Source organism: Triticum urartu, chromosome 3A (assembly GCF_056163025.1).
Source record: "Triticum urartu cultivar PI428250 chromosome 3A, HENAU_Tu73, whole genome shotgun sequence".
Classification (NCBI taxonomy): Eukaryota; Viridiplantae; Streptophyta; class Magnoliopsida; order Poales; family Poaceae; genus Triticum; species Triticum urartu.
In genome coordinates, this window is record NC_141875.1 from 10,382,124 (window position 1) to 10,454,212 (window position 72,089).

A 72,089-nucleotide genomic window follows, 5' to 3' on the forward strand; every position below is an offset into this window, starting at 1 on the left:
AGGCCACTCCTCCTCCTCCAAGTCCGGCAAAGTGTCAGGCCACTCCTCCTCCAAGTCCGACACAGCGTCAGACGTCCACTCCTCCTCCAAGTCCGGCACAACCTCAGGCCACTCCTCCTCCAAGTCCGGCACAGCTTCAGGCCAGTCCTCCTCGTCCAACTCAGCCCCGTCAGCCGTCTCCGCCGCCTCAGCAATCGTAGAAGAGACACCCCGCAGCTATGGTGCGTAGCGGTACGAGTCGAGGTCATAGTATAGGAAGTACAGGCGGAGGCAAGCGATATAAATATGGTCCAAACCTCACTACTCCTCTTCCTGTGAGGGCTTACGACAGGACCGAGGAGCAAACCAATGCCATAATGCTAAGGGAGAAAGTGCCTGTGGAAGTAGTTGACCACTTCATTTGTATGGCTCAACCACCAGCTCCTAAGCCTGTTGACACAGACTATGAGCGCCACATCAGGAAGTTACATCAACAACGTCTACAGAAGGAGGCGAGCTCGAGCTCGAGCAAACAACAAGCACCCGTTGAAAAATGCGGGAAAACCGTTGCCCAGCTGGGAGAACAGGCGACGCAATTGATCCCCCCGCTTGTTGTGTCGCCAACAACACGTGACAGTACGCGCGCCCAATATTATTGTGGGCAAACAGTTTACATTCCCGAGGTGGACGATGTGGTAATAACCCAAGAGCATATAATGCAGGCTGAAGAACTCAAGATCACTGTTGGACAACTCCTCGAGATCGAGGACATGCCTGCGATTAGAGAGGAGGAAATAAAACGAAAATATGTCCGGGGCCAACCTTTGGTCGAGCCAGAAGATGTCAAGAAGCTCCCAACGAGAATGTATGAATTGCATCAATGGTACATGTACATTACCAAGAGATCCGATCGAGAGTCCCTCATGGTGCAAGTCAAGAAGGATCATTACTACCATCAGAAACCTGTGACCGTTGAGTATTCTGAACTGTTTCAGTTATACAATCAAGACGCACTCGACAAATCTATCGTCAGTTGCTATTGTCTGTAAGTGATTTCTTTCTGTAATTTTAGTCTCATGCTAGCTGTAGTGATCCTTTTGATCAATCATTACCTGTAATTATCCTCACTATATTCTTTTCTGTGGTATTATGCAGGATGAAGATGTATGAAATGAGAAAAGGTGGACGCTATGGCATTGTGTTCATTGACCCAAACACCGTTAATGAATACACATGGAAAGTAAACAAGCATCATGAAAAGCAGGTAGAGGACAGCATGCTAGAGTTCTTGAAGCGCCTCAAATACAATGAAGAAATACTACTTCCTTACAACTTCCAGTGAGTCACACTTTCTTGTACTACAAATTCTCTGTTTTTGCCTACTAGCTAGCTACATGTGTTTGCTTACATATGCCCGCTTAATTAAGACATGCAAACGTGTGTGCATGCAGATTTCACTGGATCTTGTGTATCATTAAAGTTGACGCCGGAACAGTTGAAATACTGGACTCACTACTCAAAGCAAATAGTGACTACAACATCTTGTTTGGGATAGTCAACAGGTAATTTCAATCATTATTAACTATATATCTCGGCCTATTTAGTTCGTCATTTCATGATATGAACTATTTAATAACCCCTTTATTCATTTTCTTTGTCGGCGGGCAGGGCTTGGGCAAGATTCATCAGCGTCACGGAAGGCGAATGGAAACGACAGCTGAAATGGTTTCGACCCAAGGTAAGTAATTAAGTAGTACTAGCTAGCTAGCTAGCTGCCATCTCTTTAATTATCATGCTTAATTAATTATTATCTGATCAAATTAAATTCCATTCTCATAAAGGCCCTGAAGCAGGCGCAGGGGACTGATCTGTGTGCATTCTGCGTTTGCGAGAACATTCGCATGATGGCGTCCGAAAGGAGCAGATCTCAAAACCAGGAATGGGTACGCTTGTCAGAACACTATTCACAATTTTTACACCATTATCGATATCTAGTCACACAACTAATACACATGCATATTGATCTCCTTCTTAACAGTTCACAGAGGTGCGGGACAAGCTCCTAGAAACGGAGCGCGTAGAAGCACTTCAAGAGGAAATAGCGGGATTTTTGCTCGACCAGGTCATAAATCCGAAGGGAGAATACTATTACCCGCTACCGCCCCCATCGACCAGGTCATGAACCACTTCCAATTGTCATCGTGTGCTCCGAAGGCACCAATTAGGCTAATGCCACTGGCTCCGAAGGCAACATGCATATGTAGGAGAAATTGTATATAGCTATACATGTGTGTATGTGTGAATTAATATGGTGGTTTGTGAGACATTGATGATATATATATGATTGGTTCTACTAGAAATTCTATATATATATATATATGCATAACGTGTACAATGTGTAGTATCGTAAAATACCAGCAAACGAAAAAGAATTAAAATGGAAAACACAAAATTAAATGAAAAAGAAATCATAAAACCAAAAAACCCCCAAACATTTTAGTACCGGTTGGTGTAACCAACCGGTACTAAAGGCCTCCGGGCCCCGGAGCTGGCTCGTGCCACGTGGTTGCCCTTTAGCACCGGTTCGTACTGAACCGGTACTAAAGGGGGGGGGGGCCTTTAGTGCCCACACTTTAGTGCCGGTTATGCAATCGGCACTAAAGGGCCTTACGAACTGGTGCTATTGCCCGGTTCTGCACTAGTGAAGGAATAAAATCATATCCCAAAGGGATAAGATCAAGATCCCTAAAAAGGGGGGATAACAATCGGTGGGGAAAGGAAATGATGGGATTTCTTCCCCCCACCTTTGTCAACGCCCCAATGGACTTGGAGGGCAAGAAACCAGCCCCCTCCATCCCTATATATAGTGGGGAGGCACATGGGAGCCGAACCCATCCCAAGGCGCAGCCCCTCCCCTCCCCAACACCTCTCCTCCTCCGTTAAGAGCTTGGCGAAGCCCTGCCGGAGTACTGCTGCTCCACCACCATCACGCCGTCGTGCTGCTGTTGGAGCTTTCTTCCTCAACCTCTCCCTCCTCCTTGCTGGATCAAGGCGCGGGAGACGTCCTCGCTCCGTACGTGTGTTGAACGCGGAGGTGCCGTCCGTTCGGCGCTAGGATCATCGGTGATTTGGATCACGACGAGTACGACTCCATCAACCCCGTTCTCTTGAACGCTTCCGCTCGCGATCTACAAGGGTATGTAGATGCACTCCTCTCCCTCTCGTTGCTAGAAGACTCCATAGATTGATCTTGATGACACGTAGGAAAATTTTAAAAATTCTGCTACGTTCCCCAACAAAATAGTCGTACTCGACCCTATCATAGGTTTTCATCATATCCAGCTTGAATGCACAGTGACGATGTTTCAAAGACTTGTTGCGCTTCATAAAATGTAGGCACTCATACGCAACAATGATATTATCCGTGATCAAACGTCCAGAGACAAAGGCTGACTGTTCTACTGATATGATATCTAGAAGCACCATCTTCAGACGATTGGCGACAACCTTTGAAGCAATCTTGTACAACACGTTACATAAGCTAATGGGGCAAAATTGTGAGAGCAATGTTGGATTTTTTACCTTTTGGGATCAACACCAAAAAAAAGTTTGATTAATACCTTCAGCACTCTCTTGCCCCTCTACTATTTTGAGAACAGCCGTTGTCACCTCAGCTCCAGATACCCCCAATGTTTCTGAAAAAAGTGGGCAAGAAACCGTCCGGCCCCAGCGCCTTCATCGGATACATTTGATATAATGCAGTTTTGACTTCCGCCTCTGTATATGTTGCGTCAGGGAGGGCTTGCATGTCGCCTATAATTTTTCTAGGGACCGCATCCAAAATCTCATGCATATTATAGAACAGCCCTCCGAGGTAAAAAGATTTTTATAGTACTCACTTGTCATCTCCTGAAGCTCGGTCACATCCTCTCTGATTTGACCGTCAGGCCTAGTCAGGGCCTTGATTCTTTTCTTCCTTCTCCGCACTGATGATCTCATCTGAAAATATTTAGTATTTTTATGTAATATTTCTTCTCTTTGGTACAACTCAACAAGGCGATTAGTAACCTTGATCTCTAGCCGGCTTGGCCCAGTCCGGCCTTGTATGTTTTTCAATGCCTCAAACTGTCTTTTCCATTGTTTTATCTCACCCTTCACACTTCCAAATGTGTACCGATCCCAGTTGTGCAGATTTTCGCCTAGCGCTTTGAGCTTCACTTGGACCTCATTCACAGACAACGCCGCTGGCTTACTCCCCCATTCTGATTGTACAAAAGAATCAAGCTCCGGGTGATGTTCCCACATCATCTCATACCTGAAACGGCTTGATAGGCCCTCATCCGCATCTGAAGAAAGTTTTAAGACAATAGGTCCATGGTCAAAACAAGCTGTCGATAGGTTCTCAAGCTCCGCTCCAGGAAAAACAGAATTCCAATTTGCATCCGCCACTGCACGATCAAGGCGGACTCGATAAAAGATCCACCAGAAACCCTCTGATCAAAAGTCCAACTGTTAAAAGTATAGGACCGTAGTTGTAACGTGACATTGTAACGTGATTGTATTTGTTGAGGTGCAGGTTGTTGGCTAGGATAATCTCTATCTCATGTATAGCTTGGAGTAGAGGGCAAGTTAACAACCAACTAACCACCTGCGCCTTATCATGTAATTGCTTTGCCTATATTAACACGAAGGCGTCCCTGCCAGAGGCAACACGCTTAACCCTAGCTTTTACATGGTCATCAGAGCCCTTCTCGAGATCATCCATGGCGACACCTTCAAACTCCTTCCCATCCTCTCCGTTTGTTCACGCCGTCTCCGAGAAGCTCAGCAAGAACAACCAAGCCCTATGGCGGGCGACGGTCCTGTCGGCGATCAGGGGTGCTCGCATGGAGCAGTACCTCGACATCGATCACCCGGTGCCACCCATGCACCTTGAAGAAGCCACATCCGATGGCAAAAGCAAGACAAAGAAGCCCAACCCGGAGTTCCAGACCTGGTACGCTCAAGATCAGCAAGTCTTTTCTTACCTTCTGACAACTCTGCCCCGTGAGATGGCCGTCCAGGTCGCTACCTGTCACACATCGGCGGAGCTCTGGAACACGATTGCAGAGATGCTTGCGTCTCACACTCGTGCCCAGACTGTCAACGTGCGCATCACCCTCGCCAACCTGCAGAAGGGGAACTCCTCCATCACCGACTACGTCGGGAAAGTCAAGTCTCTGTGTGATGAACTCATCGCAGCAGGGAAGAAGATCGACGATGATGACATCGTCTCTCACATCCTTGCTGGCCTGGACGAGGAGTTTGATCCGGTGGTCTCTGCTATGTGCTCCAGAGTGGAGCCGATCACCGTGCCCGAGCTGTTCTCTCAGCTCATCAGCTTCGAGACGAGGATGAAGCTTCGCGGCGGAGTGTCACAATCCTCTGCTAACGCCGCCACCAGAGGTCGCGGGCGCGGTGGTGACCGTGGCCGTGGCCGCGGTGGAAACGGCAACAATGGTGGTGACCGTGGTCGCCCCCACATCAAGCCTGGCGGCCGCGGTGGACAAGGAGGAGGAGGCCACTACAACAACAACGGTGGCGGGGGCAACTACAACAACAATGCCCCTGCACCGAGGATCCAGTGCCAGATCTGTGGCAAACTGGGCCATCCAGCGTGGAAGTGCTGGAAGCGCTATGATGAAGCCTACCAAGGAGGAGAAGAGAGGACGGCGAACCTGGTAGCACCTCAGTATGGGGTGGACACAAACTGGTACCTTGACAGCGGTGCCACCGATCACATCACAGGAGACCTTGAGAAGCTGACTGCCCGCGACCGCTACACCGGGAACGAGCAAATCCACACTGCTAGTGGAACAGGTATGGCTATAGAACATATTGGTCACTCAGCTATTCGTACCCCTGATCGTGATCTTTACCTAAATAATATTCTTCATGTTCCAGAAGCTAGCAAGAGTCTAATCTCTGCTAGTCGCCTTGCTCTTGACAATGATACATTCTGTGAAATTCACCCTCACTCTTTTCTTGTTAAGGAACGGGGAACGAGGAAGGTTCTTCTTCGAGGCAGGGGTAGATGTGGTCTATACCCCGTCAAGCACAAGGGATCCAACGTCAAGAAGCAGATGCTCAGTGCCACCAAAATATCTTCGGATAGATGGCACCGACGTTTAGGTCATCCATCTCCTTTAGTTGTCAGGAGGATTCTTAGTCAAAATAAACTCCCTTGTGCTAGTTTTTCCAGTAGTGATTCTGTTTGTGATGCCTGTCAACAGGGAAAAAGTCACCAGTTATCTTATCCAAAGTCAATAAGTGAATCCAAGTTTCCTTTAGAACTTATTTTCTCTGATGTTTGGGGACCTGCTGTTGAAACAGTAGGCAGAAAGAAATATTATGTGAGTTTTATCGATATATTTGATCAAACACAAGTCTGAAGTTTTTTTAAAAATTTCATGACTTTCAGCATCTTGTTGAATGACAGTTTAATCGCAAAATTCTTGCTCTTCAGACAGATTGGGGAGGGGAGTATGAAAAACTCAACTCTTTCTTCACCAAAATAGGAATATCTCATCATGTATCTTGTCCTCATGCGCATCAACAGAACGGGTCAGCAGAGAGAAAACATCGACATATAGTCGAAGTGGGCTTGTCCCTTCTTGCCCAAGCCTCTATGCCCTTAAAATTTTGGGATGAGGTGTTTATCGCTGCTACCTATTTGATCAATCGTCTCCCTAGCAAAGTTATCAAGTTTGAAACCCCTCTTGAGCGATTGTTCCATGAAAAACCCAATTATTCTGCACTTAGGATTTTTGGGTGTGCTTGTTGGCCCAATCTCCGACCCTATAACAAGCACAAACTTCAGTTTCGTTCCAAACAATGCACTTTTCTTGGATATAGCAACCTTCACAAAGGTTTCAAATGCCTTGATATTTCAACAGGACGAGTGTATATCTCTAGGGATGTCATCTTCGATGAAAATGTTTTTCCCTTCGCTACACTTCACCCAAATGCCGGTGCACGGCTTCGGGCAGAAATTCTTCTTTTGAGTCCGGAGTTACTAAATCCAACCGATCATGGGGATGAAAATTATGCTGATGATCATCTGTTATATAGCCCTACCTCTGACGGAGATAGCGGTGAAAAAAAACTGCACTCCAAATGCTTGTGATTTTATGCAACAGCAGCAGGAAACACCTGGCAGCGAACACGAGGCAGATTCGCCTGGACGCGCCGATTCTGGAGCTGACACGGGAACAGATCCCCAGGCGGATCCGGTGACACCCTAGGCAGATCCTCTGACGCCGCCTCCACCAGAGTCCGGGGCCATCCACTCCTCGGGCGACGCCTGGCACGGGTCTCCAGGCCGGTCGGGTGGGCCTGGGCCTGGTCACCTGTCCCCCGCTGTCGCGCGCTGGCCCGTGGTCACGTGACGCCCGCTGATTCGTCAAGGCGGGATTCTCCTGCGTCACCAGCACGCGATCCGCCATCGCCCGACCGCGCGACAGGCGAGGTTGGTCCTGCTGTTGCGGGATCTGGATCTTCTGCAGATGCCGCACCTGTACACTCAAATACGCCTCCTCGGATGACTACATGAGCACAACGAGGTATTTTAAAGTCCACAGTCTACAAATATGGGACACACAGGTACACTAAGCACTTCAAATTTGCAAATTTTGCTTCTACTGGTGAGCCCCAAAACTTGACCGAAGCTCTAGGAAATGATAATTGGAAAAATGCCATGAATGTAGAGTATAATGCACTTATGAAAAACCAAACTTGGCGTTTGGTTCCTCCTAAGCGAGGGAGGAATATTATTGATTGTAAATGGGTGTATAAAATTAAAAAGAGACCTGATGGCACAATAGATAGGTATAAGGCTAGACTAGTAGCTAGGGGCTTCAAACAACGCTATGGTATTGATTATGAGGATACTTTTAGTCCTGTAGTTAAAGCTGCTACTATTAGACTTGTTCTGTCTATTGCTGTCTCCAGGGGATGGAATCTTCGCCAATTGGATGTTCAGAATGCGTTCTTACATGGCGTTCTCGAGGAGGAGGTCTATATGAGACAACCACCTGGGTTTGAAAATGGTTCAAAGCCACATCATGTGTGCAAGTTGGACAAGGCCTTGTATGGTCTAAAGCAGGCACCGAGAGCCTGGTATTCAAGATTAAGTGCAAAGCTTCAGCAACTTGGTTTTAAGCCTTCAAGGGGTGACACCTCTATTTTCTTCTTCAAGAAAGGGAAGGTGATGATATTTATGTTAATTTATGTTGATGATATAATTGTTGCCAGTTCTTCACAGGAAGCTACCACAGCATTGTTATCAAATTTGAAAAATGAGTTTGCTCTTAAAGATCTAGGAGAGTTACACTACTTCCTAGGCATTGAGGTAAAAAAGTTGCATGATGGTATTATGTTAACTCGGGAAAAATATGCCAAAGATGTAATCAGCCGTGTAGGCATGAAGAATTGCAAACCCTCCAGCACACCTATGGCTGTCACTGCTAAGTTGTCATTATATGAAGGAGAATTACTAAGCCCAGAAGAAGGAACTAAGTATAGAAGTGTAGTTGGTGCTCTCCAGTACTTGACACTAACAAGACCTGATATATTCTTTGCTGTTAATAAAGTTTGTCAATTCTTACATGCTCCTACATCTGCACATTGGACAGCTGTAAAAAGGATATTGAGATATCTTGAAGGGAGTGCCAACACAGGGCTGAAATTGTGTAAATCTTCTTCAACCACAGTAAGTGCATTTTCTGATGCAGACTGGGCTGGATGCCCTGATGATAGAAGATCTACAGGGGGATTTGCAATCTTTCTTGGGTCGAATATGATATCCTGGAGTGCTAAGAAGTAGGCTACAGTGTCACGCTCAAGCACTGAGGCAGAATATAAATCTTTGGCAAATGCAACAGCTGAGGTAATGTGGATTGAAACTTTACTTGATGAACTTGGCATTGGAAGAACAAATGTGTCGTGCTTATGGTGTGACAATCTTGGAGCAACGTATTTGTCTGCAAATCCAGTGTTTCACGCACGAACAAAGCACATAGAGATTGATTACCATTTTGTACGAGAAAGGGTTGCACAAAAGCTGCTAGATATTCAGTTCATCCCAACAGGAGATCAAGTTGCAGATGGGTTCACAAAACCGTTACAAGTCAAGCAACTACAAGCCGTCAAGCGCAATCTGAACCTTGATATGTTAAGATTGAGGGAGGATGTTAAAAGTATAGGACCGTAGTTGTAACGTGACATTGTAACGTGATTGTATTTGTTGAGGCGCGGGTTGTTGGCTAGAATAATCTCTATCTCATGTATAGCTTGGAGTAGAGGGCAAGTTAACAACCAACTAACCACCTGCGCCTTATCATGTAATTGCTTTGCCTATATTAACACGAAGGCGTCCCTGCCAGAGGCAACACGCTTAACCCTAGCTTTTACACCAACCTCTACCTTCGTAGCCTAGGTCCACCAATCCTCATACATCAAGAGCGTCTCTGAAGCCTTGCATCTGTCCTTGGGCTCTAGGATTAACTCCATCATGTTCAGATTGTGTGAGTACTTCATTAAAATCACCGAGAACCACCCATGGTAAGCTTAAGCCCGCTGCAATAGAACAAAGAGTGTCACGTTTTATATCTCTCGGTGACCTGAGATTCTCCGTATATGCATGTCAACCTCCAAGGTGCTGGACCTAGATCCTGGATCGAACAGTCTATATGATACCTAGAGTAACCAACAACTTCCAGATTTATTTCATTGTTCCAAAAAATTACAAGACCTCCACTTCTACCAGAACTACCCACTGCAAAAGAATTATTATAACCAAACGACTGAGTTAAAATCTCAGCTCGTGCTCTAGGAAGTTGTGTTTCGACAAGACACAGCGCGGCCGGGGTAAATTTGGCCTTGAACTCACGAACCTCTCGAATTGTCGCGGGACTACCCAAACCATGACAATTCCAACAGAAAGTATTCATTGGGATCGACGGTCCTCCACAAGGGAGGCCGCCTCAGTCATTAGGTCCATCTCACGATCTTCTCCATTTGCTCCTTGCCTCCTTCTCTTGACAATAGGAACTTTCCCTGGTGTCGTAGCTGGATCGTCTGAAGACGAAGCTGGCGCTCCACCTTCAATTAGCATAACAGTTCCTGCAACCTTGCCTGCTAGATTAGGGACCGACTGCCCCCTAACGATAAGTGATCCATCAGCTGCCACCAAACGTGTGTATATGACGTGTTGTCCACGATTATTTGTTGGATCAACGCCGTTTCTCACACCGGCATGCGCTCCCTCGAAGCTTCAAGGCCGGGCCTCAGCGCCTGTGCACCGACGGTGTGCCAGCAAGTAATTTGCTACCATAAAAAAATTTAACTGCACGTTGCCCAGCGACATCTTCCTCTCCCACCCAATCTCTCTTCCCTCCTCACCCGTCCTAAAAAAGACAATCTCTCATTCCCCTCGCTCTGCCCCGGTCCGAAGTGTGACAGGCTAGGGTTTCTGTCTCCGCCGTCGCCCTCCCTCTCGGACGCATAGTCGCCTTGCCGCCGGCCACCTCCCGTCGTCGCCTCCCCATACCGCTGGATGCCGCCTCTTACAGCTTCCCCTCGGCCCCTCTCATCGATTCGGTAACCGCTGTCGGCCTCGCCTCCCTTTGCCTCCACTTGCCCGCCGTGTCACGCCAAATGCGGAGGTACAACTTTCATGAGCGAGACCACTTGGTGAAGCACGATGGAGGCCGGCGCTGGTCGCGGGCGAGCTCACCAGGGCAGGCAGGTGGGAGGCCGGTGTTGGTAACCGGAGGAGGAGGCGGTTGCGGGGTGGAGGTCGGGAGGAGTTGGGGCAAGGAGCGCACATGTGTGTGTGTGTGTGTGTGTGTGTGTGTGTGAGAGAGAGAGAGAGAGAGAGAGAGAGAGGGAGGGAGAGGGAGAGAGAGAGAGAGGGGGGAATACACAAGGCGCAGCAGTGATGGGAGGCTGGCGGTGGCGGCGAGGGAGAGCATGCCAATGTGGGTAAATTGGGTGGCACTCATACAGTACGAGACCTGATGTGGCAGATCACAATTCTGTGAAGTTTCAATAATACATGGGTTTGATTGGAACATTTTAATTTCAGCATTAGGAAACACCATATGCTACCCTTTAAGAAATTGTTCTCGGGAGTTGTTTTCTACTTATGTGACAATCGTGTCTTTTTAGCCATGTGCATACTCTGTCTGATTGAGATAGTGCTAATCATTAAATTCCCAGTGCTTGTGACTCAACTTATTTACTGTCTTCAGTTCGCATAATCTTCAGTACCTTTGCGTCTCTGTAAATATATGTATTGGGTTTCTATCTGCATCAAATGTTTGATTGTTTATGTCTGGATTATTGTTCTCGAGAGTACTATTTTCAAGAAATAGCTCTTTCCAGTTTTACCGATAATTATTGTTGCCTTCTGGTAAAAATGGACCAAACAATATCTCAACATGATGCCTTCAAGTCAATGAGATCCTCCGGGTCTCACTATGCTTAAAACATCTACCTGTTCAGGATCTTATCTTTATTTTTTATTTTCGTTCCAGCCATGTGGATGTGGAAGATCTTTCCAAAAAAAAAAACAATTGGGAAGACCTGACGAACCATCAAGATTTTCTTTGTAACTATATGTCCAAGTAATTGTGATGAACTCCTAAAAAATGTAAATGTGATGAATAGAAGGTTGCTTCCATCTTTTTCGGTTATATATCTTGCAGGTTGTTCTTAGAGTAATGCAGCGCAACAAGAAGTTATGTGGTCGCAGTTCTTTTATGAGAACATTGCTGGTGGACCTTCAAAGTAATGAAGCTAGAAAACTTTGCATCTTCATATAGTTGTAGTGATGTAATAGAAAGAATTCATCTATTTCTCCCGATTGTAACTTGTGATTGTATCGCTCCAATAATGTTCTTCGTATATATGGAACTAATGTTAAGTTTATTTCATGTGGTCTTTGAGATAACTTGTGTTTATGTTCTTACTAGAGCGTTTGTTCTTCGTATATTACGTTTTATGTTCCGACTATACAAAATGACTAAAAAGCTACACGTGTCAGCAAAAATCGGCGCAGCATAGCGCGCGTTAGCTTCTAGTTCAGATCATCTTGCGTGTAGTCCATATCTGTCCTCGTCCGCAACATTACTTTCTCTCCTTGCTGCCCCATTTCCGTACCTCCCTCCACGGTCACCTCTTCCTCCCATCCTGCCTCGTATGCCGCCGCCGCCCCCCCCCCCCCCCCTCGCCTACCTGCACCGCGACCCTCAAACGGCCGACTGGGTAAAGGTTCTGAATTCCACATAAGCCACTCTCTTGCTCATTACGTGGCTATCTCCGAACGAGCTCTCGACAAAAAAGGCAGGACGTGGGCTAGCTAGATCGATACCATCAGTACCGAAAAAGGCTTTCGCCCCGCTTTATAAATAAAGCACCAAACCACAAACATCCAGTACAACGACACGCCACGCCACCGCAACACACGCACACACCCAAGACAGGATACATAGGCGCTGAGCGCAGCAACACCACTCCTAGCACTACTGCCCTGAAGATATGAAGCTACATATGACGAACCATGTGCTCCAAAACGGCGCCTTCAGGAAGGATACGACGCCGGAGCGCCGCCACCGCCCGATCCAAGGATCAGAGTTTTCTCCAGAGCCGCATGACGAGCAATGAGAGCCGCGACGACGCCTTCAAGAAGGGAGCGATCTTCGCCGCCGCCGGTTCGTCCGAAGATAGAGCAGGTTTTCACCTCGGCCAACAATCACTGCCACCGGACGCCACACCCCGGCAACCACGCCGCCCACACGACCATGATGACCGGGCAGCACCAAGGCACGGGCTTTGTCCAAGAGCACCGCGCAACCACCACCACCAAGGCCGCAGCCAGCATCCAAGACCTCGACACCACCTCACCCGTGACCCGCCGCACCCCAACTAAAGATACGAGCGGAAAGGACCCACCTTTCGCGCCCCTGGGCGACCCCCAGCGTCGAGACCCAATAGGTCGGCCAGAACTGGCATCCATCGACCCATCCTGCTGCCCCAAGCGCGAGATGAGCTCGGTCCTGCAGCGACGAGAGGGGGACGAGGTCAGTCCTGCTGCATCGTGCGCAAGACGAGCTCGGTCCAGCTGCATCGTGCACGAGACGAGCTCTGTCTTGCGGCAACGGGCGCGAGACGAGCGGTGGACCGCAGCTGGGAGAGGGCCAGCCCTTTGATGGGAGTAGCGCCCGAGCGACGAGGAGATGGGGTGAAGGACGAGACGGTCCGACCGCAGACAAACCGACGCCGGAGGAGCCGGCCGTTGCCGCGGCCAGATCAATCGAGCCACCGTGAAGCCGCCACGACAACGGAAGGCCACCGAGACCTGCCCATGCCGCCGCCCACGGCCGGAGCAGCAGCCACGCCCGGCCGCTGCCCATCTGCGTCGCCCGGCGAGCTCCAAGCGGCGGAGCCGCCGGGCACGCACCACCGGAACCACCGCCACTGCGCCGCCACCCCGACCAGCCGAGGGAGCCTCGGTCAGGGCCGCCGGCCGCAGCCCTAGCCGTCGCGGCCCGCGCCGCCGAGAGGCCAGATCCGGAAAAGCCACCGCGGCCGCCGACTCTGACCTCCAGCCCGCACCACCACCACCATCTGCCGCGGTGTCACCACCACCTGCCGCGGCCACGGCAGAGGAGGCCACCGGCAGCCCACGCCGCCTGCAGTCCGTGCCGCCATGAGCCAGATCTGGCCGCGCAGGAGCCGCCGCCGACTCGGGCACAGGCACGCCACCCGCCTAGCCGCCCACCGCGGGGGGGAGGGAGGGACGACAGGGAGCCGCCCCAGCCCGCCGCACCGCCATGGAGCCCGGCCGCAGCTCCACGACCCTGCCCGGGGCTCCGGCCCGCGCCAGAGACGCCCGAGCGGGGGGACAAAGGGGGCCCTGCCGCCGCCGGCAGCAGCCGGGCTTCGCCCGTCCCCGCCCCTGGGCGGCGGCGAGGGAGGAGGAGGGGGGAGGAGGAGGGAGCGGCGGCGAGGGATGGGGTTGGCCTCCGGCCGCCTCGCGGGAGACGACGCGAAGGCGAGCCAGCCTTCCCTTCGATACCATCAGTACGTACGGTAACGACGAATTGCAGTGCACATCAAAATTATATATCATTAGTATAGTACTACTAGTAAGACATGTGCTACCATGCCATATAATAAGAGGGTAATTATAAATCACCTCCTATTTAGAGTTGAGTTGAGGTGCGAGTAACATGCATGCATGCAAGCACCGATCTATACCAAGAAAGAAATACTCCCTCCTTCGTCAACCAGAAATACTTGTCGATGAAATGAATAAAACTAAATGTATCTAAAACTAAAACATGTCTAGATGCATTAATTTCTTCGACAATATTTCTGAGAGGAGGTATGTACATATGTATGTACGAATGCTAGCGAAACGAGCAACGTTCGCGGTTACGAATCTACCCGTGAGTTCCAAGGAGGTGTGACGAAAACCAAAAATGGGATGGAGGGCCACCAACGGCGGCCAACTACTCCCACCCGGACAACACTGCCGCGTTCGATCCTCACATTACACGCGTATGAACCGTCGGTCGATCGGCTCAAGACTCCAAAGTAGATCGTGAATGTGATCGGACTGACAGCTGAATCCGATCTAGTAGCTACCTATTTTGTGTCCAGATATAGGGTACCTTTTTGAAAGGCGTTTGCCGTGCCTTTTCTGCGAGGACACTTACACCAAGCACCGGATGCAGCACGTGCGAACTTACTGGTACTTACTACTACGACATGTATATTAGTTACATGCATGGCCTTCGTGACACGGTTGTAGTCAGCTACACATGCATAAAACATGCATCTATTGCACACTCGTCCAGAACCTCATACTCCGCTGCTACACACCGGCCAACCCGTCGCTAAGAGCATTCACAGGCGGACGCTCCAAATCCAACTTAAACGCCTAGACGGACAGTCCGGTTAGTGACCAGTCATAAAAAAACAATTCGGACGGACTTCTCAAACATGCTTCAAACGCCCCGGCTAACCGGCACCTATCATATCTAACCCAAATCTAGGGTGGATATAAGGGCACCCACGCGCGTCCACCACGTCAGGCCCGACAGCCCTAGCCCACCACAAATTGCATGAAATCTACCCCTTCGACCTACCAGATACATGTTGGGGAACGTAGCAGAAATTCAAAATTTTCCTAGGTGTCACCAAGATCTATCTATGGAGAGACTAGCAACGAGGGGAAGGAGAGTGCATCTACATACCCTTGTAGATCGCTAAGCGGAAGCGTTCAAGAGAACGGGGTTAATGGAGTCGTACTCGTCATGATCCAAATCACCGAAGATCCTAGTGCCGAACGGACGGCACCTCCGCGTTCAACACACGTACAGCCCGACGATGTCTCCCACGCCTTGATCCAGTAAGGAGAGAGGGAGAGGTTGAGGAAGACTCCATCCAGCAGCAGCACAACGGCGTGGTGGTGATGGAGGAGCGTGGCTATCCTGCAGGGCTTCGCCAAGCACCACAGAAGAGGAGGAAGAAGAGATGCAGGGCTGCACCAACGAGAGATCGAATCGCGTGTTATGGGCAGCCCTAGGCCTCACTATATATAGGGGAGAGGGAGGAGGGTGCGCCCCCTCTAGGGTTCCCACCCCTAGGGGGGCGGCAGCCCTAGATGGGACTTGGGGTGGCGGCCAAGAGGGGAGGGGAGAGGGAGGCGCACCAATATGGGCCCTAAGGCCCATATCCCCTTAGGGTTTGCTCCCTTTCCACCTCTTAGGCACCTTGGGCCCTTGTGGGAGGCGCACCAGCCCACTTAGGGGCTGGTCCCTCCCCACCCTTGGCCCATGCAAGCCTCCGGGGTTGGTGGCCCCACTTGGTGGACCCCCGGGACCCTCCCGGTGGTCCCGCTACGTTACCGATAAACCCCGAAACTCTTCCGGTGACCAAAACAGGACTTCCCATATATAAATCTTTACCTCCGGACCATTCCGGAGCTCCTCGTGACGTCCGGGATCTCATACGGGACTCCGAACAACATTCGGTAACCACATACAAACTTCCTTTACAACCCTAGCGTCATCGAACCTTAAGTGTGTAGACCCTACGGGTTCGGGAGACATGCAGACATGACCGAGACGTTCTCCGGTCAATAACCAACAGCGGGATCTGGATACCCATGTTGGCTCCCACATGTTCCACAATGATCTCATCGGATGAACCACGATGTCAAGGACTTAATCAATCCCGTATACAATTCCCTTTGTCTAGCGGTATTGTACTTGCCCGAGATTCGATCGTCGGTATCCCTATACCTTGTTCAATCTCGTTACCGGCAAGTCTCTTTACTCGTTCCGTAACACATCATCCCGTGATCAACTCCTTGATCACATTGTGCACATTATGATGATGTCCTACCGAGTGGGCCCAGAGATACCTCTCCGCTTATACGGAGTGACAAATCCCAGTCTCGATTCGTGCCAACCCAACAGACACTTTCGGAGATACCCGTAGTGTACCTTTATAGCCACCCAGTTACGTTGTGACGTTTGGCACACCCAAAGCACTCCTACGGTATCCGGGAGTTGCACAATCTCATGGTCTAAGGAAATGATAATTGACATTAGAAAAGCTTTAGCATACGAACTACACGATCTTTGTGCTAGGCTTAGGATTGGGTCTTGTCCATCACATCATTCTCCTAATGATGTGATCCCGTTATCAACGACATCCAATGTCCATGGTCAGGAAACCGTAACCATCTATTGATCAACGAGCTAGTCAACTAGAGGCTTACTAGGCACATGGTGTTGTCTATGTATCCACACATGTATCTGAGTTTCCTATCAATACAATTATAGCATGGATAATAAACGATTATCATGAACAAGGAAATATAATAATAACTAATTTATTATTGCCTCTAGGGCATATTTCCAACAGTCTCCCACTTGCACTAGAGTCAATAATCTAGTTCACATCGCCATGTGATTAACACTCACAGGTCACATCGCCATGTGACCAACATCCAAAGAGTTTACTAGAGTCAATAATCTAGTTCACATCACTATGTGATTAACACTCAATGTGTTCTGGGTTTGATCATGTTGCTTGTGAGAGAGGTTTTAGTCAACGGGTCTGAACCTTTCAGATCCGTGTGTGCTTTACAAATCTCTATGTCATCTCCTAGATGTAGCTACCACGTTCTATTTGGAGCTATTCCAAATAACTGTTCTACTTGGAGCTATTCTAAATTGTTGCTCCATTATACGTATCCGGTATCTCTACTCAGAGCTATCCGGATAGGTGTTAATCTTGCATCGACGTAACCCTTTACGACGAACTCTTTTACCACCTCCATAATCAAGAAAATTCCTTAGTCCACTAGTTACTAAGGATAACTTTGACCGCTGTCCTGTGATCCATTCTTGGATCACTCTTGTACCCCTTGACTGACTCATGGCAAGGCACACTTCAGGTGCGGTACACAGCATAGCATACTGTAGAGCCTATGTCTTAAGCATAGGGGACGACCTTCGTCCTTTCTCTCTATTCTGCCATGGTCGAGCTTTAAGTCTTAACTTCATACCTTACAACTCAGGCAAGAACTCCTTCTTTGACTGATCCATCTTGAACACCTTCAAGATCATGTCAAGGTATGTGCTCATTTGAAAGTACTATTAAGCGTTTTGATCTATCCTTATAGATCTTGATGCTCAATGTTCAAGTAGCTTTATCCAGGCTTTCCATTGAAAAACACTTTCCAAATAACCCTATATGCTTTCCAGAAATTCTACGTCATTTCTGATCAACAATATGTCAACAACATATACTCATCAGAAATTCTATAGTGCTCCCACTCACTTCTTTGGAAATACAAGTTTCTCATAAACTTTGTATAAACCCAAAATCTTTGATCATCTCATCAAAGCATACATTCCAACTCCGAGATGCTTACTCCAGTCCTCAGAAGGATTGCTCGAGCTTTGCATACTTATTAGCATCTTTCAGGATTGACAAAAACCTTCCGGTTGTATCACATACAACCTTTCCTCAAGAAAATCATCGAGGAAACAATGTTTTGACATCCTATCTGCAAGATTTCATAAATAATGAAGTGACTGCTAATATAATTCCAACAGACTCTTAGCATCGCTACGAGTGAGAAAGTCTCATCGTAGTCAACTCCTTGAACTTGTCGGGAAACTTCTTAACGACAAGTCAAGCTTTCTTAATGGTGACATTTACCATCATTGTCCGTCTTCCTTTTAAAAAACCATCTGTACCTAACAGCCTTACGACCATCAAGTAGTTCTTCCAAAGTCTACACTTTGTTTTCATATATGGATCCTCTCTCGGATTATATGGCCTCGAGCCATTTATCGGAATCCGGGCCCACCATCGCTTCTCCATAGCTCGTAGGCTCATTGTTGTCTAGAAACATGACTTCCAAGACAGAACTACATACCACTCTGAAGTAGTACGCATCCTTGTCATCCTACGAGGTTTGGTAGTGACTTGATCTGAAGTTTCATGATCACTATCATAAGCTTCTACTTCAATTGGTGTAGGTGCCACAGGAACAACTCTTTGTGCCCTGCTATACACTAGTTGAAGTAACGGTTCAATAACCTCATCAAGTCTCCACCATCCTCCCACTCAATTCTTTCGAGAGAAACTTTTCCTCGAAAAAGGACCCGATTCTAGAAACAATCCCTTATTGCTTTCGGATCTGAGACGGGAGGTATACCCAACTGTTTTGGGTGTCCTATGAAGATGCATTTATCCGCTTTGGGTTCGAGCTTATCAGCCAGAAACTTTTTCACATAAGCGTCGCAGCCCCAAACTTTTAAGAAATGACAGCTTAGGTTTCTCAAGACCATAGTTCATACGGTGTCATCTCATCGGAATTACGTGGTGCCCCTTTTAAAGTGAATGTGGTTGTCTCTAATGCCTAACCCATAAACTATCATGGTAATTTGATAAGAGACATCATGGTATGCTTTATATCCAATAGGGTGCAGTTATGATGTTCGGACACACCATCACACTATGGTGTTCCAGGCTGTATTAGTTGTGAAACAATTTCCACAATGTCTTAATTCTGTGCCAAACTCGTAATTAAGATATTCATCTCTATGATCACATCATAGATCTTTTATCCTCTTGTCACGACGATCTTTCAACTTCACACTGAAATTACTTGAACCTTTCAATAATTCAGACTCGTGATTCATCAAGTAAATATACTCAACATCTACTCAAATCATCTGTGAAGTAAGAACATAATGATATCCACTACATGCCTCAGCACTCATTGGACTGCACACATCAAAATGTATTACTTCCAAAAAGTTTCTTTCTAGTTCCATTTTACTGAAAACGAGGCTTTCAGTCATCTTGCCCATGTGGTATGATTTGCATGTCTCAAGTGATTCAGAATCAAGTGAGTCCAAACGGTCCATTTGCATGGAGTTTCTTCATGCATATACACCAATAGACTTGGTTCGCATGTCTCAAACTTTTCAAAAACGAGTGAGCCTAAAGATCCATCAACATGGAGCTTCTTCATGCGTTTTATACCGATATGACTTACGTGGCAGTGCCACAAGTAGGTGGTACTATCATTACTATCTTTTGGCATGAACATGTGTATCACTACGATCGAGATTCAATAAACCATTCATTTTAGGTGTAAGACCATTGAAGGTATTATTCAAATAAACAGAGTAACCATTATTCTCCTTAAATGAATAACCGTATTGTGATAGACATAATCCAATCATGTCTATGCTCAACGCAAACACCAATCTCGATGGTAGAGGGAGCGTACGATATTTGATCAACCTTGGAAATACTTCCAACACATATCGTCAGCTCACCTTTAGCTAGTCTCCATTTATTCCGTAGCTTTTATTTCGAGTTACTAACACTTAGCAACCGAACCGGTATCTAATACTTTGGTGCTACTAGGAGTACTAGTAAAGTATACATTAGCATAATGTATATCCAATATACTTCTATCGATAGCCTTCTCATCTACCAAGTATCTAGGGTAATTCTGCTCCAGCGGCTGTTCCCCTTATTACAGAAGCACTCAGTCTCGGGTTTGGGTTCAACCTTGGGTTTCTCCACTAGAGCAGCAGCTGAATTGTCGTTTCATGAAGTATCCCTTCTTGCCCTTGCCCTTCTTGAAACTAGTGGTTTCACCAACCATCAACAATTGATGCTCCTTCTTGATTTCTACTTTTGTGGTGTCAAACATCGCGAATATCTCAAGGATCATCATATATGTCCCTGATATATTATAGTTCATCACGAAGCTCTAGCAGCTTGGTGGTAATGACCTCGGAGAAACGTCACTATCTTATCTGGAAGATTAACTCCCACTCGATTCAAGCGATTGTTGTACTCAGACAATCTGTGCACAAGCTCAACGATTGAGCTTTTCTCCTTAGTTTGTAGGCTAAGAGAATCGTCGGAGGTCTTATACCTCTTGACGTGGGCACGAGCCTGAAATTCCAATTTCAGCCCTCGAAACATCTCATATGTTTCGTGACGTTTCAAAAACGTCTTCGGTGCCTCAACTCTAAACCGTTTAACGGAACTATCACGTAGTTATCAAAACGTGTATGTTAGATGTTCGCAACATCCACAGACGTCGTTCGAGGTTCAGCACACTGAGCGGTGCATTAAGGACATAAGCCTTCTACGAAGCAACGAGGACAATCCTCGGTTTACGGACCTAGTCCGCATAATTGCTACTATCAACTTTCAACTAAATTTTCTCTAGGAACATATCTAAACAGTAGAACTGAAGCGCGAGCTACGACATAATTTGCTAAAACCTTTTGACTATGTTCAGGATAATTAAGTTCATCTTATGAACTCCCACTCAGATAGATATCCCTCTAGTCATCTAAGTGATTACATGATCCGAGTCAACTAGGCCGTGTCCGATCATCACGTGAGACGGACTAGTCAACATCTGTGAACATCTTCATGTTGATCGTATCTTCTATACGACTCATGCTCGACCTTTCGGTCTTCTGTGTTCCGAGGCCATGTCTGTACATGCTAGGCTCGTCAAGTTAACCCTAAGTGTTTTGCATGTGTAAAACTGTCTTACACCCGTTGTATGTGAACGTAAGGATCTATCACACCCGATCATCACGTGGTGCTTCGAAACGACGAACTTTAGCAACGGTGCACAGTTAGGGGAGAACACTTCTTGAAATTGTTGTAAGGGATCATCTTATTTACTACCGTCGTTCTAAGCAAATAAGATGTATAAACATGATAAACATCACATGCAATCAAATAGTGACATGATATGGCCATCATCACTTTGCTCCTTCTGATCTCCATCTTCGGGGCTCCATGATCATCATCGTCATCGGCATGACACCATGATCTCCATCATCATGATCTCCATCATCGTGTCTTTTTGAAGTTGTCACGTCATCTATTACTTCTACTACTACAGCTAACGGTTAGTAATAAAGTAAAGTAATTACATGACGTTTATGTTGACACGCAGGTCATAAATAAATAAAGACAACTCCTATGGCTCCTGCCGGTTGTCATATTCATCGACATGCAAGTCGTGATACCTATTACAAGAACATGATCAATCTCATACATCACATATATCATTCATCACATCCTTTTGGCCATATCACATCACATTGCATACCCTGCAAAAACAAGTTAGACGTCCTCTAATTGTTGTTTGCATGTTTTACGTGGCTGCTATGGGTTTCTAGCAAGAACGTTTCTTACCTATGCAAAAACCACAACGTGATATGCCAATTGCTATTTACCCTTCATAAGGACCCTTTTCATCGAATCCGATCCGACTAAAGTGGGAGAGACAGACACCCGCCAGCCACCTTATGCAACTAGTGCATGTTTGTCGGTGGAACCGGTCTCACGTAAGCATACGTGTAAGGTTGGTCCGGGCCGCTTGATCCCACAATACCGTCGAATCAAGATAAGACTAGTAACGGCAAGCATATTGAACAAAATCAACGCCCACAACTTCTTTGTGTTCTACTCGTGCATAGAATCTACGCATAGACCTAGCTCATGATGCCACTGTTGGGGAACGTAGCAGAAATTCAAAATTTTCCTACGTGTCACCAAGATCTATCTATGGAGAGACTAGCAACGAGGGGAAGGAGAGTGCATCTACATACCCTTGTAGATCGCTAAGCGGAAGCGTTCAAGAGAACGGGGTTGATGAAGTCGTACTCGTCGTGATCCAAATCACCGAACATCCTAGTGCCAAACGGACGGCACCTCCGCGTTCAACACACGTACAGCCCGACGATGTCTCCCACGCCTTGATCCAGCAAGGAGAGAGGGAGAGGTTGAGGAAGACTCCATCCAGCAGCAGCACAACGGCGTGGTGGTGATGGAGGAGCGTGGCTATCCTGCAGGGCTTCGCAAAGCACCACAGAAGAGGAGGAAGAAGAGATGCAGGGCTGCACCAACGAGAGATCGAATCGCGTGTTATGGGCAGCCCTAGGCCTCACTATATATAGGGGAGAGGGAGGAGGGTGCGCCCCCTCTAGGGTTCCCACCCCTAGGGGGGGCGGCAGCCCTAGATGGGACTTGGGGTGGCGGCCAAGAGGGGAGGGGAGAGGGAGGCGCACCAATATGGGCCCTAAGGCCCATATCCCCTTAGGGTTTGCCCCCTTTCCACCTCTTAGGCACCTTGGGCCCTTGTGGGAGGCGCACCAGCCCACTTAGGGGCTGGTCCCTCCCCACCCTTGGCCCATGCAAGCCTCCGGGGTTGGTGGCCCCACTTGGTGGACCCCCGGGACCCTCCCGGTGGTCCCGCTACGTTACCGATAAACCCCGAAACTCTTCCGGTGACCAAAACAGGACTTCCCATATATAAATCTTTACCTCCGGACCATTCCGGAGCTCCTCGTGACGTCCGGGATCTCATACGGGACTCCGAACAACATTCGGTAACCACATACAAACTTCCTTTACAACCCTAGCGTCATCGAACCTTAAGTGTGTAGACCCTACGGGTTCGGGAGACATGCAGACATGACCGAGATGTTCTCCGGTCAATAACCAACAGCGGGATCTGGATACCCATGTTGGCTCCCACATGTTCCACGATGATCTCATCGGATGAACCACGATGTCAAGGACTTAATCAATCCCGTATACAATTCCCTTTGTCTAGCGGTATTGTACTTGCCCGAGATTCGATCGTCGGTATCCCTATACCTTGTTCAATCTCGTTACCGGCAAGTCTCTTTACTCGTTCCGTAACACATCATCCCGTGATCAACTCCTTGATCACATTGTGCACATTATGATGATGTCCTACCGAGTGGGCCCAGAGATACCTCTCCGCTTACACGGAGTGACAAATCCCAGTCTCGATTCGTGCCAACCCAACAGACACTTTCGGAGATACCCGTAGTGTACCTTTATAGCCACCCAGTTACGTTGTGACGTTTGGCACACCCAAAGCACTCCTACGGTATCCGGGAGTTGCACAATCTCATGGTCTAAGGAAATGATACTTGACATTAGAAAAGCTTTAGCATACGAACTACACGATCTTTGTGCTAGGCTTAGGATTAGGTCTTGTCCATCACATCATTCTCCTAATGATGTGATCCCGTTATCAACGACATCCAATGTCCATGGTCAGGAAACCGTAACCATTTATTGATCAACGAGCTAGTCAACTAGAGGCTTACTAGGGACATGGTGTTGTCTATGTATCCACACATGTATCTGAGTTTCCTATCAATACAATTATAGCATGGATAATAAACGATTATCATGAACAAGGAAATATAATAATAACTAATTTATTATTGCCTCTAGGGCATATTTCCAACAATACATTTGTTTTCTCCTCACTTCTTCCTCCTCCGCGATGGACATCTCGTAGCCCCGCCGCCCCCATTGCTCTGTAGCCGTTCCGAGCCTCTCCGCCGCCAGCACTGGCACAACAGTCCTGTCTCCCGTCCTCGTCGCCGGCCTGGACACCACCGCGATACGTCAGGCAACTCTCGAGCTGCGCTATGTATGATGGACGTGCATGGATGTGCGAGTCTGGATTTGAGATATGTGGATGCCGGACATGAGATATAAGGGGTTGTCTAGATGCGTCCGCGGACGTGTCCGGGCACGTCTAGGGTGGCGGATTTGACTTTTCATTTTAGGTGTTGGGTGGCGTATTTGCCATGTCCGACATTAGATGCTCTAAGCGTAGCCAAATGATCATGTCCGTCATCGGCAAGGCCCATGTGACATGTGGAAGTTTTATGTACAACAAAGAAACCCGTGGGTGGAGCCTATAGGCGTGGGTAATGCAGGATGCCACAAGTATAAATTTGCAACAATTCATGTTGTACTCGTCGTCAAGGGTGCTCCTAATCGGTGCCTCGATCACCCGATCGCGGAACTGGCCCCGCACAGAACACTTGTGGGCGCTGGCCCATTAGTATGCCGCGCGCAGCTCGGTCAACGGCTGACTAGTTAACCGGTCAACTATTGACTTTCGGGCAATAAGCAAAAGAAATATAAATAAAAGAACCAAAAAATTGTGAACTAAAAATGGTTCAATTTTTTAAAAAGTTCATGGGATTTGAAAAAAAATCATTAGAAAAAATTTCACAAATTTGGAAAAAAAATCATTGATTTTCATAGAAAATCACAATTTTTAAGAAAAGTTCATGAATTTGAAAAAAAGTTCACCAAATTTTCAAAAAGGTTCAAGATTTTGAAAAAAAAATCATCTATTTTTAAACAAAGAACACCAAATTATAAAATGTTTCATGAATTCGAAAAAAATTCATCGATATTGAAAAAAGTGCGTGCATTTTGGAAAAAGAAAAAGAATAAAAAATAAAAATAATATATAAAGGAAAAGAAAAAACAAAACAAAAACCATCATGAAAAAACCTTATTGAAAAAAAGAAAGAAATGGTTGGGAAGCTTCTGGTAATGCCCGTCGTCAGGTCCCCTATATGACACTCGCCAAAACGTACTCCATGCGGTTTAGGGTATGGGCTGACCCAGTCAGGGTACTCCATGCGGTTTTCCAGCGGGTTTTCAATTTTCTTTCAGGTTTTCATATTTTCAGTTTTCATTCAAAATATATTACTTCAAGAAAAAAATGTTCACAAATTTTAATAAAGTTAGGAATTTCCAAAAAATGTCCATATTTTTTAATATCCATGAAATAAAATTTTCCAAAATATTAAAAAATCATAAATTATGAAAGATGTTATAAAAAATTGAAAAGTAAAAAATTAAAAATGTATTCCTCAAATTTAAAAAGCTATTCTTGAATTTTAAAAAGTGACTGTGAATTTGAAATTATTCTAGAATTTTATGAAATGTTCATATATTTTTAAAAGCATTCACATATTTAAAAAATATTCTCAAAATTTAGAAATTTTTCATGTATTTTAAATATATTCCTGATTTAAAAAAATATTTACGGACTATAAAATGATCATTAGATGGAAAAAGGTTTTAGAATGGAAATAAAAAAGTTAAAGAAAAGAAAGAGATAAATGATGAAAAAGAAAAGGTAAAACTAAACGGATTTGCTAAAACTCATTCGAATGCTTTTTTTGGTCTCATTCACTTTTGTGGCCATCAGATCAAAACGCTCCGCGATTCGTTTTTCTGAGCGACGCGAGCGTGCGCTGCTCGTACCGTACGAGGAGCAGCTCATGTGCGTGAGCTTTACCAGGCTTTTTGCTTGCTTATTTGCCCGAGCTGGGCTGTGTGAGCTTTTTGTTTTCCTTTTTACCCGACAAAAAACGAAAGATGGGGGTCAAAGGATGTGAACGCTGCGTAGCTTTTTGCATGTTTTGTCATTTGTTTACTGTAGCTTTCAGGGGTAAGCTCTTTGTAAGGACTTTTTTTATCATGATTAATTGCTGTTCTAGTTTTTTTGTTTTTTGTTTTTTTTTCTTATTTCACTATATTTAATAGATCTTTGTTTCACTCTTTTCTTATTTTTATTATATTCATTTTATTTTAAGTATAATATTCATTTGTTACCCAAGATTGCAAATTGATTGTTTAGGTTTTACTTTTACAAAATTTTCCTCTTATTATTACTATTACTACTACTACTATTATTACTATTATTATTATTATTATTATTATTATTATTATTATTATTATTATTATTATTATTATTATTATAGAAGAATCACCGTGCCAACACATTAATGAAGTTTAGATTGAAAAATAGAGTGTCGGTGGGACAGGAGCCAGTTACATGTCTACCACTAGACATGCAACTACAAGTGATGTAACCCGATTGCAATTGCACCGGCACAAAGCAATTGCAACTGGTGTTGGGAGGGGAAGTTGTCGGGGCCACTTGCATGTCCGTATTAGAAATGCAACTGCAAGTGTTGTAATTCGACTGCAACTGCACGAGGCACAAAGCGACGACAACTGGGGTCCGCAGAGGAGTTGTCGGGATAGTTGCATGTCCACCACTAGACATGCAACTGCAAGTGTTGTAACCCGACTGCAGCTTCAAGCGTTGTTACCCGACTGCAAGTGCAGTGGGGCACAAAACACTTCAACTGGGGTCGGGAAAGAAGTTGTCGAGGCCAGTTGCATGTCCACCACTAGACATGCAACTGCAAGTGTTGTAACCTGACTGCAACTGCACGGTGCACAAAGCAACTGCACTTGGGCTAGGAGAAGTGTTGTCGAGGCCAATTGCATGTACATCACTAGACATGCAACTACAAGTGTTGTAACCCGACTGCAGCTTCAAGCGTTGTTACCCGACTGCAACCGCAGGGGGCACAAAACACTGCGACTGGGGCCGGGAAAGAAGTTGTCGAGGCCAGTTGGATGTCCACCAGTAGGCATGCAACTGCAAGTGTTGTAACCCGAATGCAACTGCACGAGACACAAGACTGCAACTTGGGCTAGAAGAAGTGTTGTCGAGGCCAATTGCATGTACATCACTAGACATGCAATTACAAGTGTTGTAATCCGACTGCAACTGCACGAGCACAAAGTGGCTGCAACTGGATCAAGCGGGAGTTATCGGGATCAATTGCATGTACACCACTAAACATGCAATTTGCAAGCATTTATCTATTCTTAAATATTTTTACTACTAAAAATGGTGTAGTATATGTATATACATGACGTGTTTTATGTATGTACATGCGTGCCCGTTTGAAAGCATGTAGATGCAGCCGGCCGGGACACGAAAAGAGAAAAAATACAAACGCGGAGAAGACGAATGAAGACACACGCACGCAACAAAACTCACTCCACTCAATGTCACGTCGCACCCAGCTCACATGTACGAGCCATACATGCAGCCGAGGGAAGGACGTACGTGGAACAAACAACAACAGCGTGGCAGATACGATCAAGTCCAAAATGTTTTCTCTTATTTTCCTCTTCGCTTTCTATACAAGCCCAAATCATTTTTGATCAAAGCCCGCTGATAGAAGGGACAACAACAATTAAAAAGAAGTCCAGCAACCCATATAGGATGAACGAGATCAAATGATTCTAGGAAGAAAAAAAGATGAATGAGACCAAATTATATCTCAGCTAATGAGTTCTAGGCACTCCCAAAACTAAAATAAAATTGTAAATGTATGCCCGCTTTGTAAATGTATTCATCAGTGATGGCATCTCAATGTAGTGGAAACAGTGGTAGAGAAAATCCGATGCATATAAAATCATATTTGATACATTCATATCTAGACAAATCCATGACAAGAATTTTGGGATGGAGGGAGTACTATACTAAAGCATTCTGATCGAGTAACCAAACATGCAGTTATTAAAAGGACACCGGGAGCACTAGTAGACGATCTCATCCCTGTTCTTGATCCAATTGCCCTTGGCCCTCATCAGATGGATGGAGAATTAATGGAAATGGGATAAAGAACTGCTGCCCATGTTTCAACGGATATCAAAAGGTCCTTCCTCCATGAACCTCGTCCCCGCCTCTTCCTGTTCTTTTGTTTCTATTTTTCCTCGTTTGAAGTACTCCAGTAGAATGGCAGCGACGGTGATGAGCTCACCGCCGTCGCTGAGCTGCTTGGCATGAAAAAGTGCGCTGCACCGCTGGCCCGCGTAGCACAGCGTCTCCACCCACACCTGGGCGAGCAGCTCCAGCGTGCCCACTGCGTCATCTTGGACCTCCTTGCTGACGACGATCTTGGCACCAAGCTCGCATCCTTTATCCAACATGGATACGAGATGGCCTTGTGTTGTGTGATCAACACGTAGTAGCGGATAACGGCTGTTCCTCCCTGTATCCCCATAGGTCTTGAGAAATCTGGCCACCTCCTCGGGTGAGCTGTAAGGCGTAGCAGCAGCATCACGCGGACCACGCACGATGAGGCCAAAGCACACCTCGATGTAGGAATTGTGGTTGGCAGTGGGACCGAGCATGTAGGGGCGTGAGGCGAGGAGGTAGAGCATGTAGTTGGAGAGCGCCTGGACCGCCTCGGCAAGATGACTCACCCGCTTATGCTCATGCTCCTGCTCCTGCTCCTCGCTGCTGCTCGTCATGGTCATGGAGTAGATGTAGATGTTGGTGGCGATGTGCCAGACAAGGATCTTTTCTTCCACGCTCCAGGTCAGGCCCTCATACAATCCCCACCTCCTGAGCTCCGCTTGACCCCGTGAATCAAAATGTATAAGGCTGTCGTCGTCATGGCTAAAGAGCCTGAGGTCACCCCCCTTGCTCAGGATGTAGTCCACCACCAGCTCCTGGATCAAGGGCGAGACAGGGATGGAGCTCGAGTAGGCCATAGCGTTCCACCACACCTCCCTCCCCATCCAATTGGCCAGCCTGCTTCTCTTGCTGACCCTGCTGCGAGCGGCCAGCTGCAACAGGTTGTGCTGCCCCATGGAGGCCGACCAGTACCTTGCCCAGTCCGCTGCGCGGACCAGCCGGCGGACGGACAACACCATACGGCCGAGCGAACCGCTGACATGTCTTGGTACCCATGCCGCCGCCTTGAGCCACCATCTTGGCCTGCCGACGCGTGGTGTTGTGGTGCCGGGTATGTAACGCAAGGTCTCGCGGAGGGAGTCATCCGGCCCATGACTTATGAGCAGCACGCATGCCCAACTCGAGAATAAGCCTCTCAACGTCGACACCACCTCCAGGACAAGGGCACCTACCAGCAGGACATAGGTGACAGCCACATCTACCGCCCGATGTTGATGACGATGTTGATGACGATGGAACAGCAGGAAGGCGACGGTGGTGGCCGCCGGCGAGAGCATACGGATGCAGAGGCCGTACCAAGTGTGCATCACCTCAGCCTTGGTGTACAGGACGTCGTGCATCAGGGACAGCTGCATCTCAACCACCTTGTACAAACGGCCCTCCTCCCGGAGATACGAAGCATGTCCGTATCCTGCTTCGTTGATCAGCCCCTTGATCATTTCCTTGGGAACCCCAAGCGTTCGGTGAGCCATCAGTAGGCAGTCTTCAGTGTCCCATGGACGCTTGTCTAGTATGTCTTCCAGATTGTTGCGTGAGAAAACGAAGGCCGAATGCTGTAAAGCTTGGTAGTTCTTCCCCACCGGGTTGCTGCCAGCGCACCGGAGAGCCCAGACCCTCTCCGCGTACTTGACGACACCCACCACAAACATGAGGATGCCGGCCCACCGGAGCAAGGCCGAGCCACCAACGACAACGGAGGTGTAGAAGAGGACGTAGCCGGCGGCGGTCACCTGCACGGCAAGCGTCTGCAAGTGCCGCAGCCAGAGCCGGTTGTCCTCGACGGCGTAGGCGGTGATGTTGTCCTGTCCGCCCAGATGGAGCAGCAGGAACGGCGCCCAGAAGGCCATAAGCTCGTGGTCGGGAGACCGGCTGGCGGCGGACAGGTGGCCCAGCACGTAGATGGCCGTGCCGTCGGCCAGCATGTACGCCGACCAAGCCAAGAACCTTACCGCGCCGGAGTCAACGCGCCGCCGGAATTCCGCCAGCATGAGCAGCGCCACCTGGAGCGTCAAGCTGAGCAGCACCAACGCCTGGATACCCCATTCTTTCCATGTTGCGATACCCCATTCTTTCCATGCTGCTCCTCCGGCCATATCGATGTCGATCTGCAGCTCAACCCTGCTTCTGAAATCACCACAAGTACAAATTACAGACCCGCCGAAATTGGAAATATAACACATGGAATCTAGGTTTGACACTTAATTCGTCCAACTTTCAAATAATGACATTGCAGCAACGAATTTTTTCAACATTTGACATTTCCCCCTCTTTTCTTATTTCCCAGGCCATATCCCTCTCCTTTTCTATTTATAGAGACCTAAAGTGACCATTATGTCCCTGAACCCACTTGGAAGATTACTGTGGAGTAATACTCTTGTAATTAATCAAGGCAGGAGCTACTACGAGCTCGAAAGAATGCAGCTGCTGCCGCTACGCCGGTGAGCTGCTAGTCCGGCTAGGTCCGTGGCTGATTCTACCATACGTTGACACGGGGTACGAGGTAGACGACGCGCAGGCGCTCACCACGTCGGGAAAATATGTTTTATTAGAGCACCTGCACCCAGACCCGTCTATTTTACCATTCATTTTTCGCATAACAATCCGGGCAAGCACATTTCTCTTTTTTGTTTCTCTCACATAAAACATGTTTTGAACTTCAAACTTCCACAGCACAGCAAAGCTTTCTATCTAGAATCTGGGATAAAACTTTCAGATTTTTTTCGTCCAATATAAATATACGAATTAAGAATCTTTTGGTTAAAAAATCTTATTTTTAGAATTTATGTCAGACCAAAAATTATGAAAGTTTTATCTCACGTTCTAGTTAGGAAGCTTTATTGTGCTGCAAAGTTTGAGATTCAAGACATGTTCTATATGAGAGAAACAAAAAGAGAAATTTACATGTAAATTGTTAGTTGTGTTGCACAAATCTCAAAACAATATTGGAGAGTTAAGATAGATGGGCCTGGGTGCAGATGCTCAAATAATCTGCATCCACCACGCCGGCGTTGCTCAGCCGGAATCCGGGAGCGATAGCGAAGCCAACGACCATGCCTCCTGCACCGGCACCCATGTACTCCGGGTGGAACTCGGCGCGGCGGCCGGCCTCGAAGTGGCTGGGCAGCTGGTTGTTGGAAATATGCCCTAGAGGCAATAATAAATTGATTATTATTATATTTTTTTGTTCATGATAATCGTTTATTATCCATGCTAGAATTGTATTGATAGGAAACTCAGATACATGTGTGGATACATAGACAACACCATGTCCCTAGTAAGCCTCTAGTTGACTAGCTCGTTGATCAATAGATGGTTACGGTTTCCTGACCATGGACATTGGATGTCGTTGATAACGGGATCACATTATTAGGAGAATGATGTGATGGACAAGACCCAATCCTAAGCCTAGCACAAGATCATGTAGTTCGTATGCTAAAGCTTTTCTAATGTCAAGTATCATTTCCTTAGACCATGAGATTGTGTAACTCCCGGATACCGTAGGAGTGCTTTGGGTATGCCAAACGCCACAACGTAACTGGGTGGCTATAAAGGTACACTACAGGTATCTCCGAAAGTGTCTGTTGGGTTGGCACGAATCGAGACTGGGATTTGTCACTCCGTGTAAACGGAGAGGTATCTCTGGGCCCACTCGGTAGGACATCATCATAATGTGCACAATGAGATCAAGGAGTTGATCACGGGATGATGTGTTAGGGAACGAGTAAAGAGACTTGCCGGTAACGAGATTGAACAAGGTATCGGGATACCGACGATCGAATCTCGGGCAAGTATCGTACCGCTAGACAAAGAGAATTGTATACGGGATTGATTAAGTCCTTGACATCGTGGTTCATCCGATGAGATCATCGTGGAACATGTGGGAGCCAACATGGGTATCCAGATCCCGCTGTTGGTTATTGACCGGAGAGTTATCTCGGTCATGTCTGCATGGTTCCCGAACCCGTAGGGTCTACACACTTAAGGTTCGATGACGCTAGGGTTATAGGGAATAGATATGCATGGTTACCGAATGTTGTTCGGAGTCCCGGATGAGATCCCGGACGTCACGAGGAGTTCCGGAATGGTCCGGAGGTAAAGATTTATATATGGGAAGTCCTGTTTTGGTCACCGGAAAAGTTTTGGGGTTTATCGGTAACGTACCGGGACCACCGGGAGGGTCCCGGGGGTCCACCAAGTGGGGCCACAAGCCCCGGAGGGCTGCGTGGGCCAAGTGTCAGAGGGGACCAGCCCCAGGTGGGCAGGTGCGCCCCCCCACCAGGGCCCAAGGCGAAGAGAGAAGGGAAAAGGGGAAACCCTAGGCTCAGATGGGCCTAAGGCCCACCTAGTGGTGCGCCCCCCCCTCTCTCCCCCCTTGGCCGCCCCCCTAGATGGGATCTAGGGCTGGCCGCCCCCCTAGATGGGATCTAGGGCTGGCCGCCACCCCTAGGGGTGGAAACCTAGGTGGGGGTTCAGCCCCTCCCTTTCCCCTATATATAGTGGGGTTTTGGGTTGCCATACACACGAGAACATCTCTTTCTTGGCGCAGCCCTACCCCTCTCCCTCCTTGTCTCTTGCGGTGCTTGACAAAGCCCTGCTGGAGTACCACGCTCCTCCACCACCACCATGCCGTTGTGCTGCTGCTGGATGGAGTCTTCCTCAACCTCTCCCTCTCTCCTTGCTGGATCAAGGCATGGGAGACGTCACCGGGCTGTACGTGTGTTGAACGCGGAGGTGCCGTCCGTTCGGCACTAGGATCTCCGATGATTTGGATCACGACGAGTACGACTCCTTCAACCCCGTTCTCTTGAACGCTTCCGCTTAGCGATCTACATGGGTATGTAGGTCCACTCTCCTTCCCCTCGTTGCTGGTTTCTCCATAGATAGATCTTGGTGACACGTAGGAAAATTTTGAATTTCTGCTACGTTCCCCAACAGTGGTATCAGAGCTAGGTCTGTGCGTAGTTTCTATGCACGAGTAGAACACACGTTGTTGTGGGTGTCGATTTTGTCAATTTGCTTGCAGTTACTAGTCTTATCTTGATTCGGCGGCATCGTGGGATGAAGCGGCCCGGACCGACCTTACACGTACTCTTACGTGAGACTGGTTCCACCGACTGACATGCACTAGTTGCATAAGGTGGCTAGCGAGTGTCTGTCTCTCCCACTTTAGTCGGATCGGATTCGATGAAAAGGGTCCTTATGAAGGGTAAATAGCAATTGGCATATCACGTTGTGGTTTTTGCGTAGGTAAGAAACGTTCTTGCTAGAAACCCTTAGCAGCCACGTAAAACATGCAAACAACAATTAGAGGACGTCTAACTTGTTTTTGCAGGGTATGCTATGTGATGTGATATGGACAAGAAGAATGTGATGAATGATATGTGATGTATGGGATTGATCATGTTCTTGTAGTAGGAATCACGACTTGCATGTCGATGAGTATGACAACCGGCAGGAGCCATAGGAGTTGTCTTTATTTATTGTATGACCTGCGTGTCATTGAACAACGCCATGTAATTACTTTACTTTATTGCTAACCGGTAGCCATAGTAGTAGAAGTAATAAGTTGGCGAGACAACTTCATGGAGACACGATGATGGAGATCATGATGATGGAGATCATGGTGTCATGCCGGTGACAAGATGATCATGGAGCCCCAAGATGGAGATCAAAGGAGCTATATGATATTGGCCATATCATGTCACTGTTTTTTTATTGCATGTGATGTTTATCATGTTTTTGCATCTTATTTGCTTAGAACGACGGTAGTAAATAAGATGATCCCTCATTAAAATTTCAAGAAAGTGTTTCCCCTAACTGTGCACCGTTGCGAAAGTTCGTCGTTTCGAAGCACCACGTGATGATCGGGTGTGATAGATTCTTACGTTCACATACAACGGGTGTAAGCCAGATTTACAGACGCGAAACACTTAGGTTGACTTGACGAGCCTAGCATGTACAGACATGGCCTCGGAACACAAGAGACCGAAAGGTCGAGCATGAGTCGTATGGTAGATACGATCAAGATGAAGATGTTCACCGATGATGACTAGTCCGTCTCACGTGATGATCGGACACGGCCTAGTTGACTCGAATCATGTAATCACTTAGATGACTAGAGGGATGTCTATCTGAGTGGGAGTTCATAAGATGAACTTAATTATCCTGAACATAGTCAAAAGGTCTTCGCAAATTATGTCGTAGCTCGCGCTTCAGTTCTACTGTTTAGATATGCTCCTAGAGAAAATTTAGTTGAAAGTTGATAGTAGCAATTATGCGGACTAGGTCCGTAAACTGAGGATTGTCCTCATTGCTTCATAGAAGGCTTATGTCCTTAATGCACTGCTCAGTGTGCTGAACCTCGAACATCGTCTGTGGATGTTGCGAACATCTGACATACACATTTTGGTAACTACGTGATAGTTCAGTTAAACGATTTAGAGTTGAGGCACCGGAGACGTTTTGAAACGTCGTGAAACATATGAGATGTTTCGAGGGCTGAAATTGGAATTTCAGGCTCGTGCCCACGTCAAGAGGTATAAGACCTCCGACGATTTTCTTAGCCTGCAAACTAAGGGAGAAAAGCTTAATTGTTGAGCTTGTGCTCAGATTGTCTGAGTACAACAATCATTTGAATCGAGTGGGAGTTGATCTTCCAGATGAGATAGTGATGTTTCTCCGAAGTCATTACCACCGAGCTGCTAGAGCTTCGTGATGAACTATAATATATCAGGGACATATATGATGATCCTTGAGATATTCGCGATGTTTGGCACCACAAAAGTAGAAATCAAGAAGGAACATCAATTGTTGATGGTTGGTGAAACCACTAGTTTCAAGAAGGGCAAGGGCAAGAAGGGATACTTCATGAAATGGCAAATCAGCTGCTGCTCTAGTGAAGAAACCCAAGGTTGAACCCAAACCCGAGACTAAGTGCTTCTGTAATAAGGGGAACAACCACTGGAGCAGAATTACCCTAGATACTTGGTAGATGAGAAGGCTGGCAAGGTCGATAGAAGTATATTGGATATACATTGTGTTAATGTGTACTTTACTAGTACTCCTAGTAGCACCATGGTATTAGATACTGGTTCGGTTGCTAAGTGTTAGTAAACTCGAAATAAAAGGTTGCGGAGTAAACGGAGACTAGCTAAAGGTGAGCTGGCGATATGTGTTGGAAGTTTTTCCAAGCTTGATGTGATCAAGCATCGCACGCTCCCTCTACCATCGAGATTGGTGTTTGCGTTGAGCATAGACATGATTGGATTATGTCTATCGCAATACGGTTATTCATTTAAGGAGAATAATGGTTACTCTGTTTATTTGAATAACACCTTCAATGGTCTTGCACCTAAAATGAATGGTTTATTGATTCTCGATCGTAGTAATACACATGTTCATGCCAAAAAATATAAGATAGTAATGATAGTACCACCTACTTGTGGCACTGCCACGTAAAGTCATATCGGTATAAAACGCATGAAGAAGCTCCATGTTGATGGATCTTTGGGCTCACTCGTTTTGAAAAATTTGAGACATGCGAACCATGTCTATTGGTGTGTATGCATGAAGAAACTCCATGCAAATGGACCGTTTGGACTCACTTGATTTTGAATCACTTGAGACATGCAAATCATACCACATGGGCAAGATGACTGAAAGCCTCGTTTTCAGTAAAATGGAACTAGAAAGCAACTTGTTGGAAGTAATACATTTTGATGTGTGTAGTCCAATGAGTGCTGAGGCGTGTAGTGGATATCGTTATGTTTTTACTTCACAGGTGATTTGAGTAGATGTTGAGTATATTTACTTGATGAATCACGAGTCTGAATTATTGAAAGGTTCAAGTAATTTCAGGGTGAAGTTGAAAGATCGTCATGACAAGAGGATAAAAGATCTATCATATGATCATAGAGATGAATATCTTAATTACGAGTTTGGCACAGAATTAAGACATTGTGGAAATTGTTTCACAACCAATACAACCTGGAACACCATAGTGTGATGGTGTGTCTGAACATCATAATTGCACCCTATTGGATATGATGCATACCATGATGTCTCTTATCGAATTACCACAATAGTTTATGGGTTAGGCATTAGAAACAATCACATTCACTTTAAATAGGGCACCACGTAATTCCGATGAGATGACACCGTATGAACTATGCTTTAGAGAAACCTAAGCTGTCATTTCTTAAAAGTTTGGGGCTGCGACGCTTATGTGAAAAGTTTCAGGCTGATAAGCTCGAACCCAAAGCGGATAAATGCATCTTCATAGGACACCCAAAACAGTTGGGTATACCTCCTGTCTCAGATCCGAAAGCAATAAGGGATTGTTTCTAGAATCGGGTCCTTTCTCGAGGAAAAGTTTCTCTCGAAAGAATTGAGTGGGAGGATGGTGGACACTTGATGAGGTTATTGAACCATCTCTTCAACTAGTGTGTGGCAGGGCACAGGGAGTTGTTCCTGTGGCACCTACACCAATTGAAGTGGAAGCTTATGATAGTGATCATGAAACTTCAGATCAAGTCACTACCAAACCTCGTAGGACGACAAGGATGCGTACTACTTCAGAGTGGTACGTAATCCTGTCTTGGAAGTCATGTTGCTAGACAACAATGAACCTACGAGCTATGGAGAAGCGATGGTGGGCCCAGATTCCGATAAATGGCTCGAGGCCATAAAATCCGAGAGAGGATCCATGTATGAAAACAAAGTGTAGACTTTGGCAGAACGGCTCGATGGTCGTAAGGCTGTTGAGTACAGATGGATTTTAAAAGGAAGACGGACAATGATGGTAAATGTCACCATTAAGAAAGCTCGACTTGTCGTTAAGATGTTTCCCGACAAGTTCAAGGAGTTGACTACGGTGAGACTTTCTCACTCGTAGTGATGCTAAGAGTCCGTTGGAATTATATTAGCAGTCACTGCATTATTTATGAAATCTTGCAGATAGGATTTCAAAACATTGTTTCCTCGACGATTTTCTTGAGGAAAGGTTGTATGTGATACAACCGGAAGGTTTTGTCAATCCTGAAAGATGCTAATAAGTATGCAAAGCTCTAGCAATCCTTCTAAGGACTGGAGTAAGCATCTCGGAGTTGGAATGTACGCTTTGATGAGATGATCAAAGCTTTTGGGTGTATACAAAGTTTATGAGAAACTTGTATTTCCAAAGAAGTGAGTGGGAGCGCTATAAAATTTCTGATGAGTATATGTTGTTGACATATTGTTGATCGGAAATGATGTAGAATTTCTGGAAAGCATATAGGGTTATTTGAAAAGTGTTTTTCAATGGAAAACCTGGATTAAGCCACTTGAACATTGAGCATCAAGATCTATAAGGATAGATCAAAACACTTAATGGTACTTTCAAATGAGCACATACCTTGACATGATCTTGAAGGTGTTCAAGATGGATCAGTCAAAGAAGGAGTTCTTGCCTGAGTTGTAAGGTATGAGGTTAAGGCTTAAGGCTCGACCACGGCAGAATAGAGAGGAAGGACGAAGGTCGTCCCCTATGCTTTTGTCATAGGCTCTATACGGTATGCCATGCTTAGTACCGCACCTGATGTGTGCCTTGCCACATGTCTGGCAAGAGGGTACAAAGGTGATCTAGGAGTAGATCACCAGATAGCGGTCTAAATTATCCTTAGAGGAATAAGGATATGTTTCTCGATTATGGAATTGATAAAGAGTTCGACGTAAAGAGTTACGTCGATGCAAGCTTAACACCTATCCGGATAGCTCTGAGTAGAGATACCGGATACGTATAATGGAGCAAAAATTTAGAATAGCTCCAAGTAGAACAGTTATTTGAAATGGATCCAAATGTAGCGTAGTAGTTGCATCTACAAGATGACATAGAAATTTGCGAAGTACATACGGATCTGAATGTTGCAGACCCGTTGACTGAAACCTCTCTCACAAGCATAACATGATCAAACCCAGAACTCTTTGGGTGTTAGTCACATGGGGATGTGACCTTGAACATATCGATGTGAACTGGATTATTGACTCTGCAAGTGGGAGACTGTTGGAAATATGCCCTAGAGGCAATAATAAATTGATTATTATTATTATATTTCCTTGTTCATGATAATTGTTTATTATCCATGCTAGAATTGTATTGATAGGAAACTCAGATACATGTGTGGATACATAGACAACACCATGTCCCTAGTAAGCCCCTAGTTGACTAGCTCGTTGATCAATAGATGGTTACGGTTTCCTGACCATGGACATTGGATGTCGTTGATAACGGGATCACATCATTAGGAGAATGATGTGATGGACAAGACCCAATCCTAAGCCTAGCACAAGATCATGTAGTTCGTATGCTAAAGCTTTTCTAATGTCAAGTATCATTTCCTTAGACCATGAGATTGTGCAACTCCCGGATACTGTAGGAGTGCTTTGGGTGTGCCAAACGTCACAACGTAACTAGGTGGCTATAAAGGTACACTACAGGTATCTCCGAAAGTGTCTGTCGGGTTGGCACGAATCGAGACTGGGATTTGTCACTCCGTGTAAACGGAGAGGTATCTCTGGGCCCACTCAGTAGGACATCATCATAATGTGCACAATGTGATCAAGGAGTTGATCACAGGATGATGTGTTACGGAACGAGTAAAGAGACTTGCCGGTAACGAGATTGAACAAGGTATCAGGATACCGACGATCGAATCTCGGGCGAGTATCGTACCGCTAGACAAAGGGAATTGTATACGGGATTGATTAAGTCCTTGACATCGTGGTTCATCCGATGAGATCATCGTGGAACATGTGGGAGCCAACATGGGTATCCAGATCCCGCTGTTGGTTATTGACCAGAGAGTTATCTCGGTCATGTCTGCATGGTTCCCGAACCCGTAGGGTCTACACACTTAAGGTTCGATGACGCTAGGGTTATAGGGAATAGATATACGTGGTTACCGAATGTTGTTCGGAGTCCCGGATGAGATCCCGGACGTCACGAGGAGTTCCGGAATGGTCCGGAGGTAAATATTTATATATGGGAAGTCCTGTTTTGGTCACCGGAAAAGTTTCGGGGTTTATGGGTAACGTACCGGGACCACCGGGAGGGTCCCGGGGGTCCACCAAGTGGGGCCACAAGCCCCGGAGGGCTGCATGGGCCAAGTGTGGGAGGGGACCAGCCCCAGGTGGGCTGGTGCGCCCCCCCACAAGGGCCCAAGGCACCTAAGGGGAGGAGGGGGGGCAAACCCTAGGGCAGATGGGCCTTAGGGCCCATGCCTGGTGCGCCTCCCTCTCCCCCTCCACCTGGCCGCCACCCAGATGGGATCTGGGGGCTGCCGCCACCCCTAGGGAGGGAACCCTAGGTAGGGGTGCAGCCCCTCCCCTGCCCCTATATATACTTGAGGTTTGGGCCTCCCAAGACACATGAGTTCCTCTCCTTCTTGGCGCAGCCCTACCCCTCTCCCTCCTCGTCTCTTGCGGTGCTTGGCGAAGCCCTGCTAGAGTACCACGCTCCTCCACCACCACCACGCCGTTGTGCTGCTGCTGGATGGAGTCTTCCTCAACCTCTCCCTCTCTCCTTGCTGGATCAAGGCATGGGAGACGTCACCGGGCTGTACGTGTGTTGAACGCGGAGGTGCCGTCCGTTCGGCACTAGGATCTTCGTTGATTTGGATCACGACGAGTACAACTCCTTCAACCCCGTTCTCTTGAACGCTTCCGCTTAGCGATCTACAAGGGTATGTAGATGCACTCTCCTTCCCCTCGTTGCTGGTTTCTCCATAGATAGTCGTGGTGACACGTAGGAAAATTTTGAATTTCTGCTACGTTCCCCAACACTGGTAGCTACACAAATCCAGGAACCCTCCGCCACCGCCAACGCTGCCGTAGCAGGCAGCAGCTAGAGGAGTCCGAGGAGCGAGCAGAGGCCGCCCGCGAGTGAATTGCAGAAAACCACCACATTTGGGGTTAGCTTTGCGGAAAACTACCTAGTCCCTAATTATTTGCAAAACGCACCGCGGATTCAGTAAACTTGTTGCAAATAGCACTGATAAGGTGATCTGGCCCGTTTGATCACTTTCTGACAAGTGGGGTCAGATTGTAAGAAGCTGACTTGGCAAAGTTTTGACATACAGGCCCCTGGATCTAAAAAGAAAAAGCAATCAGAGCGCCCCCTGCTTCGACCCCGTCTGGATCGGGAGAGCCAAAGCCCCCGAGCTAGCCACCCCCCGCGCCACTCCGACGACCTCGTCGCCGGCGACCACCGCTGCCCTGTCCACCATCTCCTTCCTGCTCCCTTTTCTTTTCTTCTCCACTGCTGCCTCGTCTACCATCGGCGACGGCCAGAAAGGCGAGAGGTGAGGCCACTTTGGCCGGGATTGACGACACGGGTCGCCATGGCTGTGGATCTCGCCGTTGCGCGCACGGATCTGGCATCAATGACGCCCTCGCGCCCGTGACGCGCGCAGAGAGAGGAGAGGAGGAGGCGTTCCCCGGCGAGGCCGACCTCGTCGGCGCAGACGGCCGCGCAGTGGAGGAGGTCCCTGCGAAGAGCTCCTCGACAGTGCCGGTCGGGTCGGGCCCGTGCGCCGCCGCGCGGTTGGAGCCGGGCGGTTGCTCGGCCATGGCCTCGGCCGTGCTAGGAGAGCAGCAGGGGATACAGGCCGTCGCGAATTCCGACGCCGTCGACATGGCCGTGGATGCCAGCGGCTGGGCTAGGTAGGGGCGAGGTGCGGGTCGTCCCAGAGGAGAAGGAAAGAAAATGGGAGGAGGATGGCGGGGCAGCGGTGGTCGCAGGCGTGCTTGTCGGCTGCGGCGAGGTCGTCGGCCCTCCGTCCAGCGCGTCGCTCCAGCATCGCCGGCCAAGCAGCGCGGCGGAGGCCATGAACCCGACGCCCAGCGCGCCTCTGCCCGAGGGGTGGGGGGCTGATTGCTTTTCTGTTTTAGATCAAGGGGTGTGTGTGTAAATTTTTTGCTCTTACAATCTGACCCCACTTGTCAGAAAGTGATCAAACGGGCCCGATCACCTCATCAGTGCTATTTGCAACAAGTTTATCGAATCCGTGGTGCGTTTTGCAAATAATTAGGGACTAGGTACTTTTCCGCAAAGCTAACCCCAAATGTGGTGGTTTTCTGCAATTCACTCGGCCGCCCGCACGGTGCCCTGCTCCTGTTCATCCTACTCCTGGCCGGCGCGGTGGCCGCCGAGACGGCGCCGGAGGAACCCACATTGCCCCCCACAACTCCCCTTCGCCGCGTCAACCGACGCTGGGGCAGCTGTGCTCGCCGGGGTGGGGGTCAAATTCAACTCGGTGCTGGTGGCATTGCTGGACTTGCACTACGCGGAGCTGGCGGAGCTGGAGGAGAAGGCCCTGCTGATCCAGACGCTAGAGGACGCCGTCGGGAGGCACAACGTCACCATCTTCGCGCCGCGGAATAAGACGCTGGAGCGGGACCTCGACCCGGAGTTCAAGCGCTTCCTGCTCGAGCCCCGGAACCTCAAGTCGGTCTAGTCGCTGCTCCTCTTCCACGTCCTCCCCTCCCGCCACCCCGCGGGCTCATGGCCCACGGCCCACCACCTCACCCTCTCCGGCGAGGAGATCGAGCTCGCCATGGGCACCGATGGCGTCGTGCACGCCGCCATCACGCGCCCAGACGCGGTGCTCAGGCCGGGCGGGGTTATCCACGGCATCAAGCGCCTTCTTGTGCGGCGGTTGAAGTCCTAGTTAGGCGATTAATTAAAACGGATCTGATCACATGTACTCCCTCCGTTCCAAAATACTTCTTCTGTCCCATAATATAAGAACGTTCTTATATTATGGGACAGAGGGAGTACTTGACTTCCATTTGTTAAAAAATGGATGTATCTATATACTAAAACATGTCTAAATACATCTATATTTTGACAAATGTAAGTCATGTGTTGTGGAACGGAGGGAGTAGAGTGGAGTGATCTGCCAGCTAGCTAGCGTGATTCCCCACTAATTGAGATGATTGATTACTGGTGCAGTTTCCCCACTAAAGATGGGATGGAGGGGCTGTTTTTTGGGAAGTCCCAAAAAAAATTGGAAGTGAGAGGGCTTTTGGGCACGGGCTAACAACGGAGATTTACGGGGTGCCTTAACACTAATTAACCTGTCCTTCTTGATTTTCAGGGAGTGGGGCCCTTCCTCTTTCTAACCCCATTCAAACTATGCCACATGTGCCAGTCCGTAAACCCTGTAAATTTCTGCCCGTGTGTGTAGCATCGCCGATCGGTTATATAGGTGTTTTTCCCTCAAACTGCTACTTTTTGGAACTTGAGTTTTTTTGGTCTTAGGACTGAAATGAGAATGTTGAAAAAGGAGTGAACGAATGAGTATCAACTCAGATCTTCACAAGTAGAATATAAAAGCTGAGTGCAGAACTAATTAAGCACAAGAGAACCCCAGCCTTTGGATATTGGGTTTGACGGCTACCATCTCACAGATGGTTGACTGTGTGACTCTAGTAAGAACTCTGAACAAACATGGCGGATGTGATGGAAAAAAGAGCAAACAAACAAACCCCTCCCATAATCCCCGACACTAATTTGAGATCGAGGGAGGATGGAGACGGTCAGGTTGGGAACTTCTGAGAGGCCGGCCGGTAAGATCTAGATCTTCTGAGCAGCTAGCGTAACAAGTTGAGCAGCATAACAAGTGAGATCTAAAATGAATTCAAGGCAGCAAAATGACGCATGCGACAAGAGCATTTGCAACAGGAGAAAAATCATTATGGAAACTAATTACCAGACGAGGCTTGCCTGCTCCGCCCATATGCACCGATCCGTGCTTCCGCTCCACTCGTTTTCAATCCAACTGCCTCGCGTAATTTTTCCTCCCACTTGTCTATTTTTTAGCCAAAAATAGGAAAACCAACCTCGTATTTCTGTTTGCCTTCTCCCTCCCGTAATACTCGCACCGGCCGCATTAAATCTCGATGGAAATTTCTGCTAATCTCACAATATAGCACGCCAACATACAAAGGCCTGCTCACCAAAGTTTAGACTAGCCACAATGGAGAGTAACATACACATATCTCTAGGCTATACTACTACCTTCATAATGGGTAGTAACATAATTGTGGTGTCATGCAAAGATTCATTTATTAGGTTATAAACTCATATTGCATTTGGGACATGTGATGTTACAGTAACTAGCTAAGGCCCTGTTTGGTTCATAAGTCCTAAGACTTTTTTTAGTCCCAACTTATAAGTCTCAAGTCTCTAAAAAAGTCCCTACATGTTTGGTTTGTGGGACTTAACATGGACTAAAAGGCCATACTACAACTATAAGTCCTTATAAGTCCCTCCTTGAGAGTCTTATTTCATAAGTCTCAAATGCCCACTTTAAGTCCCTATAAGTCCATTCTGTTTAGTTTAGATGGGACTTATAGAGACTTTTTTAAGTCCCTACATCAATAAGTCTCTGTAAACAAACAACCTCTAAGTTACTCAAACTATCCCTCTTCGCATTAACTAATTGTCACATAAACAAATTTACTAAGTTAAACTCGATGTTATTGCTAAAGTTACTTTCACTGTGGCTAGTGTTAGAGTTCTTCCCGGCGGTCATCGTTGTATTGAAAACGGTACATGCATCGGAGCATATGGGGGGCGTTGTATTGAAAACGGTACATGCATCCGAGCATATGGGGGGCGTTGTAACGAGGAATCCTCCTTGAATGATGAATCCACTCGTTTTCAATCCACCGTTGTAATGATAAATCTTGTCTCGTATGGTACATGCATCCCTTCGTCCACAAGTACTTCCCTGCGGTCAACGTTGGGGAGGTAGAGCCAGGTGGTCGTGCTCGGCATCGCCGACGCCCACGGTCGGCCGTGCCGAGGACGCCGTCTCCTACAACCTCACCCCACCATTGTCCACAGTCGTTTTTCTTGATTTCTTGCGCCATGGCGTGCAGCACTCGAGAAGACCAGAAGCTCCGCTCAGCGTGCAGCATCGGCGAAGCTCAGCACGGTGTCGACCTCACACTCAATCGAGGTGCTCATCAACGACGTGTTGCGCGTCCCTCGGGGCGTGCGTTCGGTTAATACGGTTATTCGGGTTACGAATAAATACGGTATGAAATACCAGTACGGTTTGGTTTCGATAAATTCTAAAGTACTCCCTCCGTTTCAAAATAGATAACTTAATTTTGTACTAACTTTAATACAAAGTTAGTATAATCAACCTGTGATTGAGTTGATTAGGTGGACAGTGGTATCCCCAACCCATCAGGGCTCAAATCCTGGTGCTCGCATTATTCCTGGATTTATTTTAGGATTTTCGACGATGCGCTTTCAGTGGGAGGAGACGTTTTCATCGACGACGAGGCGCCTACGGTGACTTCCTAAGTCTCAAGATGATATGCCGGCTCAGTCTCTCGGAGGTGCTCATAGGGGCAGGGTATCCGTGTGTGCGTTCATAGGGATGAGTGTATGCGCGTGTATATGAGCGCTTGTGTCTGTACTGATGCTTAAAAAAAGTTGAGTCATTTATTTTGAAACGGAGGGAGTATTATCCATGAGAATTTTTTTTACATTCATATGCGTAAATGGTTATCTCTCCAGCTAGCGGGTTGCAAGATTGATCACATTGCACAATTTGCACATGCATTGCATCCATTCATGCATATGCCCCTCCTTCATGGATTGATGGTACATGCATGTGCAAATCAAATTATGTACTCATTCGCAAAAGAAAAATCAAATCAAATTGTGTGCTATGGCGTGCGCGTGTTGAGCAGTACGTAGTAGATGAACCTGATCGATTGCTTTTTGCGCTCGATCGGGGGCAAAAAAAGAAAGGAATTGCGACTAAGCTGTTTGCGTACGCAAGTAGTGGCTTGCGCGCTAGACGGAATCAATCCAAACTGATTGACCACGTCTCACGCTCGATGGTTCGTTCCCGGCAGGTAGGATTGGCGATGGTAAATTGTGGTGGTCATGGTAGAGTTGCCGAGTATCTCCGTTCCAAAATATAAGGACGTTTTTTACACTAGCACGTTCTCTCTTCATCCCAAAATATAAGAACGTTTGGGAGTGGTTTTTAGGTCTCTATCGCATGGTAAACTGGGGGTTGGATGGTAAAGGGGTGGAGTATTACATTGTGGTGGCCACGTTCATCCTCACACACGGAGGATGCTGCATGCAGGAAATTAATGGAGTTCATTTGCAAATGCATCCACGCACGAGTAATAAGTAACAGATAATGTGGGCAAGCAATATGCGGAATCTGATGTAGCAAACTGTTGTTACAAAGCCATAATATACACAAGGGTATATACGTACATGAGGGCGCTCCTGCTGCCGGACTCGAAGAATGGCGGAGAGCTGCCTGCCTGGGATTCGCAAAGGAGGTGTGGATGGATGCAGGGGCAAAAGCATGCATGTGTGGAGGTGTTGATGCGTAGGAGGGGGGAGGGCTGTGTGCTTGCCCTCGTCTGAAAAAGAAACTGTGGAGATCGATATGATCAGCAGCGGCAAGGAATGAAGGAAACTCTTCCTGACCTGCAGGCAAAGAAAGCATCCTGCAGCTAGCCCGCTCCCTGCGCCAAAGAACAGTTCTGCATCACCAGTGGCCGGCCAGTGGGGTCTTCGTTTACTTGCCGCTGGGTATTCGTTCCAATACAAACATCATTGCTTGAAGCAAGCATCACCAGTGGGCCTCAGATCTCGCGCTGATAGCAGCAGCGGATTTGGAAAAAAAAAAAAGCGTGGATCATGGCACTAGAGCGGTGACATGGAACACACTGTAGCTTGTAATAGAAAATGTCCAAGTAGAACATAGGAGAATGCCACTCGCGTTTGGTGGCGCACACTTATGTTTGATAATCTCTTGGATTTTTTATGTGGCGTGTGAATTGAAGACAAGTGAGGTTCATTATCTTGGAAGAGATAAATGAAGACACTACTTGCCAGTCACTTAATTTCTCGTGGTTTGGTTTGTAAAATCTTTCGTGCTTGTAGAAAAGAAAGAGGGGAAGAAACATTCCTTCGATCCAGCCGGCCGGCCGCAGCGCCGCCGATTCCACCCGTCAACGACGCCCAGAGCTCGCAGAGCACAACCGTCGCTCGCTGCCGGCCAATCACCCGTTCGCCGCTGCCGCGTCTCCCAACCGCTCGTCGTCGTGCGGGCACGATTGAAAAGCACGAGGAAAAAAATGAGGTGACAGGTACCAAAACCCATGAATAGAAACCGTCACGGTAAATTGAGAAAATAAAATTACGACGCTGGACCAGTCACACCAACAGGTCCGATAGAGCCAACCGGCAACCAGGCGGTCACTAGTCCGACCCGGGTGCAGAATTTGTTATTCTACACCTATATACATAGGGAAACAACTGTTCTCGGCCGGCTGATAATCTGCGTCCACCATCTCCGTTGCGTGCCACGCGTCCTCAGCATAGAGGCAAGTGCAAGCACCTATTTCAACAACAGTGGTGTTGTTGTAAATCTTGGCGAGAACGACCACTGTGATGTGACGCGGCTTTGTTTTGAAGAAATATAGTCTTGCAACAAGTCCTTTGTTGCAAAAAATAAAATCCGCAACAAGACAGTTGCTGTAGAAAAACTCTAAAAGAAAAAAAATCCACAGCAAGATGTCTGTTGCAAAGAAACCCGCAACAAGACGTATGTTGCTGAAAATTCTGCAACAAGATGTCTGTTGCAAGAAATTTTTGCAATAAGGAACGTGTTGCAATGGTGGATGGTAACGTTCGGCCACTCGATGCGTCAATCCAACAGCTCGCATCCGGCCAATCTTTCAAAAAGATCAGCCGGCGGACGCGTAGCGCGCCCCATATACATATGTTTGTTTTGTCATTTGTTATTGGCTTTTTGCAAAAGAGCTTAAAATAGAAAAAACACGAGACATATATGTCTTTGTACGAGAGTATTATCTTTACTAGAATACTAGTAGAATGCCCGTGCGTTGTTACGGGCTACAATACATATAAATAAATTATACAGATAACTAAGGTGGTTTCCAAGGTCAAATCTTATTTCTTCCTCATACGTCTTAGCTAGACTATGTAGGGGAAATGTAATTGTTGTCGCTTATCTTCAATGGGCAAGCCTAACAGAAAAACCCCACCCCACGATGCACCTTCCTTTTGCCTGTCGGACCCTTCCCTTCACCCTTCCCTCCCCGCTCAGTTTTCCGCTGGAGCCCTCTCCTTTAAAACCCGATGATGCCCACCTCACCTTCCCCATGGCACCCTCTTTCCTTCAGACCGTACTTCCCCACGGACCGCCAATGAGGACTCCCCCGCCAACTGCCCTGCTTTCCGCCCTGATCCCTTCCCCACGTGTTTGTGCTGGTTCGCCACCGCAATAAGGGGGAGGAGGCGTGCGTCGCCCATGACGCCCTCGAGCCAGGAAGGCAGATACGATGTCTCTTAAATTGAATATTATGCATTACCACGAAACTAAAATATGATGTCCATTGTTAGGCATGTAACTGATACGCCACCGTGTTCGTTATTAACTCTTAAAGCAATCAATGCATGTACCCTTCTATCATAACCACAAAATTATAACTCGGTGAAAAAATGTGAACCACTGGATCATGAAATATGTTGCAAAGCTCTAATGAAATGTAATTTGCCACATTTTCTAAAGTTGGAAAATTATTCCGCTCAAATATACGGAACTGAGCAGACCAACCATAACCCCTATCCTGAACAGACCCCCATCCTGTACAGATGTAACGTGACAGGTGAGCCCAAGGTTTTAGTACGTGGAGGTGAGCCCAAGGTTTTTTAGTATGGGCCAAATGTTTTAGTATATACTTGTAGTCAAGCCCGTGCGTTGCAACGGGAGAAAAATAATATGGTACACCCCTATCCTGAAGCATGGCTCAGAACCCACCACAACTTCACTTCCTCTATTTGAACATGGCACTCCATTTAGAAATGGTAGCTAGTTCAAAATTATTCAGCCCATATACTATCTTGTTAATTCCTGTAAAAATAGATTAAGAGGTTAATTAATTAGTCAACCCTTTGAATAGTAATGCTCACCTTTTGTGATATTTGGATTGGATGGTGAACTTCAGAAACTCACCTCATCTCCCCTTCTTCCTAACGTATACCCCCTTCGCTAGTCTCATGAAGACGAGATCTCTGAAGAATCAACATAGTACCTGTAGAAAGAAAATAGTTATGTACCAGTAGGAAGCAACCCTATGCATGTCCTCACTCTCATATGCCCGTGCGTTGCAACGGGAAAAAACAAATCATCGCATGTTCCAAGTGACCCATCGGTGTTACCACTCTCTTTGCCATCGTGGTCATGTTGTCCATCTATTCATGACGAACACGATCAATCTCAGGTAATGAGCCTGATCGTCACACTCTAGCACACACCTTTAGCAATCCCATCATGTGCCTCGCAACAGAAAAAATTATCCCTACTCCCTCCTACCAGAACAGAACACATCTAAATTGATGCCTACAAAATTGTTATAGTACAAAGCAAGCCAAATTTGCCATGCCTCTATGCTAGCAATTTTTTGGTTAAACTGAAAAATAATATAAATTTATTTTTAAGCTACCAAAACTTTGATTAGCTGTTATGTAGCGACCAGACCTCAGACGGTCCAATCTCTGTGCTCAGGTGTCATCCCTGAATCAGTAATGCTGACACCACACAGTACTTGAAGTATTTATAACAGAGTAGCAATCACACACTTATTACATCGAACGTCTCAAAAGAGAACTTATTACAATAATATGGCTTAAGGCCATCTAATACGATAACAACGGAAGGCTTGGAAGATAAAGTGAGTCCATCAACTCCAACGGCATAGCTGAGCTGCACGGCAATGACCTAACGAACCTTACTCCTCATCTGAAAAGTCTGCAACATAATACGTTGCAACCCGAAAACAGGTCAGCACATGAAATATGCTGGCAATATAACACAGTAGAGCAAGAATAGAATAATTCTATCACTACATGCATATATGGCTGGTGGAAAGCTGTATGGTTATAGTTTTTACGAAAAGCCAATTTTTCCCTACAACAAAGGAATAGACTTTAATTTAACTATCATGGTGGTTGAAACATCATTGAGAAGGTACCCCCAACTCAATCCCAATTAAAGTAATTAACAACCCAACAATATTAATTAAACATGGTGAGATACATGCGATAACTCAAGCACTAGATACTCAAGAATTGTCCATAACCGGGGACACGGCTAACCATGATTAGATTGTACACTCTGCAGAGGTTTGCGCACTTTTCCCCACAAGACTCGATCGCCTCCGTTGGATTTCTCGCACTACATGGTGTTTGAGAAACAGATGACCGAGACACAGTCTTTCAGAAACATTAACTCTCTACTCCGGGTAGACCATACCAAACCTACAAAACCCACTATGTAACACCCCGGATATGATTTTCCCAATATGTACTCCAACTCTTGCCGTTTCCGGCGTTAAGTTATTTTATTTTCTCGGGTTCGGGTTTTTGTCTCCGTGTGTTGTTATCGTTGTCATGCATCTCATATCATGTCATCATGTGCATTGCATTTGCATACGTGTTCATCTCATGCATTCGAGCTTTTTCCCCGTTGTCCGTTTTGCATTCGGGCGCTCCGTTCTCCTCCGGTGGTCATTTCTACCTTTCTTTCGTGTGTGGGGATTAAACATTTCCGGATTGGACCGAGACTTGCCAAGCGGCCTTGTTTTACTACCGGTAGACCTCTTGTCAAGTTTCGTACCATTTGGACTTCGTTTGATGCTCCAACGGTTAACCGAGGGACCGAAAAGGCCTCGTGTGTGTTGCAGCCCAACACCCCTCCAAGTTGGCCCAAAACCCACCAAAAACCCTCTCCATCATCTAGAGCGTTCGATCACGATCGCGTGGCCGAAAACCGCACCTCATTTGGACACTCCTAGCTCCCTCTACCTCTATATAAAGACCACCCTCCGAAATTCGCGGTTCCATTCTCCCCTAACCCTAGATCCATCCGCCCCCGCCGCCGGACACGTCCGACCCCCACCGGACAAAAATGCCGCCGCCAACCGGGGAGCGCCACGTGGCAGCGGGCGCCCCACTTCACCGCCGCCGCCGATGCGGGCCCGAAGGCCCAGCGCCGGCCCTCCCCGTCGCCCGACCGGCCCGACCGGCCTCCCGCCGCGCCTCCTCGCCTCACCGCCCGACGCTGCCTGCCGCCGCCTCCCCGAGGCCTCGCCGCCGACGACGCGCCTCCTCCACGCCAGCCAAGGCCCCGGCGAGCAGCGCCCCGCTCCGGCCACCCTCGCCCCGGCCTTCTTCCCCGACGAACTCCGGCGAGCTTCAAGTCCCTCTTCGGCGAACCTCGTAACCCGTGCGGCCAGATCTGGATCCAGATCCAAAAACTCGGTTGACTTTTGCCTGAAACCCTAAATATTTTGCCCCTGTTCATCGTGCTGTAACTCCTCATCCGTAGCTCCGTTTTGGGCATATAGCATATCAAAATGTTCACCTCAAGGAGCACACCATTTCATCTCATTGCATCATTTTCATTTGAGTTCATCTTGATGCCCGAAATGCTGTTAGAAGAATGCTATTTGAGATAATTGTCAGATCTGCTGCTCCATTTAGATAATTGTCATTTTTGCCATGATTATTGTGTGCATGATATGCCCCTGAGCTCTACATGTGTTTTGTTACATGTTTTGCCATCTATCCAGATGTGCAACCCATGTATTTTTGTGATGTGTGTGGTGACTAGCACAAGCTTGCAAAGTGGAGCATTCGTTAATGCTGATTTCAGGGACTTAGCATTTCCACTAAGTCCTTGGACTGTTTATCTCAATATGCCATATGTTCATGTTGTTTCCTAGTGATCCGTGCCTCTTTTGAGGATGATCAGTAAGGATGTTTTGTTAATCTTGTTGTGCTCTATCCATCCATGTCTTTTTTTGCAATTATGGAGCACCCTATCTTGAGTCAATCGAGCTCTACTTTTGTTATTTCGTGAATCTGGGCAGATTGTCTACTTGTTAGCAATTTTGCCGAGGATGTTGTAGTTGATCCATGCATGCTATGTTATTGCTCTTACCATATCTATCTTGTATTTTGTGTATTCTTGATGGGTGTATGCTTAGATTGTCATGACTTGATCTGTAGTGAGTGCATCGAGCTCGTAAACATGCCTACTTGATATCTGTTTCAGCATGCTCCGGTTTTCACTAAGTCTGAGAACTGATTATGTTTTTGCCATGTTCACATGCTTGCAAATGTATTTTCTGATCCCTTTTGGCTCAAGGTCACTAAGGGACTTTTGTTAAGCTCTTTGAGTAGCTCCATGCCATGCTTTACTTTGCCATGTTCAGGTCCTGTAGCATATAGTTTTCATGCTCCAAAGTGGGCTACCTGATCTGAAATTCCAGACAAGTGTTGATTTCACTAAGTCTGAAATCTGTTTACCAAATGCATTTTTGCCATGCTTGTTTAGACCTGTTAATGGATGAATTGGCCGTAGCTCAGTGCTAGTATTTTGTTAAGCATCATGAATGGATCCCTGCCATGTAATTTGTTGTCATGTTTGGGTGCTGTAGCATGTTCATCTTGTTGCATTTAGTTGGCTACTTGCTGTAAATCGCAGAACGTGGTCATATTTGAATTGCTTGCCATTCCCAAACCGTAACTCCGATTCCGGCGTTCTTTATATCGTTTTCAAGCGATTTCATCTCACCTTTCCAGTGGCACACTTGGATTTCCAATTTGAGGCCAGGTTCATGCATTCCTTGTCAAATCTTGCATATGCATCACGTATTGCATCCTTCATAGCATACCATCTTTGCATCATGTTGTTTGAGTTTGCACGTGGTTGATTGTGTCCTTGTTGCTTGTTTGTCTTGTTTGGGTAGAGCCGGGAGATGAGTTCGCTAACGAGGAGCCCGTTGAGTTTGCTTTCGAGGATCCAGTCAACTCTGACAACTTTGCAGGCAAGATGATCATACCCTCGAAATCACTACTATCTTTGCTTTGCTAGATGCTCGCTCTTTTGCTATGCCTATGCTACGATGCCTACCACTTGCTTATCATGCCTCCCAAATTGCCATGTCAAACTTCTAACCCATCATGTCCTAGCAAACCGTTGATTTGCTATGTTACCGCTTTGCTTAGCCCCTCTTATAGCGTTGCTAGTTGCAGGTGAAGATTGGAGACCGTTCCTTGTTGGAACATTATTTACTTGTTGGGATATCATTATATTGCCTTGTTATCTTAATGCATCTATATACTTGGTAAAGGGTGGAAGGCTCGGCCTCTCGCCTAGTGTTTTGTTCCACTCTTGCCGCCCTAGTTTCCGTCATATCGGTGTTATGTTCCCGGATTTTGCGTTCCTTACGCGGTTGGGTGATAATGGGAACCCCTTGATAGTTCGCCTTGATTAAAGCTTTTCCAGCAATGCCCAACCTTGGTTTTACCATTTGCCACCTAGCCTCTTTTTCCCTTGGGTTTCCGGAGCCCGAGGGTCATCTTATTTAAACCCCCCGGGCCAGTGCTCCTCTGAGTGTTGGTCCGAACCAGGCAGCCTGGGGGGCCACCTCGGGGAAACTCAAGGGCTGGTTCTACTCGTAGCTTGACCTATCTGAGTGTGCCCTGAGAACGAGTTATGTGCAGCTCCTATCAGGATTTGTCGGCACATTCGGGCGGTGTTGCTGGATTTGTTTTAACTTGTCGAAGTGTCTTGTAGAACCGGGATACCGAGTCTGATCGAAATGTCTCAGGAGAAGGTATATTCCTTCGTTGACCGTGAGAGCTTGTCATGGGCTAAGTTGGGACTCCACTGCAGGGATTTGAACTTTCGAAAGCCGTGCCTGCGGTTATGGGCAGATGGGAATTTGTTAATGTCCGGTTATAGATAACTTGAACCTTAACTTAATTAAAACGAATCAACAGTGTGAGTTACTGTGATGGTCTCTTCTCGGCGGAGTCCAGGAAGTGAACACGGTGTTGGAGTAATGCTTGCCGCAGGATGTTCTCTAGTTACTCGTTCGCGCTTTGCCTCCTCTTCTTGTTGGGTTTCGTAGTAATATCAAAAAATTTCCTACGCACACGCAAGATCATGTGATGCATAGCAACGAGAGGGGAGAGTGTTGTCTACGTACCCAATGGAGACCGACTGCGGAAGCGCTGACACAACGTAGAGGAAGTAGTCGTACGTCTTCACGATCCAACCGATCAAGCACCGAAACTACGGCACCTCCGAGTTCGAGCACACGTTCAGCTCGATGACGATCCCCGGACTCCGATCCAGCAAAGTGTCAGGGAAGAGTTCCGTCAGCATGACGGCGTGGTGACGATCTTGATGTACTACAGCAGCAGGGCTTCGCCTAAACTCCACTACAGTATTATCGAGGACTATGGTGGCTGGGGGCACCGCACACGGCTAAGGAATAGATCACGTGGATCAACTTGTGTGTCTCTGGGGTGCCTCTGCCTCAGTATATAAAGGAGCCAAGGGGGAGGGGAGCGCCGGCCAGGAGGAGGGCGCAGGAGGAGTCCTACTCCTTCCGGGAGTAGGACTCCCCCCCCAATCCTAGTTGGACTAGGATTCCCCGAGGGGGAAAGAGGGAGAGGGGGGCCGGCCACCTTCTCCTAGTCCTAATAGGACTAGGGGAGGGGGGAGGTGCGCAGCCACCTTGGGCTGCCCCTTTCTCCTTTCCACTAAAGCCCATTAAGGCCCATATGGCTCCCAGGGGGTTCCGGTAACCTCCCGGTACTCCGGTAAAATCCCGATTTTATCCGGAACACTTCCGATATCCAAACATAGGCTTCCAATATATCAATCTTTACGTCTCGACCATTTCGAGACTCCTCGTCATGTCCATGATCACATCCGGGACTCCGAACAACCTTCGGTACATCAAAATGCATAAACTCATAATATAACTATCATCGTAACCTTAAGCGTGCGGACCCTACGGGTTCGAGAACAATGTAGACATGACCGAGACACGTCTCCGGTCAATAACCAATAGCGGGACCTGGATGCCCATATTGGCTCCTACATATTCTACGAAGATCTTTATCAGTCAGACCGCATAACAACATACGTTGTTCCTTTTGTCATCGGTATGTTACTTGCCTGAGATTCGATCGTCAGTATCCAATACCTAGTTCAATCTCGTTACCGGCAAGTCTCTTTACTCGTTCCGTAATACATCATCTCACAACTAACATCTTAGTTACAATGCTTGCAAGGCTTATGTGATGTGTATTACCGAGAGGGCCCAGAGATACCTCTCCGACAATCGGAGTGACAAAACCTAATCTCGAAATACGCCAACCCAACATTTACCTTTGGAGACACCTGTAGTACTCCTTTATAATCACCCAGTTACGTTGTGACGTTTGGTAGTACCCAAAGTGTTCCTCCGGTAAACGGGAGTTGCATAATCTCATAGTTATAGGAACATGTATAAGTCATGAAGAAAGCAATAGCAACATACTAAACGATCGGGTGCTAAGCTAATGGAATGGGTCATGTCAATCAGATCATTCAACTAATGATGTGACCTCATTAATCAAATAACGACTCCTTGTTCATGGTTAGGAAACATAACCATCTTTGATTAACGAGCTAGTCAAGTAGAGGCATACTAGTGACACTCTGTCTATGTATTCACACATGTATTATGTTTCCGATTAATACAATTCTAGCATGAATAATAAACATTTATCATGATATAAGGAAATAAATAATAACTTTATTATTGCCTCTAGGGCATATTTCCTTCAGTCTCCCACTTGCACTAGAGTCAATAATCTAGATTACACTGTAATGATTCTAACACCCATGGAGCTTTGGTGCTGATCATGTTTTGCTCGTGGAAGAGGCTTAGTCAACGGGTCTGCAACATTCAGATCCGTATGTATCTTGCAAATCTCTATGTCTCCCACCTGGACTAGATCCCGGATGGAATTGAAGCGTCTCTTGATGTGCTTGGTCCTTTTGTGAAATCTGGATTCCTTTGCCAAGGCAATTGCACCAGTATTGTCACAAAAGATTTTCATTGGTCCCGATGCACTAGGTATGACACCTAGATCGGATATGAACTCCTTCATCCAGACTCCTTCGTTTGCTGCTTCCGAAGCAGCTATGTACTCCGCTTCACATGTAGATCCCGCTACGACGCTTTGTTTAGAACTGCACCAACTGACAGCTCCACCGTTTAATGTAAACACGTATCCGGTTTGCGATTTAGAATCGTCCGGATCAGTGTCAAAGCTTGCATCAACGTAACCTTTTACGGTGAGCTCTTTGTCACCTCCATATACGAGAAACATATCCTTAGTCCTTTTCAGGTATTTCAGGATGTTCTTGACCGCTGTCCAGTGATCCACTCCTGGATTACTTTGGTACCTCCCTGCTAAACTTATAGCAAGGCACACATCAGGTCTGGTACACAGCATTGCATACATGATAGAGCCTATGGCTGAAGCATAGGGAACATCTTTCATTTTCTCTCTATCTTCTGCAGTGGTCGGGCATTGAGTCTGACTCAACTTCACACCTTGTAACACAGGCAAGAACCCTTTCTTTGCTTGATCCATTTTGAACTTTTTCAAAATCTTGTCAAGGTATGTGCTTTGTGAAAGTCCAATTAAGCGTCTTGATCTATCTCTATAGATCTTAATGCCTAATATGTAAGCAGCTTCACCGACGTCTTTCATTGAAAAACTCTTATTCAAGTATCCCTTTATGCTATCCAGAAATTCTATATCATTTCCAATCAGCAATATGTCATCCACATATAATATCAGAAATGATATAGAGCTCCCACTCACTTTCTTGTAAATACAGGCTTCTCCGAAAGTCTGTATAAAACCAAATGCTTTGATCACACTATCAAAGCGTTTATTCCAACTCCGAGAGGCTTGCACCAGTCCATAAATGGATCGCTGGAGCTTGCACACTTTGTTAGCTCCCTTTGGATCGACAAAACCTTCCGGTTGTATCATATACAACTCTTCTTCCAGAAATCCATTCAGGAATGCAGTTTTGACATCCATCTGCCAAATTTCATAATCATAAAATGCGGCAATTGCTAACATGATTCGGACAGACTTAAGCATCGCTACGGGTGAGAAGGTCTCATCGTAGTCAACCCCTTGAACTTGTCGAAAACCTTTTGCGACAAGTCGAGCTTTGTAGACAGTAACATTACCATCAGCGTCAGTCTTCTTCTTGAAGATCCATTTATTCTCAATCGCTTGCCGATCATTGGGCAAGTCAACGAAAGTCCATACTTTGTTCTCATACATGGATCCCATCTCAGATTTCATGGCTTCAAGCCACTTTGCGGAATCCTGGCTCACCATCGCTTCTTCATAGTTCATAGGTTCATCATGATCTAGTAGCATGACTTCCAGAACAGGATTACCGTACCACTCTGGTGCGGATCTCGCTCTGGTCGATCTACGAGGTTCAGTAGTATTTTGACCTGAAGTTTCATGATCAACATCATTAGCTTCCTCACTAATTGGTATAGATGTCGCAGAAACAGTTTTCTGTGATGTACTATTTTCCAATAAGGGAGCAGGTACATTTACCTCGTCAAGTTCTACTTTCCTCCCACTCACTTCTTTTGAGAGAAACTCCTTCTCTAGAAAGGATCCATTCTTAGCAACGAATGTCTTGCCTTCGGATCTGTGATAGAAGGTGTACCCAACAGTCTCCTTTGGGTATCCTATGAAGACACATTTCTCCGATTTAGGTTCGAGCTTATCAGGTTGAAGTTTTTTCACATAAGCATCGCAGCCCCAAACTTTAAGAAACGACAACTTTGGTTTCTTGCTAAACCATAGTTCATAAGGCGTTGTCTCAACGGATTTTGATGGTGCCCTATTTAACGTGAATGCGGCCGTCTCTAAAGCATAACCCCAAAACGATAGTGGTAAATCAGTAAGAGACATCATAGATCGCACCATATCTAGTAAAGTACGATTACGACGTTCGGACACACCATTACGCTGTGGTGTTCCGGGTGGCGTGAGTTGCGAAACTATTCCACAATTTTTCAAATGTACACCAAACTCGTAACTCAAATATTCTCCTCCACGATCAGATCGTAGAAATTTTATTTTCTTGTTACGATGATTTTCAACTTCACTCTGAAATTCTTTAAACTTTTCAAATGTTTCAGACTTATGTTTCATTAAGTAGATATACCCATATCTGCTTAAGTCATCTGTGAAGGTGAGAAAATAATGATATCCGCCACGAGCCTCAATGTTCATCGGACCACATACATCGGTATGTATGATTTCCAACAAATCTGTTGCTCTCTCCATAGTACCGGAGAACAGTGTTTTAGTCATCTTGCCCATGAGGCACGGTTCGCAAGTACCAAGTGATTCATAATCAAGTGGTTCCAAAAGTCCATCAGTATGGAGTTTCTTCATGCGCTTTACACCGATATGACCTAAACGACAGTGCCACAAATAAGTTGCACTTTCATTATCAACTCTGCATCTTTTGGCTTCAACATTATGAATATGTATATCACTACTATCGAGATTCATCAAAAATAGACCACTCTTCAAAGGTGCATGACCATAAAAGATATTACTCATATAAATAGAACAACCATTATTCTCTGATTTAAATGAATAATCGTCTCGCATTAAACAAGATCCAGATATAATGTTCATGCTCAACACTGGCACCAAATAACAATTATTTAGGTCTAATATTAATCCCGAAGGTAGATGTAGAGGTAGCGTGCCGACCGCGATCACATTGACTTTGGAACCGTTTCCCACGCGCATCGTCACCTCGTCCTTTGCCAGTGCCCGCTTATTCCGTAGTCCCTGTTTCGAGTTGCAAATATTAGCAACAGAACCAGTATCAAATACCCAGGTGCTACTGCGAGCTCTAGTAAGGTACACATCAATAACATGTATATCACATATACCTTTGATCACCTTGCCATCCTTCTTATCCGCCAAATACTTGGGGCAGTTCCGCTTCCAGTGACCAGTCTACTTGCAGTAGAAGCACTCAGTTTCAGGCTTAGGTCCAGACTTGGGTTTCTTCTCCTGAGCAGCAACTTGCTTGCTGTTCTTCTTGAAGTTCCCCTTCTTCTTCCCTTTGCCCTTTTTCTTGAAACTAGTGGTCTTGCTAACCATCAACACTTGATGCTCCTTCTTGATTTCTACCTCCGCAGCTTTCAGCATCGCGAAGAGCTCGGGAATAGTCTTGTTCATCCCTTGCATATTATAGTTCATCACGAAGCTCTTATAGCTTGGTGGCAGTGATTGGAGAATTCTGTCAATGACGCAATCATCTGGAAGATTAACTCCCATCTGAATCAAGTGATTATTATACCCAGACATTTTGAGTATATGCTCACTGACAGAACTGTTCTCCTCCATCTTGCAGCTATAGAACTTATTAGAGACTTCATATCTCTCAATCTGGGCATTTGCTTGAAATATTAACTTCAACTCCTGGAATATCTCATATGCTCCATGACATTCAAAACATCGTTGAAGTCCCGATTCTAAGCCGTAAAGCATGGCACACTGAACTATCGAGTAGTCATCAGCTTTGCTCTGCCAGACGTTCATAACATCTGGTGTTGCTCCAGCAGCAGGCCTGGCCCCCAGCGGTGCTTCCAGGACGTAATTCTTCTGTGCAGCAATGAGGATAATTCTCAAGTTACGGACCCAGTCCGTGTAATTGCTACCATCATCTTTCAACTTTGCTTTCTCAAGGAACGCATTAAAATTCAACGGAACAACATCACGAGCCATCTATCTACAATCAACATAAGCAAGCAAGATACTATCAGGTACTAAGTTCATGATAAGTTTAAGTTCAATTAATCAAATTACTTAAGAACTCCCACTTAGATAGACATCCCTCTAATATTCTAAGTGATTACGTGATCCAAATCAACTAAACCATAACCGATCATCAAGTGAGATGGAGTAGTTTTCAATGGTGAACATCGTTATGTTGATCATATCTACTATATGATTCACGCTCGACCTTTCGGTCTCCGTGTTCCGAGGCCATATCTGCATATGCTAGGCTCGTCAAGTTTAACCTGAGTATTCTGCGTGTGCAAAACTGGCTTGCACCCGTTGTAGATGGACGTAGAGCTTATCACACCCGATCATCACGTGGTGTCTGGGCACGACGAACTTTGGCAACGGTGCATACTCAGGGAGAACACATCTTGATAATTTAGTGAGAGATCATCTTATAATGCTACCGTCAATCAACGCAAGATAAGATGCATAAAAGGATAAACATCACATGCAATCAATATAAGTGATATGATATGGCCATCATCCTCTTGTGCTTGTGATCTCCATCTCCGAAGCACCGTTATGATCACCATCGTCACCGGCGCGACACCTTGATCTCCATCGTAGCATCGTTGTCGTCTCGCCAATCTTATGCTTCCATGACTATCACTACCGCTTAGTAATAAAGTAAAGCATTACATCGCGATTTCATTGCATACAATAAAGCGACAACCATATGGCTCCTGCCAGTTGCCGATAACTTGGTTACAAAACATGATCATCTCATACAATAAAATTCAGCATCATGCCTTGACCATATCACATCACAACATGCCCTGCAAAAACAAGTTAGACGTCCTCTACTTTTTTGTTGCAAGTTTTACGTGGCTGCTACGGGCTTAAGTAAGAACCAATCTCACCTACGCATCAAAACCACAACGATAGTTTGTCAAATAGACTCCGTTTTAACCTTCGCAAGGACCGAGCGTAGCCATACTTGGTTCAACTAAAGTTGGAGAGACAGTCGCCCGCAAGCCACCTGTGTGCAAAGCACGTCGGGGGAACCGGTCTCGCGTAAGCGTACGCGTAAGGTTGGTCCGGGTCGTCTCGTCCAACAATACCGCTGAACCAAAGTATGACATGATGGTATGCAGTATGACTTATATCGCCCACAACTCACTTGTGTTCTACTCGTGCATATAACATCAACATAAATAACCTAGGCTCGGATGCCACTGTTGGGTTTCGTAGTAATTTCAAAAAATTTCCTACGCACACGCAAGATCATGTGATGCATAGCAACGAGAGGGGAGAGTGTTGTCTACGTACCCAACGCAGACCGACTGCGGAAGCGCTGACACAACGTAGAGGAAGTAGTCGTACGTCTTCACGATCCAACCGATCAAGCACCGAAACTACGACACCTCCGAGTTTGAGCACACGTTCAGCTCGATGACGATCCCCGGACTCCGATCCAGCAAAGTGTCGGGGAAGAGTTCCGTCAGCACGACGGCGTGGTGACGATCTTGATGTACTACAGCAGCAGGGCTTCGCCTAAACTCCACTACAGTATTATCGAGGACTATGGTGGCTGGGGGCACCGCACACGGCTAAGGAATAGATCACGTGGATCAACTTGTGTGTCTCTGGGGTGCCTCTGCCTCAGTATATAAAGGAGCCAAGGGGGAGGGGGGCGCCGGCCAGGAGGAGGGCGCAGGAGGAGTCCTACTCCTTCCGGGAGTAGGACTCCCCCCCCAATCCTAGTTGGACTAGGATTCCCCGAGGGGGAAAGAGGGAGAGGGGGGCCGGCCACCTTCTCCTAGTCCTAATAGGACTAGGGGAGGGGGGAGGTGCGCAGCCACCTTGGGCTGCCCCTTTCTCCTTTCCACTAAAGCCCATTAAGGCCCATATGGCTCCCAGGGGGTTCCGGTAACCTCCCGGTACTCCGGTAAAATCCCGATTTTACCCGGAACACTTCCGATATCCAAACATAGGCTTCCAATATATCAATCTTTACGTCTCGACCATTTCGAGATTCCTCGTCATGTCCATGATCACATCCGGGACTCCGAACAACCTTCGGTACATCAAAATGCATAAGCTCATAATATAACTATCATCGTAACCTTAAGCGTGCGGACCCTACGGGTTCGAGAACAATGTAGACATGATCGAGACACGTCTCCAGTCAATAACCAATAGCGGGACCTGGATGCCCATATTGGCTCCTACATATTCTACGAAGATCTTTATCAGTCAGACCGCATAACAACATACGTTGTTCCTTTTGTCATCGGTATGTTACTTGCCCGAGATTCGATCGTCGTTATCCAATACCTAGTTCAATCTCGTGACCGGCAAGTCTCTTTACTCGTTCCGTAATACATCATCTCACAACTAACATCTTAGTTACAATGCTTGCAAGGCTTATGTGATGTGTATTACCGAGAGGGCCCAGAGATACCTCTCCGACAATCGGAATGACAAAACCTAATCTCGAAATACGCCAACCCAACATGTACCTTTGGAGACACCTGTAGTACTCCTTTATAATCACCCAGTTACGTTGTGACGTTTGGTAGTACCCAAAGTGTTCCTCCGATAAACGGGAGTTGCATAATCTCATAGTTATAGGAACATGTATAAGTCATGAAGAAAGCAATAGCAACATACTAAACGATCGGGAGCTAAACTAATGGAATGGGTCATGTCAATCAGATCATTCAACTAATGATGTGACCTCGTTAATCAAATAACAACTCCTTGTTCATGGTTAGGAAACATAACCATCTTTGATTAACGAGCTAGTCAAGTAGAGGCATACTAGTGACACTCTGTTTGTCTATGTATTCACACATGTATTATGTTTCCGATTAATACAATTCTAGCATGAATAATAAACATTTATCATGATATAAGGAAATAAATAATAACTTTATTATTGCCTCTAGGGCATATTTCCTTCACTTCTCGCCCTCTTTTGCGAACAGGATAGCCACCATATATGCTAGTTGCTTGCTGCAGCTCCACATATTTTACCTTGCCTTTACCTATAAGCTTAAATAGTCTTGATCGTGAGGGTGCGAGATTGCTGAGTCCCTGTGGCTCACAGATTACTTCCAAACCAGATGCAGGGCCTGATGACTCCGTTCCAGATGACGCGCTTGAGCTCAAGTGGGAGTTTGACGAGGACTCACGTCGTTACTACGTGTCTTTCCCTGATGATCAGTAGTGGTGCCCAGTCGGGGTGATCGGGACCGTGTCGCATGTTGGGTTATCTTTCATTTTGGCGCCGTAGTCGGGCCATGAGTGTTTGATTGTTGTAATGCTATTTATGTACTTTGATTGACGTGGCGAGTGTAAGCCAACTATGTATCTCCCCTTTTATTATCTATACTACATGGGATGTTGTGAAGATTGCCTAACTTGCGACATTGCTTTCAATGCGGTTATGCCTCTAAGTCGTGCCTCGACACGTGGGAGCTATAGCCGCATCGAGGGCGTTACACACTACCTGCTGATCTACCTCTTCAAGAGCTTCACGTAACCTACTCAACTATGCTAGAGCCCATAATAGCTTGTGGCTGCACACGGAAGTTTCTAGCATGAATCATCTCAGTTCCCTTTGAGCCTGGGTGGCGGTCCATAGGAAGATCACACGGGTACCCCGTGATTTCCAAAAAAACAGACAACACTGGGTTCCCCAGGTGCCTCAATCCACCCAGTTGTTTGATTAAGTTGCCACCTTAAGTTGAACCATTAATTAAGAATCTCACAACTGTCATGGATTTCACTCAAACCCGAACCACGTCTACGAGCATAGCATGGCAATATAATCAATACGTAGAGGTAACTCCCAAGTGTTTGAATATAACAGGGCAATAGGTTCTACCTCAGCAACTACTTCCCAACCCACAAGTTAATGACATCCTAATCATGCAATGTTTGAGGATTGGAACTAATGCACAAAAACTGGGTTTGGAAAGAGTATGATCAATGTGTTACTTGCCTTGCTGACGATCCGCGAATCCTAGAGACTCGTAGTAACACGCTTCGCACTCTGGGAATTCTATCGCAAGCAAACAATAACATACATAAGTAACAAGCAACGATGCACAAGCAAAACTCAAACAAGAGAGGTTGACCAGAAAGTTCAACTTAAGAATTCTGGTTTGCAAAAGAATCAAATCGAACAAAGCAACAAAACTCAACCAGCGAACGAAGGAAACTTCGTTTACTAATCTGAACTTAGGTCAAATTTTACAATAGAAAAAACTTGTTTGAGTTGATTAACCGGAAAAAGGGTTTCGAGACGAAACTCCACGTGCTTGAATCGCCTGATTCCGATAAACGAGCGAAAAGATAAACAGAAACTAAGATCGGATCCGAAATCGCGATCAGAAGCGGAATAAATCCGAGAAAAAGGAAAAACGAAGAACAGGTTAACAAAGTATTCTATGGTTTGGTAGATTAATTACCTCCATTCCATATGTATCTCCTAGTACACGAAGCCACTGATTGACTTGTTCAAGAAACACGGAGTCTGTTCTAAGGGTAATCCTTTGGACTTCCACATGTGGAGACTTCAATATCCTTGATGATGGTTCCCCACCTGAACTCGGTAGTGCTTTATTGTAAGACTACTCTGTGGTCATGCTTGTCTTGGACAACATGTTCACATGTATGTAGCAGAACTAGCTCATGTTTTGGAGCTTGCTATCATAGTTCACCTCCCGAGAGTCTCGCAACGTTATCTCGTCAACTTGTGTTGCAACCTTTCTTTTCTAGACATGTTGTCTGAAAATCCTGTTACCAGCCAGATCTAAATCTCAGGCAGATATGATGGCTGGAACATTTCCAAGATCTATGATGTAGGTCCTGACGAGGTTGATGTTCTGGCCGACACACCTAGCCGGAAGATCTATTATTGTAGTATCTTGAACGAGCAATTCGACCATCTTCTCCATGAGGATTTGGTATGACTTTTTCCACAAGTTGTTCCTTATGGATTCTTGTGCTCCCGAAGTCCGACCTTTTACTTGATGTTCTAGATACCAAACCATATCAATAAATGGGTTACGCTAGCACATCAAGGAGAACATTAGAAGCGGAGTGCTCAATGTCTCTCGGTCGATCATCCAGATTTTTACTTGGCCTCGCTAAGGTGAAATCTGGGAAGGTGTTATCTTCCTTTGCGTCTGCATCGTCCATCACTATTCATCATGGTAGTATGATGTGTCGCCAGGATCCTCGGCATGGATGTTGGTAAGACCCTGATGAATATGGAAATGCTCAAGTTCTTGAGAGCATGCTTGGACACTAGGTTATATCCTCGGTATCAATTGGAATGTGCCTTCCGTATGCCGAGTTGTCCTATAACTCTAGTTTCCTCTCCAAACTGAGTATGCCATTCTCTCGAATTCTTTCAAACGATCAATTGTGATTTGCCTCAGGCTGGTATGAAGAGTTTCAATGATCTATGGATCAAAAGTAATTCTTTTTGCCACTTAAGGTAATAATTCCATGAGTCACCTCCCCCAAGGTGCCTCGTTGTGGTATCATGGCAACCCAACTCCTCGCTACGTTGACACCGTTCACCACCCTCCTAGGTGTGGGAATTCCGCTACTTATTTAAACCTTGTCGTATGCTCATTTCCATCATTCTTGATGTGTGTATCGTCTCTCATCTCGACAAATGTCGCTATGTCTCGTTCTGTGAGTTGATCGTCGGTTGCTCGATCTTCGAGAAGATCGATTCTTCGAGAGTTTCCTTTCTTCCCGTGATCGTGTTGGATGGAGTTCTCAAAGCAAGACATCGAGACAAAGATGGTGATCGTGTCAACGTTCTTATGAAGTGCAACCTGGATCGTGAAGACCGTGTTAGCCTTGTGTCCCCTCTGTCTTCTTATCCCACGTCTTAAATCTCGGGACGAGATTCTTGTTTAGTGGGGGTGAGTTGTCACTGCCCTAGAATTCTGCTTTATAATTAGTTGCATCAGTGAGTGGCATCCATGCATCATGTCTAAATTTCCAGTGAAATTGAATTGAGGGAATTCTCAAGCCTCATAGATCATTTCTAAAAATGATTAACCTTAAAAATTGCTTCAAACGAACCCAAGAAAATGTTCCTGTTAAACTATAAAAATATTGGCAAGAAATAAAACTCAAACCAATATTTTTGGAGTCTCAAAAATATTTGTTTGGGGCATTTGAGTTAATCCAATAATTATTTGCATTGGACTTATATTTGTGATATATTAACTATATGTCCAATAATTCTAATAATTGTTGAGGGGCTTTGGAATAATCCATTTAGTCCCTGCAAAAATTATCAGAAGCGGAAAAATTAGTTTGGTTCAAAAACCAAATTAAAACCCATTTGCATAAATAGAAAACAGTAACAAAACAGAAAGGAGAGAGAGAGGGTTTTACCTGGCAGCCCAGTAGACAGCCGGCCCAGTTAGCCCAGCTGGTGCTGTCTTCAACCTTTGCCAGTAGGCAGAGGCGAAGTCGCAGCGCGCACGCGGAGGCCTCCACCTCCTGCTTCGCGGTGGCAGCCTCCCTGGCCTCCTAACCACGCCACGGAGACGCCCGCGGCCCCCTCGATCCTCTCCTCTCTCTCCGCACCTCGCTGCTCTCTCTCCCCTCCTCTGGTTCTCTTCCCCTTGTTGTTCCCCACCTCACCGAACCGCACCGCCGCCACCGATGAGCTCCACCACGGCTGCAACCACTCCCTCGCTCCCTCTCCGCGTCCCCGAGCTCCACCACGACCCCGTGGAGCAACACACCCGACGCACGCGACCAGAAGAGGCCCCAGTCAACCGGAGCGTCGTCGTCTTCACCTCCGGTGCCCGGAGATCGACTCCGTCGATTCGCCTCATCCAGAGCGTCCCCGAGCCCGCTGAGCTTGTCCACGTGACCGCTGTGAGCTCACCGTCTTTTCCCCCTCGTTATCTTCGTCGTTTGCGACCTCCAGCGCCCGTAACCGCTGTGGCCGAGCTTCCCCTACCGCCGGCCATGTCGCCGTCGTCATTGCAGCCACTGCATCTCGAGCCTGAGAGCGTCACCGTGCTCAGCATGTCTGCTGGAGCACGAAGCACCCCACCGCTCGACCCACCATGCACTACAACGCTGATTCCGAGCTTGACCGAACCACGGCCGCCGCAAACCTCGTCGCCGGCATTGATTCCGGCGAGCCCCGCGCCCAACTCCGCCTCCTCTTGATGCGGGCGAGCAAGGGCTATGCCCTGGTGCCCTCAGCGCGCTAACCCGACGCCTCTAGCGCAAATTCGGCGCGCCCCGCCGTGTTCTGTGGTCGCCGCCGGTTGAACTCCGGTGAGATGACGTGGCCCGTCATTAGTAGCTAACCGCCCCACTAGTTAACCCTCCAGTGACACCGACATATGGGCCCCATGCCCTTAATTAACCATAGTTTAGTTTCTGATTAGTTTTAACTAATAACTGTGGCCCCACCGGTCAGAGTTGACCCTGCTGACATGGTTGTTGACCGGACCCACCTGTCCGTGACACTGATGACCCCGGGTCACTGACCAGTGGACCCCACTGGTCAGGTTTGACCTGGGCTGGCACCGTTGACCTGCTGACGTCAGCATGATGTCATGCTGACGCTGTAATGATTTTCTAGTTTTAAAATAATCCAGGAAATTCCAGAAAATAGTATAAACTTCTAAAAATCATAGAAATTAAACCGTAACTCCAAATATGATAAATTATATATGAAAAATAATCAAAAAAATCCAATCCATCCATCTGTACCATTCTCATGCATGTTAGAGCAACTTATAGCTACTGTTTAGGACAAATCAAATGAATGGCATTTAAATAACCATATGTGGAGTTTGAATTTGAACCTTGGGTTCAAACCAACTACACTTAATTGTGTTGCTAGTTGCATTAGGCCAAATCACATCATATTGCCATGACATAATCATGCATCATAATTGTTGCATTACATTGATTGTGTTCTTCCTTGTTTGCCGGTGTTTGTTCCCTCTCGATAGACGTGGTTCCGACGATGTGATCGATGACACCGATGAAGAACTATACTATCTTCAGAAGTGCCAGGCAAGCAAAACCCCCTTGTTCATTTCGATACAAGCCCACTCTCTCGCTCCTGCTCTCTTTTACTGCATTAGGACAACAACATTTCAACTGTTACATGCTGCGGTAGCTGAACCCCTTTCCTCTGCATGACCTGTCATTGCCACAGTAAATAGATGAAACCCACTAGCATGAGTAGGAGTTGTTTGAGCCCTGATGTGCCTACTCATTCATGTTGTTGTCATGCCTGCTACTGCTTAGAGTTGAGTCAGGTCTGATTCGTCGGGGATGAATTGGAATGGTGTTGAACATGTCCTACTGTGTGTGAGCTAAGTGTGTGAACACGATTTGGTAAAGGTAGCGGTGAGAGGCCATGTAGGAGTACATGGTGGGTTGTCTCATTGCAGCCGTCCTCAGGAACTGAGTTCTGTGTTTGTGATCCATGAACAATTACTACCACACATTAGGCTCCGGGCGCTCCAAGCTCTCTCGACTTATTAATCAACTCGATCTCTGTCCAGGAGTTGCAACTAGTTTCTGGTGTTTGTAGGTATTGTTAGTAGTCTACCAAGTGGCACCCGGTACATGTGGGCTTGGGACAGACTAGGCACAGTGGCACGGTGTATCAAGTGGCACCCGGATGGTGGGCTTGGGAACCCTGCACACATCGTTTGGGGCCATGAGCGACACCCCGGCCGGATCTCCTTGCGGATGGAACCCGAATAGGCGATAAACCTGGACTAGAGACTTGTTGGTTAGTCAGGTCGTGGCCGACTCCCTCGCCCGGCTTCCGCTTGAAGGTTGCTGAGGTACATGACGTGTACAGGGCGATAAGTGGCGAGAGCGTGTGTGAAGAAGTACACCTCTGCAGGGTTATCATTATCTATTCGAATAGCCGGATTCCTCAGATATGGAAACTTGGACCCCTTGCATAGTTCATAGACAAGTGAAAGTGGATACTCTAAAACTCGCAAGATAAGCGTGAGTGCTATGGATGGCGTTCTCGCAGGGAGACGGGAGCGGATCCATAGTGGTGTATTGGTATGGTGAATTTGTGGACTCGTGTGCGCCACCTCAAAAGAGTTACTTGCAGTCATAGTTCAGGTTAGCCACTGAGTCAAAGCTGGCTTGCTGCAGTTAAACTCCACCACCCTCTTTGTTGATACCGATGCATATGTAGTTAGTTCTGATGTAAGTCTTGCTGGGTACATTTGTACTCACGTTTGCTTATTTTATGTTTTGCAGAGAGACTTCAGTCTCACTAGTAGTTCCATGTGGACTTCGACGTTTAGTTTGTTACCTCAGCTACGATCTTGTACCCTTGGGAGGGTCTTGTAGATAGTCAGGCTCCTCAGCCTTCTTCATTTTTAGTTGTCTGTACTCAGACAAGTTAAGCTTCTGTACGTGCTTGTTGCTTGTATGCTCTGTATGTTTGGTCATGAGACCCATGTTTGTAATATCTCGCTCTTCGGAGCCTAATGAATAATACTCTGGGTCGTAGAGTCTTGTTGTGATGCCATGTTGTATTGCACATATTGAGCATATTGTGTGTATGATTGAAATGCTTGGTATGTGTGGGATCCGACAACCTAGTTGTTTATCCTTGGTAGCCTCTCTTATGGGGAAATGTAGTCTTGTGCTTCCATGAGCCATAGTAGTCCGCTACAGCCCGGTTCAACGGATCGGAGTCCTGCTAGCCCAGCACTACTGCTCCGGAACACTTGACTGGCCGGCATGTGATTCACTTTGTTCCTGTGTCTGTCCCTTCGGGGAAATGTCACGCGGTGACATCCGGAGTCCTGCCTAGCCTGCTACAGCCCGGGTTCCCGGAGTCCTGTTAGCCCAGTGCTACAGCCCGAATTCACACGCTGCTGACCGACATGCTCGATGTTGATTCATGTATGCCTGTCCCCGTAAGTTAGTGCCACTTTGGGTTCACGACTAGTCATGTCGGCTCGGGTTCTCTATCATATGGATGCTAGCGACACTATCATATACGTGAGCCAAAAGGCGCAAACGGTCCCGGACATGGTAAGGCGACACCCGTGGGAATACCATGCGTGAGGCCGCAAAGTGATATGAGGTGTTACAGGCTAGATCGGTGTGACTTAGAATCGAGGTCCTGACACTGCTGCTATACTGGGATCAACATCTTCAGTGTCCTGCAACTTTTAGGGATTTCTTTTAGTTTTTTTTCTGAAATGTTTCTCCTTTTATGTTCTTCAGCTGAAAATTGTTGTGTGTACCTGTTGCAGATTCATGTTGTAGAACAGGTTTGTGTCCCAGGGATTAGATTCTCCTCCACCATCTTCGCTTTGCTGTCTCTTCATGATGCAAGTCTAGCTCCGATGTCTACAAGGTAGGTTTAATGATTTTTAGTGCGTTTCCTTCACCATTTGTTTGTAATAGTTATTCAGTTGTTGTTCTCCTTACATTGTTATCTCCTGTTGTGATGAAACTGTCCTCTACTTTGCTCCTGTAGTTTTCCTCCTTAATTTCCCCAATGTTCGTAGATCCATCTCTGGATCGGAATGTACCTCAAGGTTCATCACCAGTTTAATTTTAAGACATTTAGGTTTTTTTTTGCAGCAGTTAATTGAGATTTTTGATTTTATACCTTGTATATAATGTCAGAATGAAGGAGTGCAGTGAAAGAAAATGATTCTTGCATCATAATTTTGGTTAGCCTTTTACCTTTTTATGTATTTTAATCATCTTTGCAAAGTTTTAGGTACTGTATCTCACATTTAGTATGAGTTCTTCCTGTGTCAATCTCAGTAGATCCTCTTCATTACTGTCCTCATCATGCTCCTCTCGTGACACATTTTGAAAAGTAGAATGTCAGTGCTAGCATAATCATCAACAGCAAAGCTTATAGAAATAGATGAAAGCAGAATGTCAGTGTTAGCATAATCGCAATCATGCTTGAATGCATTCTGTAGGTTGTATTTTGCGCTTACATTGTAATAACTAGGTACTTACAGTGTAAATACTTTAGTTTTCTTGAGTTTTTTACATTTGGAAATTGCTAGGTACTTACAGTGTAATTACTTTAGTTTTCTTGATTTTACAGTGTAATTATTTGGGTGTTTACAGTGTAATTGTCTTTTGTCTCCATGTTTACACCGTCTTTTGCACTGTAACTTTCTATGATTTACACTGTAATATTCTAGGATTTACTGGGTTTAATTTGCACTGTAATTGCAGTGTAATTACACTGTAATTTTCTAGGATTTACAGTCGAAATCCCCTCTAAATTAAAGTAAACTACACCAGTTTTCACTGTAATTTTCTAGGATTTACAATGGAATTTTTACTAGGTACCTTTAGTTTACACTGGAATTTACTAGGTATTTACAGTGTAATTGTCTTTTGTCTCCATGCTTACACCGGTTTTTTCACTGTAACTTTCTATAATTTACATTGTAATTTTCTAGGATTTACTGGGTTTAATTTACACTGTAATTGCAGTTAATTTCCTAGGATTTACAGTGGAATTTTTACTAGGTGGCATGATTTAATTCACACTGGAATTTATTGGGTTTACAGTGTAATCTCTTGTTTACACCGGGTTTTGCACTGTAATTCTCTATGATTTACATTGTCATTTGCTAGGATTTACAGACTAGGCACCTACAGTTTAATTTGCTCTGGAATTTACTGGGTATTTACAGTGTAATTGCATCTTTTGTCTACATTTTTCACTGGTTTTTGCACTATAAATTTCTAGGATCCGCACTGTAATTTTCCAGGATTTACTGGCAGTGTAATTACCAGTAGTTATAGTTTGGAATTTATGGTGAATATACACTGGAAATTCTAGGTATTTTGTGTTTTACAAGTATAGTTACATGGGGATTTACACTGGAAATTACTAGGATCCTACACTGTATGTTTTCTGAAATTTTTACTGTCTTTCCCATGTTAATTCCTTGTTGATGTCTCTTTATGTTTTTTCCCAGAATTATAGTTGATGTTGATTTCTCAGTTTGTAGATGAAGCAATTTCTTTGTGATTTGTTCAAGCAAGAGGTGAAGAGGGGTTTGCCCTTTGCGTGCGTTCCAGTGTGGGCATGTGATGTGTCGTCCTGGAGATTAGGCGGATGCTGGCCCCTGATTTTCTGGAGGGGTTTGTTATCCAGGACGAACCGGGTCAAATGTTTAGCCCAACCCGTTTAGGCGTTCTTTTTGTTATCTGTTCATATTTCTGCTATTTACAGGTGCCAGCTGTTGATTGGTGACGGTATTTGATTGCTTTCGAATTGAAAAACAAGCAAATGTCAAATAGACAGTCCCAAAAAAATTTAGTCTCAAGACTAGTTTTAGCCCCTCTTTAGTCAGGGGTGCTTGAAACTTTAGCCTCTTAGGCCTTGTTTGGATATGTAAGATTAGCCCAAGAGGTTTTCCGTGAATCCGTATAACCGCCTAACGGATTAAAACCTTGTTTGGGTCCTCCAACAAAAACGTGGATAAGAATAATTCTGTTTTCAGAAAGCTGGAAAACTGTGTTTTATCAAAAACAACTATTAGTCGTTTTTGTGAAAACGGGATTAAAGAAAACTTGACGTAACAGAATTTCTTCTCTCCGCTCCTTCCTCAACAAACTCATCAGCTGAATCGGTCTCCAAAACAAACAAGGAACTGCGCTCGCTGGTTTCACCCTCTCGTAGCCCAAACAAAGTTTTTCTTAAACAGGGTTTGCACAAAAAAAGAGAGTAATACCCATTTTACTAAAAATCAGCTGAAAACTTGTTTTCTGAAAATCCAACGATAATCCCCGCTATCCAAACAACCACTTAAAAAAACTATTTTTTTGTCAGACTAAAATAAGTTCCTTGAATCCAAGCACCCTCTTAATTGGCCTCCACACCCTGCGTGGTCCTCCTTCACCACCATCAGGGGCCTCCACCGCGACGTCCACCGCCCGCGAGCGAGCCACAACGCAGCCCAGACCGTCCACCCCGTGAGTCTGGCCAAGCTGGACGAACCACCAAGACCAACCACTGTTGGACCTAGATTCTGGGCCACTGCCCCGACATCTCTGCTGCCGACTACGAGAGCTGCACCAGTTGGGTCGACTTCCAAACCACCCAAGCAGCTTGGCCAGAGACCCCTACAACATCGATACATGGCTCCACCACATAAATCCATCGCCGTGATGCATTCCGAGGCCGTCGCCCCAGCTTCCACCTTCGCAGATCTGAGAGAAGAACCACCGTCTAGGGCCGCTGCCCCGGCA

The 72,089-nt window shown here is 46.4% G+C and overlaps 2 protein-coding genes and 2 pseudogenes across 2 annotated transcripts; 3 read left to right on the plus strand and 1 right to left on the minus strand.

Annotated features, from left to right (window-relative positions):
- Positions 1-4,742: 4,742 nt before the first annotated feature.
- LOC147977748 (uncharacterized) lies at positions 4,743-8,842 on the plus strand. The gene is made up of 5 exons (XM_087514528.1): positions 4,743-5,838; positions 5,923-6,029; positions 6,252-6,371; positions 6,485-6,582; positions 7,969-8,842. The coding sequence occupies exons 1-5, from the start codon at positions 4,743-4,745 to the stop codon at positions 8,840-8,842; spliced, it is 2,295 nt and encodes a 764-aa protein (XP_087370654.1).
- Positions 5,229-5,367, plus strand: LOC125549679 (small nucleolar RNA Z247; annotated as a pseudogene).
- Positions 8,843-27,733: 18,891 nt separating the features above from the next.
- LOC125547573 (uncharacterized) lies at positions 27,734-45,455 on the minus strand. The gene is made up of 2 exons (XM_048711394.2): positions 45,318-45,455; positions 27,734-30,151 (listed from the first exon to the last, which is right to left on the minus strand). Exon 2 carries the CDS (start codon positions 30,118-30,120, stop codon positions 27,967-27,969), a length of 2,154 nt encoding a protein of 717 aa, XP_048567351.2. The 5' UTR covers positions 30,121-30,151; positions 45,318-45,455; the 3' UTR covers positions 27,734-27,966.
- LOC147977749 (fasciclin-like arabinogalactan protein 16 pseudogene) lies at positions 41,125-41,730 on the plus strand (annotated as a pseudogene).
- Positions 45,456-72,089: the final 26,634 nt, after the last annotated feature.

Excerpts from the sequence above, each read along its gene's own strand:
- LOC147977748 (XM_087514528.1), top strand. The coding sequence starts at position 4,743 with ATGGCGACACCTTCAAACTCCTTCCCATCCTCTCCGTTTGTTCACGCC. Across the intron at positions 6,372-6,484 it reads TAGGCAGAAAGAAATATTAT|ACAGATTGGGGAGGGGAGTA; the intron begins GTGAGTTTTATC and ends CTTGCTCTTCAG. Across the intron at positions 6,583-7,968 it reads CATGCGCATCAACAGAACGG|GGGATGGAATCTTCGCCAAT; the intron begins GTCAGCAGAGAG and ends TGCTGTCTCCAG.
- LOC125547573 (XM_048711394.2), bottom strand. The coding sequence starts at position 30,120 with ATGGCCGGAGGAGCAGCATGGAAAGAATGGGGTATCGCAACATGGAAA.